Source organism: Mytilus californianus, unplaced genomic scaffold, assembly GCF_021869535.1.
Source record: "Mytilus californianus isolate M0D057914Y unplaced genomic scaffold, xbMytCali1.0.p SCAF_10, whole genome shotgun sequence".
In the NCBI taxonomy this organism is placed as follows: Eukaryota; Metazoa; Mollusca; class Bivalvia; order Mytilida; family Mytilidae; genus Mytilus; species Mytilus californianus.
The window spans coordinates 56543272-56615360 of record NW_026262582.1 but is presented as its reverse complement, the minus strand read 5'-3'; the positions used below and the strand labels follow the sequence as shown (position 1 = coordinate 56615360).

The window sequence follows — 72089 nt, the reverse complement described above, 5'->3', positions numbered from 1 at the left end:
GTGGAAATCACGACCTTAACTATGCACATTCGTATAAATATTTTGGACTCTGGTTTGATGAACACTTAACTTTGAACAAAGCTGTAAAGGAACTTGCGAAATCGGCTAGTAGAGCTCTTGGTGTCCTATTTGGCAAATTCGTTTCGGTGGGAAGTATGACTTGGAAAGTTAACCATAAACTATACACATCGATGGTGGAACCGATTTTATAATATGGCAGTGGTATTTGGGGAACAAAATCTTACAATGTGATAAACAATGTTCAGACTAAAGCAGCCAAATATTTTCTTCAGTACGTGTGCGTGGCGACCTAGGACTTACTTCTTGTCATACTAAGCAAAAACTGTCATGCATACGATTAAAATGTAAATTAGTCCGAGCAGATGATGATAGGCTGATTTCAAAAGTGGCAAATTGGGCATCGCGTCGTGGAAAAGGCTGGCACCTAGTAAATAAATGTATAAACGAACTAGACGTTTCTGATACGGTCAATAATGTTGGCTTGAGTGTGAAAACAGCAACATGCATTATCAACGACAAGTTACTTATTTTAGATCAAAACCAATTTCTGCAAGATTTGAACAATGATAAAAACAAAGTGAATAGCAATAAATTAAGAACGTATCGCTTATATAAGAAGACGATAGAAACTGAAAACTACATTACATGCCAACTTCCAAGAACTGTCAGACGTACAATGGCATTATTTAGGAGCGGGGCACTACCGCTAGCTGTTGAGACGGGACGATATTCCAGACCGCAGATACCATTAAATGAAAGACTTTGTAAATTTTGTAATACGAACTCTGTAGAAAACGAAATACATTTTTTAATGGTGTGTCCTTTATATACAGACATCTGATACGAACTTTTTCAAAAATCACTAGAACTCATTGATGACTTTGACAGAATGAACACAGAGAATAGATTCATTGCGCTTATGAACTGTAAATACATACAAACTCTTTTAGCTTATACATTGAATAGATTTTTTCTTAGGAGAAAAACGTTTTTATGAAATTATGATTTGCAAACTATTTATTGATCATCAGTATTTTTTTTTTTCATTATTTGTATATTTTTGTATTTTACGTAAAGGTTACTGTGTTAGTCTCCATTTAATACCCCAAGCTTAAACAATTTTATTTTCATTTTAAAAGAAAAATTCAATTGACAATTTATATTCTATATTATCACAACATTAGCATTTTTATAAAGATTTTTACTTGTGTCAAATGTGGATTTTTTTTGTGTCGTTACTAAAGATGTGCTTGTAAATAATTTATAAATTATATCTTTTAATATGTTTTATTGTAAATTTAGGTCTCGTAAGTCTATATAGGCCGAGTATTGGTCTTTGTTTTAACTGGTTTGTGTATTGAACTTATTTACTTGTAATATCAATATGTGACACTTTAATAAAATAATCATTATCTTATCTTATCTTATCGTTATAAGGCGACTAGTCGGTGTGGTATTATCAAATAATCGGATCCACTGGCATAGAACCATCAAAGCCCTATTCAAGCACAAAACTGAAGCGGAATAAGTCATGAAAATCCAATCTTTTGATATACCAATAACAAATATAAATGATCATGTGTTAAAAATGAGATGATCGTTTTCGTTAATTTTTGAAATTGCAAATAAGCGGCAACAGGTCTTTCACGATCCTTTTCACGATCATCAAATAGCGGTACCCGATCTTTCACGATCCGAAATATTCCCCTTTTGCAAAGTTTCTGATAAAACAGAAACAAAATAACTTTAAGAACCAATTTAAACCGTAATATGGAACGATATTTTTATGAGAAAGTAATTTGTGCATTCAAGATATGAAAAAAAAATCATGTTTGTTTACATTTTTATTTCTTTGAAATTTCGATGAGCAATCTGCATTTTGTAGTTTTTTTTCTCGGATACTGATCATAATGTTGAACCATTTTGACAGACAGTCTTATTTTTCCAATAGTTGTCAATACAATTATTTACTTACCGAATGACAGCCGTAATCTTATTATACCATCGAGACGACCTGATATAAACAAAGATATAAATATAAATAGACAGACAAGCACGTGCTATTGTGTAATGACGATTTTTCTTGGTCTGTTTGATTTTATGTTATAGACTTTAAAAATGTAAATCATCGTTTTACCTGTATACGAATGTTTTTACATCGGATGTGACCTTGAGAGGTCATACCGGTGGTGCAAAATAACATTCCTTATCTCTTGTTATATATTAATTTCATCAATAAATATTCATGAAAATATTTTTTAAGAACATAGATAAATGATATGAAAATGTTTTGTCATGAGAAATATATATATATATCAATAACAAATTATGAATACCGAAAATTTGTGTTAACGCATGCGGAAGAATATCTCGAGAACGTTTTGCAACAAAAGCGGGAAAATATGCATGCCTACTCAAATCAAATCTATTAGAAAAACGAATTAGTTTATTACAGAAGAGTGTCCACCATGCACTTGCACTGCACTATCATTAGAATAGTAGAATAGAATGATATATAAATGGATGAAAATTTGCCTGTAGAGTTATTAAGATGATCTGCTATATATATAACTGTTATACAAAATATTAATATAATATATAACAACAAACCAGAGTTTACTGATAACAAATGATTATATCACTACATTATAATAATTTTTACGGTGAGGTTGAATTCCCTGTCATTTATTCATCACCCACACAGGAACTTGTCTCAGAAAAAATATATCTATGTACTTTAACCTAATTTTCAGGTATAGAGATATGATTTTTTTTCCGAGACACCAGAACTTGCGGTCATCCGATGTTCAGTACTTCAGTACTTTGATTTTTCTAGTGGCTCCCTTCTTTCACTTTTAAATATTGACATTATTTTCTTTTTAATAACTGAACACGGTAAGCAATGCATAACCCGGGGTCAAATTAAAGGCGGCATGAATACGTATTCATGCGAGTTGAATTATTGATTTGTAAGCCAATAATACATTTGCAATGTTTTTAGCTTTCACGGCCAAACGGCCAAGTGAACTTTTCTCATCACTTGGCGTCCTTCGTCCGTCGTTAACTTTTACAAAAAATCTTTTCCTCTGAAACTGCTGGGCCAAATTTAACCAAACTTGTTTTAAAAATGTTTCCGATGACCCTGCCTGCCAACCAACATTGGCAGACATGGCTTAAAATAACACATAAGGGTGAAATTCAAGTTATGTCTATTATCTTCAAAACCCGCTATGATTAAAGAAATCAGTCGACTCCTTATTGACGTCATTACCCTATAATGATGATTATTCACATTTTTTAGTATTTTTGCCTATTATCTTGAAAACTGTAATAGATAGATAGATAGAAACTTTGAATAGCAAAAATTATCAGTTAGACAAGATCTATAAATAAGCCATCATAGCTGAAATCTTCAGTCGAGTCGTTATTGGAGTTATTGCCCTTTAAAGATGATTCATATCCTAGACTAAAACAACATTAAGGAGAAGGGGGTCCTCTTAAGGACTGGCATCTTGATATTTACCTGTAATATACCTGTTTCAGTTCTTAACTAAATTATTGTTAAAAGGGGTATTTTTTTAAAGATTTATTGTAAAATATTAACAAAACATATTTTTTTACAATAATTGGGTTTTCATATTTAAAAAAAATAGTTGCCCCAAGATTTTAAAGGTCGATTTCATCTAGCACAGTGATGTAAATTTTAGTTTTACTTTGTTTTCATATTTTTTTCTCTATTTTCAATAATAATGTATTATTGATTACAATGTTGCGATCATGAATAATGATAGTTTTAAAGAATTTATAATAGCTTTGGTCATTAAGCGTATATGAAAGTATCAAACGCTCTTATTATCAAAGATGTAGTATATTTAAATTTCTTAGTCAGCTTGCCTTAATTGTCCAAAGCTTATACGTGACAAATCGAGAATATACTTGTAGTTCACACTTCGACAAGCCAGTTCCCACGGTTAAACACCCTACAGTTCACGTCGTGATGTACCAAATTTGTATTCTTCCTTTTTTCGTGGAAAAAGTGAAACGATATAAGACTGACTCTTCCATCTGCTTAAGACAGCATGCCAAGAACATTGACATCGGCTCTTATGATATACAGACAGAACGACCAGGAAGACGATATATGGTCCTCACACTGGAAGACCACAGTTTTCGATGACTATATACGTACATAAAACTTTGTTGTTACGCATTGTTTTAGATTTGGATGTCTACATGTAACACAAATACAAAAACATATCAAGTAATAGAATAAATAACTAAAATGAGGTACACTCAGTGAACATTTCGATTTTTCATGTTATTTTCAATAAAAATTCATTTTTTTTTAAATCGTTTTGAAATTATTTCTTGATAAATATTTATGAAATTCTTACAGTCAGGTGAAAGAGAAATGTACATAAACATGTTAACTAGTTTGACAAAGTTGAAACGAAGTGACAGCTTATAGCAAAAAAGTATTTCAATATTCCTTTTTTATAAATGTTTGAAAGAAAAAATATCATAAAGTAATCTTGTATTTCTAAATCGTAGTTAATGTCCCTTTAGTGATTGAAAAACAAGTACTACTTACCAAAATTTAATCATTATTTGAAAATACTGTATGGTGAATGACCAAAACTCTGCTTTTATTTCTACTTTTGAAGAAAGAAAAGTGTTCTAGTATATAATATTATAATGTATTATCTTACATTATACTTAAAAACCAGGTTTTTGTTGTAAACTAATTGACATACAGGAATAAATTCGGTTTATGTATCTTTTGATGATTTACTTAAGTACACCTATCGTAACCTTCACGGTATGGTGGCAGTATTCTGATTTGTAATGTTACAGGTATATCTTCTCTACCTTCACGGTATGGTGGCGGTATTCTGATTTGTAATGTTACAGGTATATCATCTCTACCTTCACGGTATGGTGGCAGTGTTCTGATTTGTAATGTTACAGGTATATCTTCTCTACCTTCACGGTATGGTGGCGGGGTGGCGGTATTCTGATTTGTAATGTTACAGGTATATCTTCTCTACCTTCACGGTATGGTGGCGGTATTCTGATTTGTAATGTTACAGGTATATCTTCTCTACCTTCACGGTATGGTGGCGGTATTCTGATTTGTAATGTTACAGGTATATCTTCTCTACCTTCACGGTATGGTGGCAGTATTCTGATTTGTAATGTTACAGGTATATCTTCTCTACCTTCACGGTATGGTGGCAGTATTCTGATTTGTAATGTTACAGGTATATCTTCTCTACCTTCACGGTATGGTGGCAGTATTCTGATTTGTAATGTTACAGGTATATCTTCTTTACCTTCACGATATGGTGGCGGTATTCTGATTTGTAATGTTACATGTTACAGGTACATCTTCTCTACCGATAGGTCGTTTACCTTGTACAATTGTTTATAAAACCAAACGAATCGAAAGAAATGTATATCTATTCTGAAAAGATAGATTTGTCTGATCAGTTGTCTAAAATCTAATTGATCTATTCATTTCTTTGAATTCCTTGTCTTGGAATTTGCAGACATGTCAGAAAATCCCGCTTCCAATGTTTATGGACTCCATTTTCTCATAACTTTACACGAACTAACAACATTGTCATACGATATAACATTCTAATACGATAACTCATCGTGTGAAATGCAGAAAATAAAGATTAAAACTTACTTTTTCACGGTCATGAATTCATTAATTTTATGTCTTGCATTATTCCACTGCTGCAGGAAAAAATACAATTTCTGTTCTACTTCACATAAACATAAACAAGGAAATAAAACTTAAGATAAAATCAACCAAAACAGATATAAATTCAAAACATAAAACACATTCTCAAAGCTAAATTGTAAAAGCCAATGTATAAAATACTAGATTAGTTATATGACCGAAAGGAACTTTAAAAATTGAGAATATTAAGGTCTTCGTGTGCACGGTAATGGTACATTTAATACTACATCATATTTCAAATCAACTAATAGTTAAAGTCAGATGTGAAAGTGATAAGACTTTTGATTGTAGTCTATATTACAATCTACGTCTCAATTTAAGGGCAATGACTCCTGTACGAAGTCGATTGACTATTTCGGTCAAGTTAATTTGTGGGTTTATCGTGTCTTGTTGGTAATTTTTGCAGTGAAAGTTTGTTTTTTCTTTTTTATTATTGGTGCATATAAAATTGTTATCATTATGTGTATGTATCTTATAAGTTGTATTTGCTTTTGGAATGAAGTATTATTATTTTCAACATTTTTAATTTAATTGCCAAAAACAGCATTTTTTTCAAAATGGAATTTCCGGGCCAATCTCTCTAAAATGGTGTGTTCGATTTTACTGAATAATTTAAGGTAGACAGATCCTGACATATCTGTCATTTTTGTTCATTCTACTTTAGGCCTTGCGATACAAAGTTTTGTCCCTGTGTTCTATATTTAAATGTTATGGCAAGGTTCTTTATTCAACAGAAACCATATGTGATTCGTTTGTAGAAAACATACTATATATTATAACCTTTTATGAGTTTAATATCAAACATGTGGCTTTGTGGTTTCGATGGAGCAACTTTTTTGGTACAACATTGCGACAGACGAAGGACGACGACGTCGGACGTCAATTGATGGCTTAAGCTCACATTGAACTTAAGGATGTACTTAGGTGAAATTAAAAAAATCTAGAATTTAAAATTGATACTATGAATCAGAAGAGCATTAGTTAGGGAACAAAATAAGTCTTATATGAAAAGTAAAATGTGTGTTATTGGGCAAAATATTTTACCATGTATCGTAGGAAAAAAACCAAGGATTTGCGAACATCTGACAAAAACTCTCAAACCTCACCTAAGTAGGTCCTTAAGTCCAGTTGAGCTAAAAAAAAAAAGGGAGGAGGGTCAAGATTTGTAATTTGTAGAACAAATCCTGTTTTCGTGTAAGAATATGTCTAATTACATCAATCAATGTGTGTATAAAACTTGTTAAATCTAAATCAACGTATCTTTTAACTTTCAATTGTTACTTTTTTTTGACAATTTTTTTTTTAAATGGCTTATATACTAACACATGTGTACTCATTAGTATTCGTTGGATACTAATTTTCTTGAGAAATGAGAAACCAAGAATCTTCATTCATACTCGACAAATAACAAAGTTTAAGTTAGCACTTTGAGTAGCCTAAATAATGAAAACATGAAATAAGGGCTCAGGTCGAGTGACGTTTTTACAGACTACTACATGTATAATTGATATAAACGACAATAAATTAATCGACAGTATAATGCAAGTGATGTTAAATGCGGAGGCATATATAAGTAATACCAAGGATTTGTATAGTAAGACAATATTTACTATACAAACACTTGGTTATATTAACACAGAATTGCTAATAATTTAGAATATTTTAATGTTAGCTTAAGGTGTATAAATGACTAAATGACGGTTGAAAACGATTTTTTGGGGAGAGAGAGGGTTAGCTTTATATGGTTTTGATACATTTTATAATGAATGTGTTTATGACTATATCAATTATGAATTTATACTTATTTTATTTTACTGTCTATAAGATTGCCTCTAGCAGGTACTTTGCCATTGATGATGAAGCACTGGTCATTTTTCCTCTATTACCTTCAGCAAGTTGATTCATAATTGACCACTCGTTGTTTTTTTACTGCGCACTTTACTTTTTGTGACGAGAATGGATATATGTAAACAGTTGATCATTCAATCCTTTCTGTTCGAGTATCACCAGCAAATAAATTCAGTCTTTATTGTTTTTAAACTAAATAAGCTTAAAATAACTGTACAAATAAATGACAGTTCAAGTAAATATATCAATGGTCCCCTGTCCTTGGTTCTAATGACTTTTTAGTTCACCTTGCCAAAATAAGCTATTCACATCACTTGGCGTCTGTCCTCCGCTGAAACTTCAAGGGCCAATTGCAACCAAATTTGCCACAATCATCATTATGATATCTAGTTAAACAATATATCTGATGATCCCGCTCCTGGCCAACATTGCCAACTCGGCAAATAGGGGTAATTGCATATTTTTTTTATCTAATATCATGAAAACTGCATTAGATATAGAAAATCTGAAAGAAGCAGAAATTTTAAGAATGTTGAGATCTACCTACTGTCCATTTACACCAAAAACTGTCAAATGATAGGAGTTATTGCCTTTAAATGACGATTTTTGCCAATTTTTACTGATTTTTCCTATGATCTTGAAAACTATAAAACAAAACAAAGAACAAAACAAAAAAAAAAAACAAAACAAAAAAAAAACGGAAAAAACTTTATACATATAATTTGATCAGCTAGAAAAGAACTGCAAATACGTCAAAATAGCCGAAATCGTTCGTCAACTCTTAGTCGAAATTATTGCCCCTAAATGACATTTTTTATTATTTTTTGCTTATTATTTTGATAACTTTTAAAGAAAAAAAGTAACTTTAAATAGCAAAATGATAAGCAGGACAATATCTACAAATTTTTCAACTTGGCCGAAATCGTCCTTCGACTCCTTATAGGAGTTATTGACCCTAAATGACGATTTTTGTTAAGGTACTAATTTTGCATTTTGAACCAAAATATAGCATTAAGAGAAAAACTGTAACGAACACAAACGATCACCATGACTATATCTGCAAATATATCAACAAATCCGACAACGTCAGTCGATTTCTTATTTGAGTTATTAGCCTTGAATGACGATTTATCCCATTTTTTTTTTATTTTGGTCAACAACTAAAGTAGATAGAGTAAAACTGAAAACAGAAAACAGAATTGATAATCAGAAATACAAGATCAACAAAAAGATATCTTACTTATAAATTGTATTCTAGTCTTTAATGTCGAAGAGTGGTTCTTTTGAAAATGCACATAGATCCAGGTGAGTGACACAGGCAGGCTCTTTAGAGCCTCTAGTTTTTATATAGGAACAAAGTTAATTTACTTGTGATGGTTTTAAAGATAGTTTATGTTTTAATTTTCTGATATATCAAGAACATTCAGGTTTCAGTTTTGTATTTCGTTAAAAATAAATATCTCTTAATTCATCATTGATTTTACAATTTAATGAAACAAGTTTTTAATTAAAAAACATGTTTGAATGCCCTTATTTTAGGTAATATTCTTCACAATGAATCTATCAAATCTACGACGCCTCCATGTTTTATAGTTTATTAAGGTCAGCCATTTTAATTTTCAATCTCTTTCTTGCAAAATTCCAGTAGCACCTGTACATAGAGTATATATCTTATACAGTATTCCAGGGCTTGCGTTTCCTATAGTAATTTGGTCTCGATAAAGAGCTTTGGATGTGATATTGATATATGATTTTTTGCCAATAAATTCATTATATAAAATTAGTTGTTGCTTACAAGGAAGTTATTGTTGTTCTTAATGTTAATTTGAAAGTTGAAATTATCTCTTTGAAAGTTTTACGGACGCCATTATGATTTATTTGACCATTATTGAATTGCTGTGTAACAGATGTTCAACTTGACCCGTTTTCTTTTCATTTTGATCAATTAACCAAAACGCGACTTAGAAAGGGACATCGTTGCCATAAACAATACGAGGGATGCCACTACGACCTATTTCTCCTTCCGAAGCATTTGTGTTCATCTCCAGTTTTTAATCGGGTTAGTGTTTCTTCAACTTTAGTTTACTGTGTAGTGTTCTGTTGACTGTTACTTGTCAGCTTTTTTTTTGTCAAGCTCGTACCTGTTTTTCTTCGACCTGTTTTTTGCTCATCTCGGCATTTTCTCTCCTTCTCAATTGATGAAATATTAATAATATATCAAAATCTTTTCCATTGGAAAATTTATGTAACTTATACATATATATATAAGATCCATTTCGTAACTTCTTGTGATCCGTTTATCTGGCAATCGCCAATGTCAGTCAGCAGGGTTTAAGAACATCCGTTGTTCGACCTGTTAGTCAAATGCGTTTTGTTTAAATATACCTTTTCACCTTTTTGGTCTTTTGGAAAATGTTGTTAGTGCTGTATTTAGACCCCGGGATTCGAACTCATGCTACTGAGATATCGTGGCACCAAATCGCCTTGCACTATGCCTGACGCGCTAGACCACTCGACCACCTAGGCTATATAATATAAAAGCTTTCGGTGGCCGGGTTTTACCTTTCCTCGTCATTTTTCATTTAGCGTACATGATATATAAGGCATGAAGATGAAATTGTTACAGATCAGCTGAATTATCTATTGTAAAGGATCCTACAAATTAATGTAAGATGCAGTCACAGAAATAATTATATTATAAGTACGTCTGAACCAGTGACGACTCTACAACTTTATATCTATATATATATATATATATCTTTTATTTTGTAGTTTGAAGATCTATATTCGTATACTAGTATTGTATAATCGGCCTGTTTCATTATTTTAGTCAGTGCATTGCATCATACAGAAATATTAAACAAGCATTAGTTAAAATATCGTAATGTGGTTTCTGATAGACATCAATAGCTTGAGAGTTCGTCTTTGATTTACAGTATATATTTTGTCGTGTGATACAAAAGGACACTGATCGTACGATTTTACTGGTTTTCCCAGGTAGAAATTAACAAATGATTCAATATGCCCTTAGATACATAATATACTGGCCTATTGCCGGTTATGAAAATGATACATAGATGAAAATGTGTGTCACTGTGTTAATCAGACAAAATATGTTTTGTAATAAAGTACTTTTTCTTTCGGTTGTGAATATGTATATTTCACCTTGAAAAAAGATGACCTAACCAAAAGGGAAGATTTTTTTCGAAAAAAAACAGTGCATGTAATAGATCAATAATAAAAGCAGTAATAATTGAAGCCTAAAATAATGGTCTCTTGGTCTTTCTTGTGTTTTGTAACTCCGTTTATACGTTTTGCAAAGAGACAAGTAGGTACTTTTGTCGACGAGATGTGACAAGAAACGCTTGTTTTCCTGATTGATTGATATGTGTTTGAATAACGTCCGTTGACACGGATTCTCGTAAATGTGCATAGATACAAGTGAAGGCTTTGGTTTTTGAATACTAAGTTTGTACTTCGGGTTTGATTAGTTTATTAATATGACGATATTTTTAAGTTTACATGTAATGATTGATCGCTGTTGAACTTTTTGAAGTTTTCACAACTTTCCACTTTTAAATACGAGTAAAAATTGATTTACATCAAAAGTGAGTGAACTACAATTTTGATTGTTCCAAAAAAAGGTATGTAGTGCTTCGCAGTACCATTAATTAACGTCCGATTTTGTTTTTGTGTTGTTTTTATTTATTCAGAGAACAGGACACAGTTTCATTTTTTGTAGATGTAATTATTGGTTGGTTGAAAATATTTATTTTCGGATGCTTTTATTTGGGTTTTTGTTTCATTATTATAGTTGATATCATACAAAGTTTGACCTAACAGGGAACATGCCCCGTTCTGGAGGTTACGAGTAAGGGATTGTGAAAAATTAAACATAAAATAGTTAAAATTACAAATATCATTAGACCAATAAAGTTATAATCGGATATTGATGGATAGATGGCTATTTAACCATTTTCAGGACTAGCGCTAATCAATGTGATATAGATACATATAAATATAAGAATTCTGATTTGTACAAGACGATCAGTAACGTGCTATATATCACTGCACTAGAATCCTGATTTGCACAAGACGATCAGTAACGTTCTATATATCACTGCACTAGAATTCTGATTTGTACAAGACGATCAGTAACGTGGTATATATCACTCCGACAGAATCCTGATTTGTACAAGACGATCAGTAACGTGCTATATATCTCTCCACTAGATAGATATAAGAAGATGTGGTATGAGTGCCAATGAGACAACTCTCCGACAATCCAAGTCACAATTTGTAAAAGTAAACCTTTATAGGTCAAAGTACGGCCTTCAACACGGAGCCTTGGCTCACACCGAACAGCAAGCTACATGTATAAAGGGCCCCAAAAATGACTACTGTAAAACCATTCAAACAGGAAAACCAACGGTCTAATCTATATAAAAAACGAGAAACGAGAAACAGTTATGAACCACATCAACAAACGACAACCACCGAACAACAGGTTCCTGACTTAGGACAGGTGCAAACAAATGCAGCGGGTTTAAACGTTTTAACAGGCGCCAGCTTTCATCCTAACCTGAAACAATAGTGTAACATCACAACATAGAAAGACACACTATAAAATATCAATTGAAATGGCTTAACTCAATCAAAAGACATATCAACAGTAACAAGAAAACATACACTGAACGAATAAATTTGATCTATGACACAATGTAAATACAAAATTAATAAAAAAAAAGGGGGGGTGAGATGTAAAACAATATCAGAATGACAACCATAACCTTGGACAAAATGCCGCCAAATAAAATAACGTTCACAGGTAAATAAAAATATTTATCATGTATCAACAGGTCAACTTAACACGAAAGTACGATTTGAGAGTACTCGCAGTTGCTGAAAGCTAGTTAAAAGCCAAAAACAATTAATAATAAAAAAATCATGTATCAGAGACTAACTAAAACACATCCCAGGGATTTAGTGTTTTAACACACTACCTTGACCCAGAGCCAAGAAATCTTTACTTTTAGTCTTAAATGTCGCATGGTTATCAGACAAGCCGCTAATACCAATTTTTAATTTCATAAAATGAAAATAACTCTTTATAAAAAGTTTACGTCCGAAGCTCTCTTCCGGATTTACCTTCATCAGGAACGCTCAAACACTAACATTCCGTTGCTATGTGACAAAAGAGACCTACTTTGTAAGAAAATTGCCTAATTTAACTATGGCTAACTTTGCTGGAGGGAGTTGGACCCTTATTTTCTGAATAATTTATAATTTTATCAAAGAAGAATTTAAGAACGGTATGTCAAGTTATAAATCGTGTGAGTGCCGAAGCACTGACTACTGAACTGAAGATTACTTCTGGGACTAGGAGTCCACCAACAGCGGTATCAACCAAGCGCTAGAAAAGGAAAATAATTTTACCAATTAGCGGAACTATAAAGTAAACACGGCCTCCCGCACCCAACGCGGCCGGCCTACCACGAGAGCACAGGAGCGGTTTGTGGGTAATAAGGAACATGCAGATATAAGATTTTATTCCTTTTTTGTTGCTTTTCAATCATAATAGAGTAACACATATTCAAAAATTCTCCGAATTAATTGATGTTTAAATTTCACATTCATAAGAAAATTCTTTTTAGAAATTAAAACTTTGCAGATGAAAACTAAAACGATGTTCTTGACTGTTCTTTCCATTAATTCTTAAGTATTTGTTCCTTTTACAGGAATATGTGACTTTGAAAGTTAAGAAGTTTTGAATGATATGACATTTTGATACTTATAGATATTACATATTTATTTTTCGTACTTGTACTTTTTGAATGACGATGCATTTCTAAAGGAAGACAATGCACTGGTAACATTGAACGTTAAATAACTGATGATTAATTGCAATACAGATAACGGAAAAGATCAAGTTAATAATTCCGTGTTTTTACCTAAGGACACCTGTTAAAGCGAGATAATATATTTAAGTGAGAAAACAGTAATATCTACATTTCTCCAGGTGTTTTTTACTTTTCTGAGGTAAAAAGGGGGAAACTACTATATTTCAAGTACTTGAGAATGCGAATATTTACATCGAATAAGATAGTTCAACTTGATTTGACTTTTAAAATAAAGTGTTTGAATATTTTTTATATACCGAACGTAGTAAAAAGAAATATGAAATTTAAAACGAATAGTACAAATTTTGTTTTTATTTGCAAAACTGTTTTAAAAATGTCTAAGTAACAAACAAACACTAGAAGTAAAAGAGAGGATATACAATTCACACAATGAGATAACATCATTCATATTCTAAAAACTTGTTCTTCATTTAGGTCTCTAATGATAACCTTAAAGAACCCAGACCTCACGACTTCCAAAAAATGAAACCAAACCCTAAACTATAGTGTCGAATACAAAAAAAAAACTGTTGAATTTTAAAACTGTTTAAACCATATTTTTGAATTTGTTGACAAAAAAAAAGAGAGAAACTTGTTACAATGTACATCTAAAATGTATAACGTGGTAAATTTTTCCCATCCCCACCCTCCATTCCACCGCTTAAGACTTGTAAGGTGTGTGTCGAAATGAATACGAACTACTTTACAATTTCAAAAAAAAAAGTTGAAAGTTAAATGAAAACGTTTATGATATTCTTTCAAGGTAACATTCGATACAAATGTAAGCACAAGATACAAAGAAATAAGGCCAATTTCCCCCTATATTTGTTCCTCTCACAGGGTCAAAATCTGAAAGTTGTCAAATCCTACTGGAAATTAAATGTAAGAGAGTCTATATAATAAACCTAGAAAAGTGTATCAAAATGTTACTTATTTCCATTAAATCAAAAAGTTATCCACTGATGCTGTACAATGCATGTTTATAGAATTGCAAATCTTTGCATGTTTTTGTCAAATTTTGCATTGAAGGATTTCGCTAATCAAAATGAAATAATTTGTATCCGAAAAAAAACATAGCTTTACTTTCAACAGAATTTTGCTTTTGGTTAACGATGTCCTTCTTATGAAATAAGGAGATGTGATATGATTACAAATGAGACAACTCTCCAACAGAGACCAAATAACGTAGATGCTAGCAAATATAGGTCGCCGTACGTCGTTAAACAATGAGAAAAATCCATACCGTATAGCAAGCTATAAAAGGTCCCGACATAAGAAAACGTAAAAATAATTCAAATGAGGAAACCAACGGCGGGCCTGATTTATCTATAGATACGAAACAACAAATGGAAAAACCAATATGATATACAGTATCAAACGACAACCACTGAATAACAGGCTCCTGACTTGGGACAAGCGAATACAGAATGTGGCGGAGTTAAACTAGTTTGCTGGCGCCAAACCCTTCCCCTAACCTGGGACAGTGGTGTAACTGTACAACATATAAGAACAAACTATACATGTCTGTTGAAAAGGGCTTCACTCAGATCGATACAAAGCAGAAATAACATCTGACAAAAACACAGACTTGACGTGGGTGGCAGGGTATTTATACATCCCCACAACAACAAAAAAAACATTAAGTATAGATCTGAGAGTGATAGCATTTACTGACAGCTAGTTCAAAGCCAATAACAACTAATAAAAAAATCATGTATCTAAGACTTAAATATCAATTAGTACACATCCCGGCAACATCAAATACATTTAGTGTAAAGACATCATTAACAGTTAGAGACATGACCTTGTGCAATGCCAAGATACAGGTATCGACAGATTGTACAGACATCAATATGCATATGTATATAACAATAATATTTAGTTTGATTTTATTTTTTGATAAAAAATCAATATCTAGATAAAAACAATATTCAAAGATCTAATTACAGTGTTGAATTGGTAACATTTTAGAGTAAGTTTATTTAAAGAATCGATAAGGTTACCCAGATCGTATCTAAATTTCCGGGCTCGGTAAACAACATCTACATAAAAATTAAGTTGTGCTATCCCGTTTGAAATATGTTTTCTACAGGTACACCAAACTGAAAGCCAAATCTGTGTATCTATGGAAGAATTTAGTAAAGATTTTAAGAAATTTGTGGTAACGAAATCCCTTACTTTTAATTTACCAGAAATACATAGATTACGTTCATTGAAACTCAAAACGTCACTTCAAACACGAACTAGCGAACGAGTTGAGATATATAGACACGTAAGGTGGTGCCAAAGAGACATCACCGTCCCAAAAAGGGAAAATCGTCCCTTTTGTTGTAATTTTTTGTGTAGATTTTTCCCGTGAAAAATGAAATATCTTAATCTAGGAAAGGATAGCTATTACCGTTTATACTTGATTGATTTAAAGTAAGTTCCTTTGGGTAAATTTCGGAAGTATATTTAGAATTTTTTGATTATTTAAAAACAAAATATCATCAAGATAACGGTAAGTGTTGTTGAATTTATCAATTAAATCAATTTAGACGGGTCTTTACTAGGTTTGGCCATAAACATTCATAACATGACAAGAACAGATCTGCAATTAAAGGGGCACAATTGGTTCCCATAGGAATACCTACAACCTGTTGATAAATTTAATTGCCGAAACGTATATAAATGTCATCAAGGAGAAAATTAACATCTTCGATTATCTAATCAAACCTCCACTAAGTATATCTAGCATGTCTTTTATAGAGAAGAAGGCTTTAAATGAGTTGAAGCAAGTATATGTGCAATCAGATTTATAAAACCACCATTTAATTAAACAGGAAAACTTTTGTTTGATAAGATTGTTTGGAAGTGTAGTGTAAAGAGTTGAATGTTCTTTCCCATCAGTTACTCGATTTGCTAACTGACTTTTTTTTTCATTTCAAAATAGGAAGCCTGCCTGTTTATACATTCTCATACTGGACAATGTATTTCAATGTAGTGTAATTCCTTTATCAAAATTAAACAAACCATCACATTTTGGTTTCAAACGTTAAAGATTTATAAATTGTGCATACCAGGTAAATTTGTTTTAATGGCATTTGTATTATATCAATGTAATTAGTCAAAATGACAAATAAAACAGAAAATCTCTTGACACACTTTAAATATGTATAAATTTTAATTGATGGGTTTTATGAGAAGTATTTTGCACGTATTACAAATAAATATATTTATGCAGATGTATTTGATGACACCTACATGTGCCCCCAATATACACTAAACAGACAATTTATTGCCTTGTTCTCCGGGCAATAATCGTCCTATTGCTTTGTACTACCTTTACATCTTGATTAGTTAGAATATAATCCTGATCCAAGACGGTACGGACTCTTTATTGCTTCCGAACCGAACAGCTGCATATTGCAGAAGTATATATGCAGGGACGGATTTCGGACAATATCGGGAATTATGGATTGGATGCATCCGCTACCAGTCGGAGTTTATTTTTTATATGTTATTCAGTTATTTTCACGTCAAAGTAATGCAGAAATACCTTCAAAAAATGGTAAGTACTTGACTTGTTTATAAAATCCAAATCTAAACAGCATGTTATAGATTTATTTATTTTCTTCTTTAAAAACGGAATAATGAACCATATATTAAAGAAGGAAATGTAAATGTAATATTGACTTCTGATTTGCATGTATAAAAAAACCTGGGAAACACTTTTTTCTTTTCGATTTATTACTATCTTTTATTATTGTTTTTATTTGCCTCTGTGTCATTTTTATTTTAAAACAACAGTTTAATGGTTGAAGTACATTGTCAATGGTCATTTTAATAGCCTTACTATATTTCAGTTTATTTTTAGGTACTGAACAGACACAAAATTCCAACGAAGAAACATTTCCAAGGGAAATAAGTTTCGATATACGTCAAAGTGAGGTTATAGAAACTTTAGATCTCAAAAGAAATCCAAATATTGATATTAATGTGCCAATGTGCTCTCTTGAAACCGGTTATGTGATATGTGAACTTGGTACCAGTAAAGTAAGTGTTACTTATTAATCTTCTTGGTTCGAAAGCATAATACCACTCTATTGGGTACGTTCGAAAACTATTCTCATTGCTTTTCTTTTTTTTTGGAGTTGTTATCTGGAACAGTTTCTAAATCCATCACTTACATTTTGTTGATCTATAGTTATTATGAAATAACAATTCAGAACATTTAAATTGTGAAAAGTCAATTCTAAATTAGTCTTAGCTTTTTTTAAATTATTTGAAATCGTGCACATATTCAGGACTGTAGGATTGTCTGGTTTGATTCCATGAATCTTAACAGAAAACTCCAATAAAAGAATTCTTAACAACGGTTTTTTTTCTCATTACGAACGCGCAAACAAACATATATTTAGTCTTGATAATGTTAACGATACAGTATCCAAATTGCACTGAGTACCAAATTTGCGCCCATTTTGCAAATAAAGCAGCTTAAATCTTACAGGTTTTCTTAGAATGTGAACACTTTGTAATTTCATAATTTGCCATTATGCACGTCTTTCAACATGGATAAATATATTTGAATATGCACAAAACGGTCACATTGTTTATCATATGACTATGAATTTTCTGTTTTCTCATTGCCTAAAAGCATTGGAAATCCTCTTTGATAAAACATTTTATTCCACTGCATGTTAATATTGATAGCGAACTCAACATTTGATTGGTTGAGACTATCCCACGTGACGTCGAACAAAACTTCATATTACCCTCTCAGTATCACATTCCCTCCCCTCTGAACGTCGGGAATTCTTTTTGCGACTTTACGCTCGGTTAATGTTTACAACGTTTTGAACGTTTTTTTATAGAGATAGTATAGTTATTTCGTTTTCAAAATTATTTCAGATCTAAAAACAAAACAAAATGAATAAATGATTAAATTTTGATCGGTACTGATTATCATTGTTAATGTAGTGTTTAGCTATAAAAACAAGCGGATAAGAAAAAGAAATATGTAATTTAATATTTTATGTCCAGGAAGTAAAACTATATAGGTATAGGTAATGGAATAAAACATTCATTCCCCTTGGCTTAGGCAGATAGGAAGATTTGTTTGAATGCGACATCCACTTAAAGTCATTTTTTTTTTAAATGAGCAATTAAATTAAGACACATGCAACCATTTCTTTCAAAAATTTCTTTCAAAATGAATATACATGTAGTAAGCATGCACTATTGTCAAATTGTTCTAAAAATGTGGAAAATAAAACAAAACATCTGTCATTCGATTTGTATGGATGTAAAGTTAAGCATGTATGCAATTTAGGTATTCGTCATTACAGAATCTTGTGTCATTTGGCGGTCGGTTCAAACACATTTTTCTATGATTCAGTATGGATTCAAAATTAAATATGAGGAACTGTACTGTTAATTAGGATACAACTACATAATAAACACAAAATGGAATCTGTTGTCTGTCTATTGAATAAACGTCAATATAGGTGCAATTTGGGTACCCCCACATTTACCTTTAAAAATTGAAAGATTCATACTTGCTTTTCTTTAACATCCATCTGAAGTGACAAACATTTACTCAACGATTCTGAAATTCAGTAACAGCCAACAGTATGGTAATATTTTATACTTATTTAGTTGAGGAAATTGATCAAAAAAGTAATAAAGATCTTTTAAGACGGATAATATAATCACAAAACTGAAAGGAAGTGAAATCAAATTAAAATATAAGAATACGCACTTTAGCCTATATACTAGTATCTTAGAGGTTTTTTTTATTCACAACTTAAAACAGATAAAGTATAATAAATGTCTCAAGCTTACAACAACGTACTTGTAGCATTACTGATTACTTAGTGGACTTAAAAAAAAATAACAAAGTCATAAACTATACGTTTGAAGACTATTATACTTTGTCATGATTTTACTGTTTTAGATTATATGTTTGTTTATAGTCTTTCGTGTAGTGTGTACGCTTAAAGAGCCTTGGGTGTAAAAATCATTCAATTTATTACTTATATACTGCATAAAGCAAACGACCGAGCATTTTGGATTTATCATTTTAATTTGTAGCGTGTATTATATAATTTTATATTAATAGGAATTGTTGTATTATAATTAATTCAGTATCAAATCTACCTGACATGACAAGGATAATGTTTTTAAAACATTTAAAGTCAGCAACATATTGTGAAAAAAACAGGTTTTCATAAAATCTTTAAGACAATTATAGATTTGTTTATTATTATCACGTTTCAAATTAGAATTGTATTGATATTTATTTTGAAAGCTGACTTGCATCCCATACCTTTTCTTATTGATAAACTTAAGAAAATATTTGCATTGGCTGTCTCTCTGCTAAGCACGCAAATTAAGGAGCAAGAGAACAAAATGTGATGTGCTTCTAGCGACGGACTTATACTTTTGATATAACATGATGATATCCGAGTTAGGGAGCTACCATTTGATTTTTATAGGGGGGGGGGGGGGGCTAGGATGAAAAATATTGTCCTGCATTTTTTTTTAGTTGTAATCTCTGTCCTGCCTTTTTATTTTTCACTCTATTCGGTCCTGCTTTTTTTTATTAGTTTATCCTGACTTTTATTACATAAATTGTCATCCTGCCTTTTTTTCCAAGTTGCTCATCCTGCCCCCCCCCCCCATAAAAAGCAAATGGTAGCTCCCTTATTGTATCGGTTTAAATTAAGCCCTAGATTTCATGTATCATTTGCATGTTATCATCCTATATAACAATGTTATTTTTGCGCTGTCATGCAAATTTTCCTGAACAACTTTTTTAACTGTTCGAAATAAGTTAGTTCATGGGGGCAGAATTGAATTGTATGCTGCTGATTAAGTGTTCAATTATAATTAACTATAGCATCCATAATAAGTTTTCTAAGTTAAAATCTTTATACGTTCACTTTAAATATGCTTTTTGCAGTCTTTGCTAAACATAACAAATACATTCTAAAATCAGAAAAGTGCTTCTTACGCATAATTTAAATTCCATTGAATGTTGTTCAGTGCATTTATCATATACATGTACGCAATAGTCCTCAATTCGTAATCGATTATGCTTTACTTTCATTTAGGATGTTGCGTTTTACCAATCAAAAGATCAAACTGGAGCTTTTTCTTTAAAAATAAGTAAAGATAATCATACAGAATTGGTAAGTAAATCGAAAGTACTTTATATTAATTTCTTCTTCGTTGGAGTAGTTTGTTCGGCATTGTTTAATGGTTGTTTTACGATTCTTAAAATACCTTATTCATTAACTTAAGTGGTTTATGTTTTTGCAGTTATGGTTAGCTTTATTGGAATAAGACTACTACAAGACATATTTATAACATACTTGTAAAAGTATCGCATACGAATTTGGTATATCTCTAGATTTATTGAATTAAGAAGGTTCATTTTTCCTAGTCTAAATATTTGTTAAATTAAAATAAATAATTCACTATACAAAACATACAAAAATCCGCACCACATTTTATCTAAACCCTCAATTTACTTCCTTGGCTCTTTGGCTTCGGTACTCAGATAACATTGTTGTGCTTTCAGGATGGTTACCTGGTATCAAACAATACGGCATATGTATTGGAGCCATCAGGAAAACTAGCCAATACGTTCAAAAATAATTCTCATTATCTACGAAAAAGAAGTGCTGGCATTGTTTCAAGTAAGTCAGCATTATTGTTTTGTTTTATATTTCATATGTATATATTTTAATTGTCTTAAAAGACTTCTCCTTTATTATAGAGTTTATAGTTTCCTAAAAACGAAAGAAATGATTACACAAATATTTTTACATATAAATTAGTTAATTTACGTTATATTGTGAATTTTGTACGCGTCTTGAATGTAAAACACATCATAGTTACATTATCAACTGATACGAAATGTCAAATAGCTTGTAATTAATTCTGTACATACTGCTTAAGGAAAATGATAGTTGTGGGAGTTATACAAACAGTAGATATCATCCTGTGTAATGAATGTCCTATATTAGTATCATAAGTATTCTTGTTGACATTTTAACGATTGTTTGATCATATTTCGTGTTGTATTGAAAGTTAACATTATTGAGTTAATTTACCTAAATGTCAAACAAGGAAATATGTAAAGAAAACGTAACTTATACAAAAAAATGTAAATATTACCTTAATTTAGGAAAATACGTTTGTCGATAAAATTTTAAATACACAAAGATGTGAGTTTTAACTTTGTAATATTTTCATGAAAGATTACAAGACACATTTATAACATATCAAAGTTTGTTAAAAAAAACTTAAAGTAAAAACGCCTCTCACATCTTTTTTCTTCATTCACTGTATTATGATATAACCATAAAAAAATAAACGGTTAGCATTTAAATATTAACGTGTATGTTATTATATTACAGAGAAGTTAAATTTGATGATCATTACATTCTTTTCTATTTGTCCAGAAATAAGTAAACCACGAAAGAGACTTGCCACTCTCCGATATCATGTTATACTAGCGGCCTATAAATGTCAGTTACTACAAAAAAATGTCGCAATGAAATTCAGATAACTTTGAAACAAAAGTATTAGCATTTCTGGTGGGTGCCTTTTATCTGTAAATTAACGGAAGTTAGTAATTATAATGATATGTGTGCTTTCAAATTTCATTGCCCAGTATCCCTTGTAGTTTTTTTTTTTCATTCGTATGGTCAAAATAACAAAGTTGTTTATATCAAATGAAATTTAAAAATTAGGTCTTAAAACTATGCTTTCAAGATATTCCAACAATATTCATGATATTAGGTAGTCTTAAAACTATGCTTTAAACATATTCCAACAATATTAGGTAGTCTTAAAACTATACTTTAAAGATATTCCAACAATATGAGGTAGTCTTAAAACTATGCATTAAAGATATTCCAACAATATGAGGTAGTCTTATAATTATGCCTTAAAGATATTCCAACAATATGAGGTATCCTTAAAACTATGCTTTAGAGATATTCCAACAATAAAAGGTAGTCTTAAAACTATGCTTTAAAGACATTCCAACAATATGAGGTAGTCTTAAAACTATGCATTAAAGATATTCCAACAATATGAGGTAGTCTTATAATTATGCCTTAAAGATATTCCAACAATATGAGGTATCCTTAAAACTATGCTTTAGAGATATTTCAACAATATAAGGTAGTCTTAAAACTATGCTTTAAAGACATTCCAACAATATTAGGTAGTCTTAAAACTATGCCTTAACGATATTCCAACAATATTAGGCAGTCTTAAAACTATGCGTTAAAGATATTGTAACAATTTTAGGTAGTGTTAAAACTATGCCTTAAAGATATTCCAACAATATGAGATAGTCTTAAAACTATGTATTAAAGATATTCCAACAATATGAGGTATCCTTAAAACTATGCTTTAGAGATATTCCAACAATATAAGGTAGTCTTAAAACTATGCTTTAAAGACATTCCAACAATATTAGGTAGTCTTAAAACTATGCCTTAAACTATTCCAACAATATTAAGTAGTCTTAAAACTATGCTTTAAAGATATTCCAACAATATTAGGTAGTCTTAAAACTATGCTTTAAAGATATTGTAACAATTTTAGGTAGTGTTAAAACTATGCCTTAAAGATATTCCAACAATATGAGATAGTCCTAAAACTATGTATTAAAGATATTCCAACAATATGAGGTATCCTTAAAACTATGCTTTAGAGATATTCCAACAATATAAGGTAGTCTTAAAACTATGCTTTAAAGACATTCCAACAATATTAGGTAGTCTTAAAACTATGCCTTAAACTATTCCAACAATATTAGGTAGTCTTAAAACTATGCTTTAAAGATATTGTAACAATATTAGGTAGTGTTAAAACTATGCATTAAAGATATTCCAACAATATAAGATAGTCTTAAAACTATGTATTAAAGTTATTCCAACAATATGAGGTATGCTTTAAAGATATTCCAATAATATTACATGATTTGAATAAACTACTATATATAATACAACACTGAAATCGAGTTTTGCATTAAAGGATTTTCATTTCCAAAAATAAAGGAATTTGTTTTTATATGCACAAATATATAGCTTTACTATCGATGTTTTTTGGTTAAGAATGGCCTTCTCCATCATGTTTTTGAATAATTCCCCACAATCCAAATTAAAGTTTTGAGAATTATTATATCACTTGTCAGTAGAAATAAAATCACACACACGAAGCTATGATACTGTGATTTTTAGTAAAACTTGACCTTGGTTTGGAACAAATTCATGGGACATTGACCTACCTCTTTAAGTTTATGCATAAAAAGTGTATACAGTTGTTCCGATAATTGTGAGAAATAATTATGAAAAATCAGTTCAATACCCGTAAGCTTTAAATTAGTTTATTTTGCTTTTTTGTTTTACCAGTATACAAATACAATAAATTTCACTGTTTATTTTTAGATTAGAAAGTAAAAAGTAGTCAGGATCTGAATAATATTTTTAGGGCCATTTAGGTAAATTTTAGTCTAGTTTAGTGCATGTTTTTAAAAACATTTCCGTTCTGTTATTTACAACTCTGCTTTAAGTATTTAATATGACAATACTGCACGTACTAGACATTTATAATTACAATGTTATAAATGACTATTTCAGATCGCCACCGGTCGTTCTTCACACAGTATTTAGGACATAACATGGTCCATTTATCCAGACGCCAGGTTGATCCGCGCGATAACTATATCACAGACAGTGACTTTGACATGCCATCAACCTTTACTGTAGAAGTCCTTATTCTCATTGATCATAGTTTATATAAAAAGTACGTCATATATCCCCTTTAGAGGTCAGATGAGTATTTTTACTTTGTTTTTATTATTACTTATCAATTTATTCAGTGGCAAATTTTAATGAAGGAAAATAAAATAGTATTCCGATATTTATCATCACAGTAGTTCACTATAGGTTACTGCAGTGTTGGTGTTACAACCAGTTTTAAAATACCATTGAAATCCTACATAAACTGCTGCCTGTCGTCATCGTCCGTAGTCCGGTGACTTTTACAAAAAATTTCTTCTCTGAAACTACATGGCTAAATTTAACCAAACTTTGCCACAAACATCATTGAAGTATCTAGTTTGAAAATGTGTCCGACCAACATGGCCGACATGACCAGAATTAGAACGTAGGGGTAAAATGCCAGTTTTGTGTATTATATTGAAAACCACTTTAGATTGAACAAATCTGTCAATGGCGCACAAGTTCAAAATGTTGAGATCTACCTAACATTTTATTTACATCATAACTGTCAGTAGTTCAATTTCAAATTGTTTCTTCACATTTGCCTATTAACTTGAAACCTATACTAGATAGATAGTAACTTTAAATAGCAAATGTGATCAGCCAGAAAAGACCTGCAAATCATTACATTTTTTTTGCGTGTTTGCTCATTGTCTTGAAATCAATGAAAGATAGACTCTCAAAAGGTTCAGCAGGACAAGATCTAAATATTTGACAATATGTCTGAAATCGTTGGTTGTCTTCTTGTCAGGGTTATTTTTCCCTTTTTTTCATTTTGACCCGAAGAAGCAGATAAAGAAAAACTATAAACAACAAAAATTATCAGCAAGTTTAAATAAAAAAGATCTTAGATTCTTAGTCATGATTTATATTCTAAGTTCAACGTTGAAAAGTTCAAAGATCGAGGCGAGCGACACAAGGTCTTTAGAGCTTAGTTTTTAAATGCAGTGTATTCAAAATAAGAATTATAAATATGTGACCTAATCTCTTGACCTTAACTAAAAATGTACATTAATTATCGCATGCATGCTTTAACATAGTACAAGATGAATTTATCAATATGTATGTAGAGAGATCCCATTACATTGAACAGTAATTGTAAAACTGATTAATATTTATAGAGAGATCATGTTGCATTGGAGAAACATTGCAATATGAATATAGGATATGTATATAAGAGATTCCAGTATATTGTTGTTTGTACACATGTAACTTTCGATATATTCACTTAGATTCTCCATATTTGTACATATGTCTTTCCATGCTATTCACGTACGTTCCCCATGTTTGTATACACCTGTCATTCCTGTCTATTCACGTAGGTTCCCCATGGTTGTATACACCTGTCATTCCCGTAAATCACATAAGTTCCCCATGTTTGTACACATATCACTCCCTCTCGGTTTAACGTAGGTTCCCCATGTTTGTACACATGTTACTCCTGGCTATACACGTAGGTTCCTCATGTTTGTACACATGTCAATCTCGACTTTTCAAGTAGGTTAGCCATTTTTGTACACAGGTCACTCCTGGCTATTCACGTAGATTACCCATGTTTGTACACATGTCACTCTTGGCTATTCACGTAGGTTCCTCATGTTTGTACACACATCACTTCTGGCTATTCACATAGGTTCCTTATATTTGTACACATGTCACTCCTGGCTATTCACGTAGGTTACCCATGTTTGTACACATGTCACTCTTGGCTATTCACGTAGGTTCCTCATGTTTGTACATACGTCACTCCTGGCTATTCAAGTAGGTTCCTTATATTTGTACAAATGTCACTCCTTGCTATTCACGTAGGTTCCCTATGTTTGTACATATGTTACTCCCGCTATTCACTTATTTTCCCCGTGTTTGTATAATTGTCACTTCAGTTATTAACTTAGGTTCTCCCTTAGTTTCCCAATGTTTGTACATATCAGTCTCGTTATTCACTTAGTTTCCCCATGATTGTACGTGTGTCAGTCACGATATTCCCTTAAGATTCCCCATCTTTGTGAACGGGACAATAACGACATTGACTTAGGTTTCCTATGTTTGAACACGTGTCACTCCTGGCTATTCACTTAAGTTCTTCATCTTTGTTAACGGAACAGTCAAGGTATTGACCTAGGTTCCCCATGTTTGTACACGTGTCACTCCTAGTATTTTTCTTAGGTTTCCTATGTTTGTACACATGTCAGTCACGGTTTTCAATTACGCTCCCTGTGTTTGTACACTTGTAACTCCCAGTATTGAGTTAGGTTCCCAATGTTTGTACATGTGTCACTTCTGAATATTCACTTAGGTTCCTCATCTTTGTAAACATAACAGTCACAGTAATGACTTAGGTTCCCCCATGTTTGTACAAGCGTCACTCCCTGTATTCATCTAGGTTCCCTATGTTTGTACACGTGTCAGTCACGGTTTTCACTTAATTTCTCCATGTTTGTACATGTGCCACTCCCAATATTCACTTTGGTTCCGCATGTTTTTGCGCGTCAGTAACAGTAATCAACTAGGACACTTCCTGTTCCCAACTTGCATTGTACAAAGAAAATTGCCTTTTAATGACAAAAAGCTTTTCGGGAAATATAAATAATATACGTTATACCTTAAACCAGTCTTACCAAAATGTCTACTAGCAGTGTGTTCGCCTATGTGGAATCAAAAGGGCATATAAAGTAAACAAATACGGTATAAAAATAGATTGATGGATTGAATGGTGTTTTAGTGCTAGTGGCAAACATTACATACATTTCAGGACGAGAACATATTACTAGTAATGTGATATGAACCCTGCTTTGTACTAGACTGACACACACAAATGGAATTTTAACGTTCTAGTTCATAAGGTAACATTCAACAGGAAGAGATTTCACTCTACTATCATGACACTTTACTGTGACTCCGAGCCCAACAGTTTTTGGTGTTTTCCTAAATGCTACGAGCTTAGCGGAGAAGTAACAATAACGAATTTCATGTTTTTCTTTTAAACCCACGACCTCCCGCAATCGATTAAAGCACACTACCAAAATACCACCGAGGCGATTGAATACAAGTATAATGTTTCTTTTTGTTATTCAGGAATTTCTCTCAATCAATTTGTCTTTTTTCAATTTACGTTAATATTCAAATTTTTCATAAAAAGTGGCTTATACTAGTGTATTAATTTATATTTCGTATTTTATCGGGTCAAACTCGAACAAATAATCATCATCATATACGTATTAGTTTACGATCTTGATATCATCTAGGATTTAGTGGAAAATGTTAAAAAGGCTATATTTTGTTTTTTATTCATTCCTAACGAAAAACTTTATAACATATACGTGTTCTTATGCTGCCATTGTCAGTTTTCGATATTTCAAGGTAGATCGGGGTCTAAATTATTTTTCTATTGGAGATATCTGCAAAAAGAATGTTTTCAATGATTTAAATTTTCAAATCTTGATTTTTATCAGGCAAATAATTCAGAAAATTTATTTTATAAAGGAATTTACAATAAATTTACCTATTTTGTGATTGTGTAAGAAAACGAAAACGGAATCCGTTTCTTTTTTTATTCACATAAATATGCATTTTTCCGTGTATAATCCTTACAAAAGCTGATATTTTTTCAGAAACTTAAGCTTTAAAAAAGGTCGGTGACCATACTTTTTATTATGTTTTTGAAATTATAGCATTTTGGCAAAGTATGGAAAATTCTACCCCTTTTTATATAAACCCGAATCTACCTTAACCACTATTTGATCAATAGAAGACCGAAATCCGATTTTTTTAAATATTTTCATTTTGTTGTGACAAGATTTATAAATATAATTAACTGCTTTCGTCAATGTACATATATAGAATAGATTATGGAAACGGGGAATGTGTCAAAGAGACAACAACCCTGCCAAAGAGCAGAAAAAACCCCCAAATCAATGTTTTCTGAAAGGAAGTTCTATTGACCAGGAATGCATTTAATGTACTTTTTATACAATCAATTGTTTATCTTTCAGCGCTTCCAATTTCAACATATAACTGGGTATCGGTTTGCACTAAAGTTTCTCTGACATTTTTAGACCGTTTTTAAACGGTTTATTTTCGGGTCTTTGATTTCAGTGATTTTAATTTTGTTTTAACAAGTATAAAAGAACAATATTCCAGTCATGTTTTGTGACGTTAGCGAAGATAAAAAAAATAAAAATAATATACAAAAAAAATGCATCAGATTGGTTGATTGATTTTTTGGTGTTTAACGCCACATTCAACACAATTAGCTATTTCGTGGCAATCCGTTTTCTGTTTTGGTGGAGGAAGCCGGGGTACTGAGAGAAAAAAACCAATCCACACAGCAGACATTTTGTGGTTGATTTAGTGGTAAAAAAGAGGAAAATATGATGTCAATGTATTATACATATATACAGTGTGTTCAATGTAGTATATTTATTAGTATTTGATATTCTTCCTAACTTTTTCTATAAATTGTTTATACATGCAAAGAATTTTGAACTTCTCGCATTATATCCGCTTAAAAAAATATGGAAAGAGAGAAATTTTGGAAAATGTGGGATAGAGTGCATGGTTACTTTTTTCGATAGGTTAAAATGTACTTAAATATAATTTGGAGTTTAGTATGACGTCCATTATCACTGAACTAGTATACATATTTGTTTAGGGGTCAGCTGAAGGACGCCTCCGGGTGCGGGAGTTTCTCGCTGCATTGAAGACCCATTGGTGGCCTTCGGCTGTTGTCTGCTCTATGGTCGGGTTGTTGTCTCTTTGACACATTCCCCATTTCCATTCTCAATTTTATTGGTAGTGTCCGTAAATTAATACACTGGAGCCAGTTAAATGTTGGTGTGTAATACGTCATACTTGTCGGACAACTTTTGCCCTAACACAGAGCGCATATTTGATTTCTTCTCTGACCCCCCCTCTCTCTCTCTTTCTCTCTCTCAAATGAATGTAAATAAAAGACAAGTTTCAATTAAAATATCAATACTCGTCGCATCGCCTATGTAGCAGGCAATTTTGTTGGAGATTCGAGACAACAAACTCTTTTCTGCCGCACAATAATTCTAGAAGCAATTACCTTCTTTTTCATACCCTTGATGCTAGGTAGATGACTAGAGATTGTTCTACTCACAATAAACACCAGCGACTGATTTCACAAAAATATTTACGAGAAAAAATACTCGTTAGTCAAGATCATTTCAGTATAACTTACGATTGATTTTTGTGGTATTTTTATGGAAAGAGCCCATGCATTTATATATTTGTACTATTACATTGAGCTTAGAATACAAGTATGTACAACATGTCGACTCTTTAAATTGGCTGAATAAATTTGATTCGTTTATATAGTTTCGATTCTTTTCATAGCAACGCTAGGAATTAAGGCCAGGGTGTATAGCTTGATTTTGAACCGTTTATAATCTGTCTAAGGGGGAAATAAATAAGATGATAAAATTGAGAATGGAAATGGGGAATGTGTCAAAGAGACAACAACCCGACCATAGAGCAGACAACAGCCGAAGGCCACCAATGGGTCTTCAATGCAGCGAGAAACTCCCGCACGGCCACCCGGAGGCGTCCTTCAGCTGACCCCTAAACAAATATGTATACTAGTTCAGTGATAATGGACGTCATACTAAACTCCAAATTATACACTGGAAACTAAAATTAAAAATGATACAAGACTAACAAAGGCCAGAGGCTCCTGACTTGGGACAGGCGCAAAAATGCGGCGGAGTTAAACATGTTTTTTGAGATCTCAATCCTCCTCTATACCTCTAGCCAATGTAGAAAAAACAAACGCACAACAGTACGCACAGTAAAACTCAGTATAAGAGAAGTCCGAGTCCGATGTCAGAATAGGAAACAAAAGAAAATAAACAAAATGACAATAATACATAAATAACAACAGACTACTAGCAGTTACTGACATGCAAGCTCCAGACCTCAATTAAACTGATTGAAAGATTATGTCTTCATCATATGAATATCAGGCACAATCCCTCCTGTTAGGGGTTTAGTATTATACCGTCATAAAATATACGAGAAGAACATAACCCGTGTCATGCCAACAACTGGTTTTAGAATAAATGTGTTTAATTCCGATGAGTTCACTTTTGGTCGCATTTACATTTTCACTGTATGTTCCTTTTTCTAAATTATTTATACATTGCAGATTTACTTAGATGCACATTAATAAAGAACTTTATTTTATATAGATCAGACCATTTCATGAAATCAATTTTATGTGAAATATGCCAAAAAAGTCGTGTACAATTTAGCGCTGTCATGACGCGAACGTCAAATTACAGTTATGGGGACATGTCATTAGACATCTTAGATCGTTTCTTTTGTTCTACCTGCAGCCCAAACAAAAATATATATCATATCATTTTAGAGGAAATTAAATGTGTTTTCCATTCATATCAGTTAAAAGGTGTTAAAAATTGGCGATCAAGTAAAATTTCGTTTAATATACAGCCTCCGAATTACTCCATGTCTATTTTGTCCATCGGGACATTTTATTGGACACGGGAAAACTGACAATGTTATGAAAGCAAGACCGCAGTTATATAGTTTTGACTTCAGATAGCTTCTTTAGGACATGCATACATTTTCTGATACTATTAAAAATCACAAACATTTGTTATATCTTATAATATTGAAGGCAGACATTTTTTATAAGAGCTGAGCAGTAAAATGGGACATTTTTTCTCTTTCTTATTTCAACGCTTTTGATAATCTTCTTTCTCTACCAGTTAAAAACATTGATGACGCCATTTTTAATCAATGGTATACAAAACTGTTGTAAAATTTTATCACATTTAACCTACCAACTAATCTGCACTGCGATTTCAAAGACATGCACAACACAAGAATGTAACAGTGGGACACCCTTAAAATGACGTTGCAGGCATCGAAACGAGCAAAGTTTTCCTTTACATAATATAAAAAGCACAAAATCATCTATTGTATTGATTTCTTTGGTTTATTTCCTTTAGAATGATATGCAGAACATGGATATTTATTGTGTAGGAAAAAAGCTTGAAAAGGGAATAACATTCTACCGCATTTTTTTTTTAAAGAGACACCAATACCGTGCGCAACGTCCTTAAGGTAGATGGGGTGTCTAAATTATAATCCATAGAATTTTTTAATAATTTGCCAGAATGTAGTTTATTTCATGCTTTTTAAAAAAAAATAATAAAAGAATGGGTCACGTGGCTTATTTTCACGCTACAGGTTGTGCAAAATTGACAGATTTTTGTATAGATTATGCATGCAAAACCCAATTTTCTGCCATAAAACGAAAACTACACCATAGAATTTTGAGATAAAATATGAGAAGATAGCTCTAATATTATGCTTTCAGATAAGAAAAAGAAAAAAATGGGATCACGGGACCCGTTTTCTTGCTACATAATAAAATAGGTAAATTCCTAACACATTCTATTGTAAAAGTAACTTTACCTGAATTATCTGCCTTTACATTTGAGTTGCCTCCCCTTATGTGACAAAGTTGGAAAAAATGAATCAAACAAAAGTATTCTGTTTTTTATAAAATACGACCATAAATATGATAAAACATGTCATTTTCTATATTGAAATGAAAATTCTTACACATGAATTACAGACTACTCTCAAAATTTGCACATTTTATTAAAGATCTAGACCGATTGTTTTCTGGTATTTCAAAATCCAAGATGGAGGAAGACACCCTATCTACCTTAATACCACTATATTTTGTTTAATGCTCTTTAAAGACTAAGAACATTACGGTGTGTTGTAAAGATCTATTCATAATGTGCACATTTAAAATTGATTCTAATTTGACATTTTTACAGATTCTACAAAAAACATGGCAACGATGATGATACTATGACGAAATTAAGATATTATTTTACACATGTTGTTAATGGAGTAAGTAGACTTATACATATATTAAATTAAACGAAGACTTATCATGGAACAATAAACCATAGTAAAATATTTCCGATGGTGTGTTTTAAAAAATGAAAACAACAGGTTATAAAATCAACTAATGTCCATTAAAATGACGATATTTTGGAATCGAGTTACAAGAAAAAAGGTATAAATTGTACACCGTATCTTAGTTTTTAAGAAGGACATTTTGAAGCTGAATGGGAAAAAATACAAATGAACCAGTATTTAAAACAACAGAAAAGGGAATTCTGAATCCGAATAAAATTTAACATTTCTATACTTTTGGAAAATGAGATTATGCCAAAGTTTTTTTTCTTTATTTGTTTTGCGTTTACTTGTTTGAGGTCAAAGACAAATCCAAAATATTTCAGAAAAAAATTAATTCATTTGAAATTCAAAGATGACGTGCTTTATTCTTATTCTTATTTCATACGATGTTTTTTTTATCATTAATTGTGTGAATTAAATTTGCTACATTTGTTGTCAAATAATACTTTATAAAGGAGGAAGTCTGATAAAGGTCATTATTTGGCCCCCCAAATTGCAAAAGTAGTAAAATTATACCAACCTTTTTTAAATCGTCTTTTTTTTTAAATAAATGAACAGGTTAATATAATCTGCACACGTAAGTACTGATATGTCCAAGGAATAACCAAGTATCAATCAATTTATAAGAGAATATACAATATGAAAAAGATCCTTAGATTTCTTTATTTTGTTTTTTTTTTGTAGATAGATTTACGTTTTTCATCAATTAATAATACTGATTTTCATATAAAAATAAAACTGGCTGGATTTTTTGTTGCAAAGGTAAGTATATTGTTATTCATATTCCTCCTTATTGATATGTAAAGACTCGGACTTGTCTTCAAAACCTCATATTACAGTTTATTCCTGAAGACATTATTCGATTCCGATATGTCTTAAGCTTAACGTGTCGAAGGGTTGCTATATATACTATTAGGTGTAGAATCTACATTATAAATCTTTTTTCGATAAATCAAATGTATGTATGTATGTGGTGAATGTATTCATGTGTGTTTTCCATGCTCACTAGAGTTGTAGCCATTATTCAAAATAAAAAATCAGTACTAATAAAGTTAGTAAAACCACAGTCTTCAGCTAAATGTTTAAAAGAAATTTACAAATGAAAAACCTTGGAAATAACAGCTGCATACACATAATAATTTATAATAGCCTGGATTCCTGGTTCATTGCTCCACAATAGACTGACACCAAGAGGAAATTTGGCCAGGATGCCAGGCTAAATTAATAATAAGCAAGAGTTATTACCCTTTTAACATGTAAATGAAAATTACTATACACAAGATAAAAATTGTGGGTAAAAGTATACAATGCTATTGATTCATTTCCATACAAATTGTCCTTGTAACTCGCACTTTTGCGGATTACTGTTTAGTACACTTTTGCGGATTACTGTTTAGTGCACTTTATTATTACCCAAAAACACATATTTAGAAAAGTTCAAAAAGCAATGGAACTTTAATTTGAATGTTTCTTCAAGTCCTATTTACATATTTACACAGTTCAATACAAATATTAAAACCTTGAATTATGTTCAATCGCTTTTTATGTTTTATTTTTAAAATCTGCACAGATAATTCAAAGACAAATAAAATCACACGACAAGAAAGGTTATAAATCCAATCAAGATGTTATTTACTTCCAGAATCCTACAGATATGCCTTTTGTATTAACTTATTCCCAGGGACAGGATAAACGATCAAAGGTGGATGGAAGTACGACATTGTTAGGATTGACGAACTTTCTGAAAAAATCAACAAATTTACCAAAACACGACCACGCCATGTTCTTTACAGAGTAGGTTTAACCAAATATGTTTAAACCATGTACTCACCATTTATATACAGATTTTTAAAAGCCTAAAGATTTATACAACGATACTGATAAAAGTTTTTTGAACAAACCTGCAAATTTTACCTGTTTGTGCAATATCGTCAATTCTAGACTGTTAATTGTGTTGGCTGGTTGTTTTCTTTTGTTATATATAATTGTTGAGCAAAATTTGAGACGAATTGTATATAAATATATATATATATATAATGTACTGGCGATCCTGCAATCAACTAGTACATGGTGATATCAAAGTATAATAGCATGTATATACCAAATATGTAAAATAATCGTGTATACTTACCTTACACGTAAGGACATACATTACGTTGGCGAGACAGAACAGCCATTCAACAAACGCATGAATGGCCATCGAAGTGACTACGCCTGCAAGCCCGACCTCCCCGTAAGTCGTCATTTGATATCACCTGGGCACACCCAAGCTGATCTCAAAAACCTTACCATCACAATCATAGACCACAACTAGGGTTCGTCAAGGGCCGAAAGACAGACTTACGGGGAGGTCAGGCTTGCAGGTGTAGTCACTTCGATGACCATTCATGCGTTTGTTGACTGGCTGTTCTGTCTCGCCAATATACTGAATGCCACATCGACACTGAAGAAGGTATACCACATTCTGTGTTTTGCAAGTTACATTACAAAATATAGTGTACACATCCCCGGTGGAGTGGCAAGTAAATGTTTGAGTATTCAGTATTTGTTGGCAAGTCAGACATCGTCTGTTACCACACGACTTGCACCATCCTGCAGTTGAACAGCTTTTATTAGAGGATTCTTTTAAGGATTCTTTTGGAATTTTTTGAATTTTACTAGTTTAAATACCAGCTAGGGTTCTTTTCATTTGGTAGGGATGTACAAGTACGCATCCACGTCCAATTATTTAATCTTAGCCCAAATTTACTATTATTTTTTCTTTTCATTATAATACTGCTATTTATTTGGGATGATAAATACGCAGCCTCTGTTTGACATATTTTACCAGCTTATATCGATCAGTGGTGTTTTTTGGGAATGTATTTACACGCAGTTGTTGTAACATCTTAACTGACGTCATTTTGGAATTTTAGAGTTGTGCCAGTTCGTATCTCTAATTACTATTTTCATTTTAGGCATGTCTTTGAGTCGTTTTTTGAAAATTTATTAGCGTCTCTACATATGATTATCGGGTGAAACTGTTTCACTTTTTTTATTGTATAGAATTCAAGATTGCTATAGTTTTAATAATCAGAATAGATTGATCTGATTCATTTTACATCGTACTCATACTGATGAAGGATATCTGTTATCCGAAATATTTATAGTTACATTTGTTCGTTTATTGTCATTTTTTGGTGATGTTGAACCCTTTTAGACTGGGTATATATTATATTTTGTAGTGTACTGTATCATATTTATATGATCCATCGCCCCGTAAGATTTATCGTTGGCTATTATTCAGTCATTTTATATATATATATATATAGATATATACAAAAAGATAATTTGTATAGTACCCATTTTTTTTTTAAATAGCTAATTGCAGGATAAAAATAATTAGAATTGTCGGAATAAACGAAATATGCTCTAAAAAATAAATGGTGAAAATATAGAAATCCGTTGGTCGTAACATCCTTGGTTTTCAGGTTTAAAATACTTCCAACATATTAACTTAAACTGGAGTATCCATAATAAAAATGTGGAAATTAAACATTTGACCATGGCTTAGATATGGTTACACTTTTCAATATAGTGATAGATCATATTATCATATTATCTTAAGTTCGTTATGTTTTAAACACCTGCAAAAATTAAGCGTTAAAATCGAGGTTTGTACCTAAAGTTTAATATTTTTTCAGACATGATGCTACAAATGGCAGAGGATACATATTAGGTATGTTACCAATACTTTATCTCCCTTAAGTAAAACGTTTCTGTTGACCATTATTGAAGTAATTGTATATATCAATCATAATGACCTGTTTTCAAGTGATCTAATAGTCTATGTATTGTTATTTCTGTTGTAAAACCGTGTGCTGTTGTGTAAGATCAATATCGATAATAAGGTGCTAGCCTGTATCTAATCTTTAAAAAAAAGTTTTACAGTATATTTACTATGTTTAAAGTCGCATTCTTACCATTTGCACATGTCCGAAAGATTGACTGGCTGAAAGAAATATGATCCCCCAACAGGCATGAATCACATGCTCAATAGGGGGTCCGTTTGGCTGCGCGAGATAGACATTGTTGCCACGATGTCACAGAAGTAAGGGTTCGAATCCCGCTGAGGGAAGCACAACAATTTGAAAATTTGAAAATCTAACATTGTTGGGCTAAATTTGAGACGAATTATACATACGAATGAACTCTCGTCCGGTCTGAATAAGTACGTTAAATTCGATGGCGGATGTAGGGTGACAATTACTCTGTACATTAAAGAATCCTTGAAATCACTCTTTGAGGGTTCTATCGGTGGCCAGGTTCAAAAGAACTTGAATGTTTTAGAGTGCCAGAATAGGTCACAACCAAAGCCTTCAATAGTATCACTGGGTGGAATGGTCAGTATACCTATTCCATTTAAGAGCAACGTGTGCTAAGCACAAATTCAGCATTATGGCATACATACTTTTAATAGTTTTATTTTATGGTTTGTTGGAAAGTGTTTAGTAGAGCCTCATTATTCTATTTGTAGGAACGAGTTATTTAAGTGGGATATGTACATCTATGAGTACATCCGTTATTGTTGACCATGGATCATATAATTCAGGGGGAATCGCAGCGCACGAACTTGGACACAAGTAAGTAAAGAATGACTAAATTGTTTTCCGTTTAATTGTCAATCAACAAATAAATAATGAGACAAATTTAGTAAGAAAGTAATTAAAATCTATATGAAATGAGACATCGCTGTTTGTTGTAGAAATTACAAGACAGCCGAGGCCAATTGACATCGCTGTTTGTTGTAGAAATTACAAGACAGCCGAGGTCAATTGACATCGCTGTTTATTGTAGAAATTACAAGACAGCCGAGGTCAATTGACATCGCTTTTTGTTGTAGAAATTATGTGACAGCCGAGGTCAATTGACATCGCTGTTTGTTGTAGAAATTAGGAGACAGCCGAGGTCAATTGACATCGCTGTTTGTTGTAGAAATTACAAGACCGCCGAGGTCAATTGACATTGCTGCTTGTTGTAAAACTTACAAGACCGCCGAGGCCAATTGACATCGCTGTTTGTTGTAGAAATTACAAGACAGCCGAGGCCAATTGACATCGCTGTTTGTTGTAGAAATTACAAGACAGCCGAGGTCAATTGACATCACTTTTTGTTGTAGAAATTACGAGACAGCCGAGGTCAATTGACATCGCTGTTTGTTGTAGAAATTAGGAGACAGTCGAGGTCAGTTGACATCGATGTTTGTTGTAGAAATTACAAGACCGCCGAGGTCAATTGACATTGCTGTTTGTTGTAAAAATTACAAGACAGCCGAGGCCAATTGACATCGTTGTTTGTTGTAGAAATTACAAGACCGCCGAGGCCAATTGACATCGCTGTTTGTTGTAGAAATTACAAGACAGCCGAGGTCAATTGACATTGCTGTTTGTTGAAGAAATTACAAGACAGCCGAGGTCAATTGACATCGTTGTTTGTTGTAGAAATTAGGAGACAGCGTATGTCAATTGACATTTCTCTTTTTACATTATTCGAAGTAAAATTTAACACAACACTACAAAACAACCCAGAGAAGTGCAACTAAGAGAGAGTACACGTTTTTGTTTAATCACTTTTATTCCAGTGTTCACTAATTTGAAGTCAGCCATGGATTGAATTGTTAAGGGATTTCCTTATTTGATGCCATGTAGTTTAAGGATTATAAACCAAATATATAATAATTGTCTTCAGGTATCACAATTTAGTATCAGCAACAACGAATTAACACGAAATATTTGACAGTGCATGTTAGGAAATATAATTGGTTCACAATATTTTTTTTTGTCTTCTATTTCAATGCTGAAGTAAATATCTCTTCAATTTGTTTTTTTTTTATCAATTTATAGATTCGTTACGAAATGGGTGGTATTGAATATGTTTGAACAAGAGTAGAAATGCCTTGCAGAAGGTGTGCATGGTTGGCCTGTAGCAATGCAAAATGGATGCCCCTATATGATGGCCCTATCCATCTTATCATATTTTTATTGGCAGTCTAAAGCAGAAGGAATAATGATTAAGGCTACATTTTCGTTCCCTCAATTCAAATTTAAACAGTTGAATCTATCATTTAACAAAAAATATCTGACGTATAATCATTATGTCTTGTGAACATCTGATGGATATTAAATGATAGATATATAAAACTGTTGGAATTTTTTTTAAAGTAAAAAGATGAACGTATGTGCTCAGATCACGCATTTCTACAACTTAATAGATCTGTTCTTAGTGTCTTTTTTGTTGTTGGGATGTATAAATACCTTGCCACGTCCGGTCTGTGTTTTGTTAGATGTTTTTTCTGCTTTGTATCAGTCTGATGAGTTGAGCCCTTTTCAACTGATTTTTATAGTTTGTTCTTATGTTGTACTGTTACACCACTGTCCCAGGTTAGGGAGAGGGTTTGGCGCCAACAAACAAGTTTAACCCCGCCACATTCTGTATGTGCCTGCCCCAAGTCAGGAGCCTGTAATCCAGAGGTTGTCGTTTGTTGCTGTATATCAAATTGGTTTTTCTTTCATTGTTTTGTACATAAAGCAGGCCGTTATTTTTCTCTTTTGAATTGTTTTACGTTTATCATTTCGGGGCCTTTATAGTTGACTATGCAGTATGGGTTTTGCTCATTGTTGAAGGCCGTACAATGACCTATAGTTGTTAACTTCTACGTCATTTGGTCTCTAGTGGAGAGTTGTCTCATTTGCAATTATACCACATCTACTTATTTTTATAATTAATAGCCTCATTTTGAGAACTTGTCATGCATATTTAGATATGGGTTAATGCCTTTCCAAAAACATATTTTGCCACAAGATGTCTTATGCAATAAGTAAATGCGGATGCACTATCTTTTTGGATTAACCATTGCTAGTAACTATTTGTAATGAAATGGGCAATTTTACAGGTTGAATATGTCAATTTTAACATGATTATTTAGTCATCCTGACATAGCAAATAGCATTTTTGATCTTAAGTGTCCATATTTCATGTCTTACTGATGTAATCTCCAAAGCACACTAAGTTTATGAGATAATTGAAATATTTAAATATATTTGCAATGTCAGGGACCAAATACTTTAATATTTAATATAATGCTATTTTGTGAGCGTCCTGCATATGCATGCAAGAAATATTTGCCAGTGGACGTTAAGCAATCAACAATAAATCAATCTATCAAAAGTAAAACGAAATCACAATTAAACTAAAGTCTTTATTTCCTCCATGGCATCCGTGTTAAAAAATATCTATTATTTACAATTCTTTACTAGTTATTAAAATTAAAGGAAATGTGAGGTTAAAGGTTAATGAGACAGCATCCCAATAATACGTAAGAACTGTAGGATATTATTATCCATGTGTGTAACAAGTGTTTTAGGAATAACATCAATCACGCACGCTCGAGACCAAAACTTTGGAGAGCCAAAAATATAACACTTTTGAGAGCATGCATAAAAAATGAAAAATGCCTTAACCGAAAACTGAAACCGTCTAAGGTCAACTTTGACTGAAGGAGTTGCAACCTTAATTTAAGCACAATTGACTGGGAATAAACAAATAAACCGTTTAGTTTAAATTTTGCCAATACATAAGCACTGACAACCAGGTAGATGGTACACTCGGTGACTTTACTTTAAGCTTCAAAATACATATGCCGCAAAGTACGATATTATACAATTATAGACTTTGTATGAGGTCGATACGAGGTGATATCGACCTAAGAGAAGAATATGGACTGAGGACGGAGTCCGAGGTCGATATGCTTCTCTAGGTCGATATAACATCCTATTGACCGCAACCAAAAGCTACAATTGTTATATTGTTAATCAACAACTATTGCATGAACAATGTAAAATTGAGGATTTCTAGAATGTATTTTTAGTAACATGCTGTATGCCCTGTGTAATATGCTGTTTTTGACCAACGAAAAGCTAAACACAACAGTATTGTCGTGCAATCTGAGTAAATATATATTTACATGTGATCAAGTTTTAACGAATCTCAAATCCTTAAAAATATTCGATTAATAAAATTCAAATGTAATGATGATTTAGTTAAAATTATGATTAAGATATTCTGTTAAAGTAATACCAGGCTACCTAATACGATAAAACAAAATTTGATCATTCAAAATAAACATTTCTAAGGCTAAAAATGGATATTAAATGATATTGTTAGTATATAATCAGTTTAAGAGATATGAATTTGTGTATCTAAAATATGGTTAGGCAATGATAAGAACTTTAAGTTAGGAACATTCGCCATTAAATCTAATACCAAGCGTATTCTAGTTCTAAGGCTTACTGAGTGGGTTATATAATTGTTTCATCTAATTATGATAAAATATTAACTCCAACACGATACAATTAAAAGTACATAACACGCCAACGAATACAATAAAATATGAAATAACAAGGGACACGCCAGACATAATAAAGTTTTGTAAAAAAGGTATTATATATTTTCAACAGTAATTCTTTATTGAAATTGTCTTTTATTTCGCGTTAAATTGATGTCACAGTCTGCCCACTTTTTTACTTAGATTAACGATTTTTATAAACATACAGTGTACTACCTTTGTCAAATGATTCTACATCTTCAAGTTAACTGAACAATTTACTGTTATGAAGGCACAGGAATCATATAACTTTGAATAAAGTATTTAATCTTTACTAACAAAATTCTTTTTATTGAGCAAAAAAGTACGTAGGAAAATAAGTCACTCTTTCAACCATTATTATTCTAAACATCTGCGTTCTGCAGTTGCAAATGCCAGTAAAAAGGAGAGAAGAGAGACAGACAAAGTCGTGGCAAACACTGAAAATTAACGAAAAGACAAACAACAGTCCGGGAAACAATACATAAAAAACTAATGACGGAGCAATACGCACCTCACCAAAAACCTTGGACAATCTCAGATGCTTTGTAATGGTGAGCATTCTGGCTCCATGTGTGACACCCATCGTGACGGTGTTAATCCTACATAATCACACAATCAGGCGTTGCGCACGGTATTAGTACAATATCCCTTTTGAAATAGATTATTATTGAAAGCAGTACGTTGTATGATCGGATTAATAGAAATATGGTCATTTTGGGTTGATTTTAGTATGATATGTTTGCAAAAAAGAAGACCCTTAGATTTACACTGGATTACTCCCTTTTACGCAGAAACGTCATTTCCAACGTGTACAGTATATAAAATAAGAAGATTTGGTATGATTGTCAATGAGACAACCGTCCACCACAGTTTAAATGACATAGAAGTTTTCAACTATAGGTAACCGTACGGCCTTCGTCAAAAGAACAAAACCAATACACCATAGCAAGCTATAATATGCCCGATCATCACAAAATCATGTAAAACAATTTAAACTAACGGTCTAATTTATGTACAAAACAATAAAAACAAATATATAATAAACAACAACAAACGACAACCACTGAAATTACAGGTTCCTTCTTTGAGACAGACACATACAGTACATGGCGGGGTTGAACATTTTTGCGGGCGTCTCGACCTCCCTTAAGCTCGGCCAGTGGTGTATTAGCGGAATATAACATCAAACTGTAAAAATCAGTGGAAAAAAGGCTTGATAAAACGTTTAAACCCGCTGCATTTGTATGCACCTGTCTTAAGTCAGAAGCCTGTTGTTCAGTGGTTGTCGTTTGTTGGTGTGGTTCATAAGTGTTTCTCGTTTCTCGTTTTTTATATAGATTAGACCGTTATTTTTCCTGTTTAAATTGTTTTACACTAGTCATTTTTTGGGCCCTTTATAGCTTGCTGTTCGGTGTGAGCCAAGGCTCTGTGTTGAAGGCCGTAATTTGACCTATAACTGTTTACTTTTAATACATTGTGACTTGGATGCAGAGTTGTCTCATTGGCACTCATACCAAATCTTCTTATTTATATTGACACATTAGATCGATACAAAACACAACTTACAAAAAAACTTAATCTGAAATAAGGTGATATTCTGTTTGTAATAAGTAAGTACAGAATGTTGTGTCTGTATATAAAGCAAAATTAAAGTAACTGACACTGAAAACAGGAAAACCCGGCCGCATTCTGTAATGTGCCTGTAATTTAGTGGTTGTCGTTTGTTACTGTTTATCATATTTTTTTCGTTTATTGTTTTGTACAGTTTGTTCTTGTATTGTTCTGTTACTCTGCTGTGCCAGGTTTAGTTGAGTGGGGATGAGCGCCCGCTAACATGTTTAACCCCGCCACATTCTGTATGTGCCTGTCCCCAGTCAGGAGCCTGCAATTCGGTGGTAGTCGTTTGTTGCTGTATATCAATATTTAATTTCGTTGTATTGCCCATAAATCAGGCCGTTAGTTTTCTCGGTTGATTTATTTTACATTTGTCATTACTTGACCTTTTATAGCTTGCTGTGGGTTATGGTTTTTGCTCATTATTTATGGCGTGTGTTGCTTACTTCTACGTCATTTGGTCTCTAGTGTAGTGGAAAGTGTCCTCGTCGACAATCTTACCCCAGCTTCTTGTTTTTATATGGTATGACATATTCATTTGTGTTATATAAACATGTTTAATCCCGCCACATTCTGTATGTGCCAGTCCCAAATCAGGAGCCTGTAATTCAGTGGTTGTCGTTTGTTGCCGTATATCAATATTGTTTTTCGAGTTTTCTCTGTTGAATTGTTTTACATTTCTCATTTCGGGACTATTATAGCTTGCTGTGCGGTATGGGTGTTACTCATTGTAACAGTTGGTGGCCTGCAGTTGCTTACTTCTATGTCATTTTGCCTCTAGTGCTGAGTTTTTTCATTGGCAATTATACCACAGCTTCTTATTTTATATGGTATGACATATTCATATGTGTTATAGAATACTATAGTTGTCATGTTATCAATGTTAGCGATTAAAAGTTTAAACTTCTTTCCTTAGTAGGGAACACAGAAGGTCAACCTGTTACCCGGAAAATGAACCGATATTTGAAGGCCGTACGTTGCCTATAGTTGTCTACAATGGTTTTTGGTGGATAGTTGTCTTCTTGGCAATCATACCACATCTGTATTTTTTTAAATAATTTTTGAATTCCTTATACTGGTAGTTTTCGTATATCATGCTTTAAACGAGAGAGAGAGAGAGAGAGAGAGAGAGAGAGAGAGTAAAGAATAAAAACAGACCACACCATGGCCAAACGTTAAGAATAAAAACCGACAACACCATGACCAAACGTTAAGAATAAAAACCGACAACACCATGACCAAAAGTAAAGAATAAAAACCGACAACACCATGACCAAACGTTAAGAATAAAAACCGACAACACCATGACCAAACGTTAAGAATAAAAACCGACAACACCATGACCAAACGTTAAGAATAAAAACCGACAACACCATGACCAAAAGTAAAGAATAAAAACCGACAACACCATGACCAAACGTTAAGAATAAAAACCGACAACACCATGACCAAACGTTAAGAATAAAAACCGACAACACCATGACCAAAAGTAAAGAATAAAAACCGACAACACCATGACCAAACGTTAAGAATAAAAACCGACAACACCATGACCAAAAGTAAAGAATAAAAACAGACAACACCATGACCAAACGAAAAACGACGACGTAAAAAGAAACAATAATAACAAAACACCGAAAAGATTGATTAGAAACACTATCCCCACCGAAAAGGACACAAGTGCTCCAGAAATGTAAGCAGTTCTTGTTCAACTATAGTGACATCCATCGTATTGCTCGTGAAAGTAAAATTCCGGTAGCATTCGGTAATGTTACAATGGAGGGAAAGAGCAAGGGATTGTAGTTACAACAAATGGGCCATATTCGTGGTCATATGTGACACAGATATTACTTAAACTAATGAGTTAATGCTTCTTTTTTGTGTGGTTTGTGGTAAACCAGTTTATTATGTTCAATTTTAGCCTTGGAGTTATACATCACGACGGTGACAGTGTACCAGAAGCATCTAATTGTCCTAGTGCAATGAATTATATAATGGCGCCATCATCAGCCATAATCAACAGAAAAACGGTGGAATACAGTTTCAAATTTTCCGATTGTTCAATTTATCAGATGAAACAGCAGGTCAAAAAAATGAGAGAACTGTAAGTTTGTTTTTGCTAAAACAAATTAGATAAACGGTGCAAGGAGTTCATGTTTACACATATGTTAGAGGTAAATCCAATCGCATTTTAAAAACTCTATTCCGTTTTGTCATTTATTTGCACTGTAATGATATGTGTATTTTCAATCCAAGGTTTAATATTAGTGCTCACAGTATATTTTTTGTACTGACGAGATGTTGAAATCATCACACACATATATCATTGGGAAATCATCACACATATATCATCGAGAAATCATCACACATATAGCATTAAGATTAACAGTTTTTTTTTCATTCATAACAGAGCTCTGTTTTTCGTGTTATTTTTAGACACACCAATTGCTTAGCAGAAGATAGCAGCGGGTCATCAATTACAAATGGAGTTGTCAAACCGTTTTTATCGGTTCCACCTGGACAAATTATGAACGTTCACGGACAATGCCAGGAAATATATGGAAATACTTCTTTTATGTGTGTATGTACTTTACTTTTATTATGCTATATGAACATACCCTCGATATTAGCAAGAGCATAATTTCTTGATGATAACCGTTTCCTCTTAATTTTAGCTATATTTTACGATGTAATGTGTTATTGTGAATATTTAATATAATTTATCAAACTTTTTTTTCAGTTAGATAAATCCTGTCATGTTAAGGTTGTTCAAGATAAATCCTGTCATGTTAAGGTTGTTCAAGAAAAATCCTGTCATGTTGAGGCTGATCAAGATAAATCCTGTCATGTTAAGGCTGTTCAAGATAAATCCTTTCATGTTAAGGTTGTTTAAGATAAATCCTGTCATGTTAAGGTTGTTTAAGATAAATCATGTCATGTTAAGGTTGTTCAACCAAGTTGTAACACCTATCTACCAGAGATAAAATTTAAAAAAAAACTCTTTCAGAATGAATTTTATGTTGCGCTATTTTCAAAAATAAAATAAATACTACAGGCCACAAAACTTGTTCTAAACCATTGTAAAAATATAACATATTTTGTAAGGATTATACAGGGGAAGATTTATGTGATAAGAAAAAAAAAACAGAGGACATAATTTTTATATAAATTATAAGAAAATATAGGTCTCATAAAATGCTTTCTGATACAATAAAAGGAAAGCTTGGTTGACTACTTTTTCTGGCTAAATAACAACATAGCAAAACAAATTTGCAGTACATTTCTTTATAAATTTGATCATTCGAGGTTTTTCCTCTCATAAAACTAAGTATTAAAGATTTGAATCAATTATGATATTAATTGTGCGTTTGTAAGACAGTTGTTATCATTTGATAAAATCATAATTTTCTTCATTTAAAAGAAAAATCTCACACATGAATTGCATTCCTATAGCAAATTTCTTATTTCACTAAAAATCTGGACCAATATATGGCTCTCAAAACTCTTGATTTTTTGAAAGTTCTAATATTTGTTTTAAGAATACCGGGTATATGTGTAAACTACAAAACTTCGTGTCATGCGATTTTCAAATATATGTATCATGATAGCAGTGATTATGAATGAAAATTCATGAAGAATTATGTTAAATTTCCAGCCTCCTTCTACAATAGATGAAATGTGTTACAAAATGTATTGCTTTGATCCAGTAAAAGGAATTTGTATCACAGCTAGCGAGCAGCGAGCAGCAATGGGAACTTCTTGTGGTGATAAAAAGGTATGAACACGTGGGATATCACAGAACATTAGATACAGAATATTCATGTAATCTTACATACAACAAATTAGCATATCTTAAAAGTAAACTCATATTATTGTTGTCGATGATTATTTTTTATATACTTTGCAAGTTTGACACAATTTTGAAACGTATTTGCATAGGATGACATCAGTTGTCTAATTGATTTAATTAGTATCTGTAAAATAATACAAACAGTTTCTTCTATTTTATTTCGGTTTAGGTTTTAATGACCTTTGATTTTCAATATGAACCTTCTATCCGTTTGGTTACGTAATGGTTATTGAACAATCAAATTGGTATATGTTAGATATACTACACAGCTCGGTGGCTCGCTGAACTCTTTACGTCGGTAGGTTCAAATAGAGTAACCTAACACAACAAACATATAGTTCAATAAGTATTACATTACCTTTTATAATTTTTATTCTTGAATAGATTTGTAAATTATCAAAACAATAAATTTCAGTTTGAACCATTTTTAATGATTTATAAATCAGTTACAACATTTAAACTGAACGCTGTAAGAACCATGCACGAAAAGAAAATTATGAAGCTTTAATAGTTTTAATTTTAGTAAGCATGGAAAAGATTAAAACACGTTTCGAAATCCCCATGCTGTGAAATAAATTAAGCAAACTTAACTCTACCAATTTTCTAATTCTGTAAATAAAAGTTATGAGGGTTTGGGTGGGGGTTTGCAGAAAAGATATAATGGACGAACAATATAAAGAATAGAGAAAATGGACGAAGAAAATAAAGAAAAGACATTAATGGTTAAAAATATAAAGTCTAGAGAAAATGGTCACAAAATTGAATGAATACGGAAATGAAGGACCCCATATCCAGACCCTCAGTTATTGCAAAATAAATATCCAGAGGCCTTCTATAAGGTTTGATGTCTCTTCGTTTGTCGCAGAGAAACCGAACACGTGTATGTTTTCAAGTTATGAATGAATAATATTTCTATGTCCGACTAGTATTATACCCGTCTACATAGTTTACACTTCATAATTAATTCGCTATTGTGGAATTTGTGTAACGTAGTCAAACGTCGAATCGCTCCAATCAAATCTACTCGGGTATTTTGATACTGGATTTGTGTTTTTTTTTCATGAGCTGAAGAACCACCACAATGCATATGATTGACTCATTTCCATATTTCTATCTATATTTCTTATTATCACATCGCTATTTACAGTGTTGATTTGATCTTTTGGAAACTTCATTTCTAATTCTCTGCCTAGACGGTTTTTACAAACACGGTATTATAGTAAATGAAATCCAAATTTCCACAATGCATATAACAAAAACATTCTCTTATTTGAAATAAATCACACTTAAAAAAATAACTACATTTGATGTATCAGTATATTATCAGAAATTTAAAAGACAAACTTTATTTCAATCATTTTTGATATAAATGTTTTAGTAGCTAAATGTCAACTTCTTTTTACTTCCAGTGGTGCATGTTGGGAAAATGTGTATTTGATGAGGCTGCACCTTCCGCTCCAGGTAGATACATTAAATAAAATGTATATGAATTATTAAAAATAGGTTTCATGTACTCATCAATATCATAATGACAAGACGTACCCTTTTGAATGTTCTGTCATTTGGTCTTGATCACATGGGTTTGATGCACACACGTTCTTCCCAAACGGTTTGTAGTGAGTTTACCTGATGTAAATCTGGTACAGAAATGCGTAACGGGCCTACTGAAATCGGTATCATACGTTGGTGTATAAATATTCTCTACATTTTATATATTGGTTCTTAAGTTCCAGTGGAACTATCAACGTGAAATGACGCATAACCGCATTCTGAATTTTGTTTTCCCGTTTTCTTTAAGAATTACAAAGAGCTATAAATATTAAGTGTACTTAAGGGTGGGCTATTTTTGAGTTTGTTTTATGTTATACATGTATATGTCTATATGTTGTAACATTAACTTTGTTATGGAGTACACGTACAGACAGTGTGCTTTATTAGGACATACATGTAACTTTAAAACAAGAGATTGTTTTGTGCCAATTAAAAAGATCGAATCTTTATTGTAAATTGTAACTATTTGCTTTCAACACCTGATGATGAGTATGGAGTGATTATTTTGTAATGAAACTTTTACCTACAACAGAAAAAGGAATATTTTTTCTTCACATTATTATCATAAATATATGATTTGTCTCGCATTAAATGTTATATCTTATTCCTTTTAAGACAATTGTCCTTTCCCAGATGTACCTCCACCTAAAGCAAATTGTGAACAAGATGCCTCGCCATTCCAGTGCCAAGATTCTATATTCAAAAAACGGTGTTGTCAATCCTGTAGTAAAAGTAAGTATCTTATTGTGATGTTCATAGCGGCTTTATGTTTTAATCTGTGAACGTTGCTAAGCTTTGAATGGCTAAAATTAAGTGTTTTACAATCAAATTTGTCCTTTTGAGCTAATTTATTTTTGAATAACTTATTTACAGATGTTATCGTTTTAAAGTTTTTGATAATATGTAAAAATATCAATTCACAAAGTCAATCTTCAATTTTCTTTCTTTTTATAAACGAGATTTTGAACACGCCAAAAATTTTTAAATGCGAATGCCGTGTATTGTTCTTCCTCTAATTTCGATGATACGGTAGTTTTTATATACTTAAAAAAACTAGTTTCACCACACTATAGTTATGTTAGGGATGTCTTGAGTGATTTCCGTTGTCTGTGTATGTTTTGAGTGTCCTTGTTTGTAATTTAGTGCTGATATTATTAATTCGGCCATCTCTCGTAACTTGTTGAACCTGATTTTCAATGTGTTTTCGTTCACAGTATTATGGCAGTGAAAGCTTGTCACCCAAAACTGACCCGTCTCTTTGCGCTTACTTCTAGATGTTGCTTGTTTGTGGAAAAGAAGCAAATAACAGTTTGAAAGTCTTTCATTTAGCCCCATCAGAGGTTGAAATCACCTCTTTATATATACTAGATCTAGTAGTTGAGCACAATCTAGGTGAACATGTTTCCACTGAAGATACATTCTGCGATTTTTCGTTGACTGTTTTAGGCAAATTAGTGTTCAGCAACAATGCAAAGATGTGTTTGCGCTTATCTTTCCGAGTGAATGAAAGTCATATTCATCGAACTCAGCGATTTACTATTAAACATTAAAAAAACCCGTTTTACTATATAAAATATCTTTGGTAGTGTGTACAATAACTAAAACATTTATCAACTAAAGTGATTTATACTGCAGCTACATGTACCTTAAACAGTGCTGTCATTGGACTGTATTGGCTTTACTCCAGTTAAACTTCCTTAAAAAACTTTATATTATCACACCTAAGTGTCTGTTAACTTTTTTAAACCGAATAAGATAGTATTATTCTTAAAATTCAGATTTGGATAGCAAATAAAACAGTTGTCTTCTTGAAGAGTTTGCGATTTTCTGCACGGGACGTTTGCGCTTTCTGATAGGACATTTGTGCTTTTTTGGTGGATTGATTAATTGATTGATCGTTGTTTAACAACACTTTTAGCACTATTTATTGGTGGAGGAACCGGAGTGCCTGCAGAATACCACCGACCTTCGGTAGGAAATCTAACAATCCTAGTCAATTAAGATTGGAGTCAAGCGCACCTACCACGTGCGGGATTCGATCTCACAAAATCAGTTTTGACAGGCTAGTTATACAGTAGTTGGACTACACAGACCACTAGGTCACCGAGGCACCTTTTATAATGGACATTTGCGATATAATTTTAGGACATTTGCGATTATTCAAAAAGGAAATTTGCGCTTTTTATTAAGGACATTTCCGCTATTTGAGTTATCATAGTTAAACGTTAAAAAATAATTTAATATCCAAAACACAGCACATTCATAACATTTGTTTGTTGGGTAACTTCCCCACTGATCAATACCCCACAGAAATTTTTTTTTAGGGGGGGGGGACTAATTTTAATAAGTCCATGAGAATTTTTAAAATTATAAAATATTCAGTAAATGAAAAAAGAAAAAAAAATCAACACCAGACATTTATTTATCATAAAAATCAAGTAAATCTAATAAGTTTACTTGTGACATAAAAAAAAATCTACCATTGTACTTTTAAATCTTCGGAATTTCCAGACAATTTTGTGACGATTACAGGTAATCTTTTCTATATGTAAAAGCGCGGTAGAAATCCTTTTGCGCTAAAAATGCGTTCATTTGCGCCACAACTCACATGCATCAATGCTACGTTTGTGTAACTAGTTTTCAAATGCCTAGTTTAATTAGCGCCAACAATAAAGAATACGATTGTGCCAATTTATTTTAATAAAAAAAAAAACCAGTTCCCTCCTCCTTTTTATGAGAATGCCCTCCTCGTTTTTATCCAGTGTTTGACCGGCATTTTACATTGATTGAGTTAAAGTCATTAAAAGTGGTTTGATAGAATTTTTATGAAAGTATGCAAACAAAACATAAAACTATTTACAGTTAGACAACATAATTATACTCCAGGCTGAAATTTATATTTCAAGATCTATACATTTTTATCATTACGACTGAGCTCTCCTCTTGTATAAATCTGGTATTTTTAAACATGAAATGTTTCCTCTTCTGAGTTATACCAGCTTCTAACTGCTGCTGCATTAGCATTGTGCAAGTTAGATTTAATAGAGGCTATCTATTTTACAATGGTGTCTAAAAATACATACATAGATGGATGCGATGAAAAAAAGAACCAGTTCATTGTAGTGCTTATGAAATGCACGTAGTCCATTATTAATGCGTCTCGTTGTTGATGGAGTGTAAGTCCATATGGATTGTGGAAACAGATCATTGTAATAAAAAAAATGTGGATAACAAATAATCAGCAAAAGCTGCTACTTCTTATCATTTTGGCGTTTCTTGCAACAATAGTCCCATTCATTCCATAAATAATCATGTTTATGGTACGATGCTTTATAAAGGAATTTAATGCACGATACAATATAAGTACAGGTTAATTGGCTCAAATGAACTCCGTAAATTGGCGCAAATGGTACACCATGAAAATAGCAATAGGCGCAAAAGGACTGCTGCAAAAAGCGCAAATGGCTGGTCAATTTACATTTTTAGTTCAGATAGCACATAATGTTTGGAGCGCAAAGGTCCTTTCGTGGTACAGGTAAAAAGGTGCAAACATCCTGCGCCCGCGATTTCGCTATTAACCATTTCTGAGTAAACTGATTACATAGAATTTGTTTTATACAGTACTTAATATCGTTACCTTTAAGAGAATATTGACAATCCCCAATATAACTCAAACCTGTACTATCAAAAATTAAAGTGTCCACTCTGGTGATATTAATGAGTAACTTTGGCTACAGATTTTACAGAAGAAGACTACTGCACGGATACAAAGATCCTGATAAATGGATTGTCTTGCCTGGAATTTATAACCAAATATGGGACATATATCTGTCATGTGGATCCAAGCATTAAGGACTTTTGCTGCCGCAGCTGCCATACCCTTGGTGTGTATTGCGGGTATAATGCTAGTCAACTAACAACATGTGAATTCTTACTTTGGTTAAAAATTTCATTTTTTGACATTGAATTAAAAAAAAAATAACACAACCTACACTTTAAAGAGAAAGATCAAGTTGATAAGCCAAAGTATTGATTTCATTTTTAAGCCGTGACTGTGATGTAAACTTATTTGTTTTACATAATACTAACATTTGCTTTCTGCTTACAAATGGCATGTGTAAAAGGTTTTGAAGACAAATCGCTGCTAACGCCTAAATGTGCAGAGCTTGCCCAATGATTGCTAAATAATTTAATTTTTGATGTAACACGTCTTCTGATTGGCTGAAAGTGTATTGTCTAACAGCTCATAGACATAATTTTGTCATGTGACCGTGACGTCATCAACGTTTTTATCATGATTTACGCCTTTTTAGAATTAAGGTTCATCATAACAAATGGACAAACATTGCTGTGTTTAGACTTCAAAAACTACTCTGAGTGCAGACTAACCTGTGCAGTTGGAAAAGTTTTAAGGCCTGGCATCCACTAGATATATAAAAGTTAAATGCATTTATTGTTTCAGATAGATAAAATCTTTTTGGGATTTTGAAGAGCATTTTTTTCGTTCCTGCAGAAGGTGTAAAAATAAACTAAGTTGGGATACAACTTTGAGATGCTCCCTCTCAGGTAAATACTGTATTGTATTGTATTGATTGTCCTTGATTCAATGATTGGCATGGACAATAGACAGACAATAGATATCTACGTATATGTTAGAATATAGCAAAGTACTCTCGACCAATGAAATTGTAGGATTGGATGCCTCTTAATTGTGAAGAATGAATGTAAATCATGTTCTTAGTAAGGGATTATCCTATTATTTGGGTCGATTTACAGTTCAGAACAAAGAGTTTCTATAAATGAGTTACAACTGCCCCGAAGCACATTTATCAGATTGAAAGGATTTATCACACAGTGATTGAAGCTGACTAAAAGTTGAGTTGTGAAACAAACAAAAATCTCAAAATAAGTTGAAGTTTACTGGTGCAGTAAAATTGGTACCGTGAATGGTATTATGAAAATATTAATACTTCAAATTACTATAAAATTAAACAATACCAAAGCAATGCAAAAAAAAAAAAGAAAAAAATCTTTCAGATAAAAAAGAACCTAAATCTTTAGCTTTCTAAAACTTTGATTATTTGATCAGCGGTTGGGGAGAAAAGTTATTTCCAATACATGTATTCCGATAAAAAAAAAACAGGAATTTAATTTTGAACATATTAAAAACTTTTAAGGGCGTTATTTTTGAACATTTCCCTGACATAATGAAACAGTATTTGATGTAAAAAGCCGGACTAAATTATTGGCTGTGAAATAAAATTTAGTTGTAACTCAAATGTATTAATTGATTTAAACTGTAAATAAATAAAGGATAATTCCTCACTAAAATATTACATGATTTACATTCATACTCACAATCAGGAAACATACAATTCCTACCTTTTCTTTCTACTGTTGTGTCACCTAATATCTATAACGCATTTTAAAAAAAAAATATTTCCCAAATGATAAGAAAGTCCTCACATCACTAAAACTAATCCATAAATGACATGCCGAAAAAGGAAGTCATGCATCAATTATAAACATTGCACTGACAATGAAACTAATTCTTGAATAGATCATTTGAGCCTTGAGCACTTTATAATATTCTAAGTTTGTAAGAGGGATTATCATTCTCTTACAAACTTAGAATATTGTAAAGTGCTCAAGGCTCAAATGATCTCTTGATTGGTTGTATTCAAGAATTAGTTTCATTGTCAGTGTAAATTAAATGTTTATAATTGATGCATGACTGCATTTTTCAGCATTTCATTTATGGGTTAGTTTTAGTGATGTAAGGACTTTCTTATAATTGGGAAATATTTTTTTTTAAATGCGTTATAGACATTAGGTGACACAAGTACAAAGAAAAGGTAGGAATTGTATATGTTTCCTGATTGTGAGTATGAATGTAAATCATGTAAATTTTAGTGAGGAATTATCCTTTTTTTTATTTACAGTTTAAATCAATAAATACATTTGAGTTACAACTAATTTTATTTCACAGCCAACATTTTGGTCCGGCTTTTTAAATCAAATACTATTTCATTGTTAGAGAAATGTTCTAATAAAATGCCTTTAAAAGTTATAAATATATTCAAAACTTAAATCAAATTCCTGTTGGTTTTTTTTTTATTTTATTTTATCGGAATATTGGAAATAATTATTCTTTCAAACCGCTGGTTCAGTAATAAAAGTTTTGGAAAGCAAAAGATTTAGGTTATTTTTTTATTTTAAAACTTTTTTTTCTTTATTTTTTTTGCATTGGTTTGATATTGTTTATTTTTTTTTAATTTGAAGTTATTAATATTTTCAAAATAACATTAAAGGTACATATTTTACTGCACCAGTAAGCTTCGACTTATTTTGATTTTTTTGTTTGTTTCACAATTCAACTTTTAATCAGTTTCAATCACTATGATAAATCCTTTCAATCTGATAAATGTGCTTCGGGGCAGTTATAACTCATTTATAGAAGCTGTTTGTTTTGAACTGTAAATAGACCCAAATAATAGGATAATCCCTTACTAAGAACATGATTTACATTCATTCTTCACAATTAAGAGACATCAAATCCTACAATTTCATTGGTCGAGAGCACTTTGCTATATTCTAAACAACTATAGGTGAGTTAAAGGGTTTAACTGAGTGGACAGTATCAAAAGCAATTCAGGTGTTTGTTTATTTTTACACCTTCTGCAGGAACGAAAAAAAATGCCAATCAAAATCCAAAAAAGATTTTATCTTTTTGAAACACAAAATGTATTTAACTTTCATATATCTAGTGGATGCCAGGCCTTAAAAATTTTCCAACTGCACAGGTGAGTCTGTACTCAGAGTAGTTTTTGAGGTGTAAATACAGCCATGTTTGTCCATTTGTTATGATGAACCTTAAATTATAAGGAATGACTGTAATGTTTTTTTCTGTCTATTCGAAATAACCTAAAAAATGTGGTGCACACTTTTAAATAACCCGCTACGAGGGTTATTCAGTGTGCACCACATTTTTTATGTCATTTCTTCATAGACAGAAAAAATATTACAGTCATTCATTAAATCATATTTACTAGATATATATAACGTTTTGGCATCAATTAGCAAGAGAATGGACTGAAGCATCGATTGAAGAAATTTTTTTCAAATGAATGGTTAATTATAAAACGTATTATTATACTTCAAGTCAAAATAACAGAACTTTCCGTATAATAAATTAAATAACACATATCTGAGAGGGTGATAGAGCAGAGTGTTACCCCTCGAAAAGATATTGTCAACCTTGGCTTCGCCTCAGTTGACAATGTTTTCTCGGGGTAACAATCTGCTCTATCACTCTCTCAGTTATGTGTTATTTATATAATGACGAAATTGAAACATCTATTACATTAATACTGTTAATGTATTTCTAATAATTATACTAATAAGCATTGAATGGTTTAACATGTTGTTTATGAGAATGCATGCACCCTATTCTAATTCATTTCAGGTGATGATCATTAATAAGCTTCATTTTCTTCGTGCATGCAGAAAAATGACAAAACATTGTGTACAGAAACAAAATATGTCTAATGTGATTTTTTTTTGTACAATTACAGATTCACGTTGTGCAATTGGCTGATTTCAAAATTGTTAATTCGTTGTTAAAAAAATAGATCATACCATATGATTATTTTGGCGGTAAAAGGAAATGTTTTCCGATGAAAAATATATTATAAATAATCAACAGTAGAGTTCAATGTAGCGATGCTTTTGCGCCAATTGACATTTCATTTGCGTCACAAACCATATTTCATTTGCACCAAAATAATACATATATCATTGGCGCCAATAATACAGGTAAATAGTACATGTATAAATAATAGATCTATATTGTACAGATACTTTTATAATTATGTTGCAACATTGTTTTAGTAGCATAATACATCATATTCATCTTAAATGACATTTATCAATAGACCAAAATAAAAATATTGAACACTGATTAGTAATTTGTTTAAATGCTGAGATTTTACTTTTTGCTGATCTAAGCCGTGGTTGACTACATCATTCAATGTTTTTATAATGGTGTTGCTGTCCACATCTGTTATATGAGGATGGCATTGCAACTTTTTGGGGTACATTAATACTATTTTTTCACGTTTTCAATATATAAGATATCCTAAATGTGGGGTCTTAAAAAATACAGACGTATTACCTCCTCCATTTCTCTCCGAATGAGTTATGTCCATTTTGTCAACTCGACGATGTGAACAGGAACTCTTAGTTATCCAAGGGAAGGAGGGGGAGGGGGGTACTTTTCGAAATTTCTTAAACAAGCCTTGTATTCATGATAAAACTTATATTGAAACGTTTCCTCTATATTTTACCTGTAAATTGGCGCAAAAGCAATATTTATTTTTGGCGCAATTGAAATACTACCATGTGGCTCAAATAAATACAGTAGTTAAAAATGGACTTTTAACTATCTTTCACGGATATCTGTGAGTACTCTTATATCATCATTTTGAGTCTTTTTGTCTTTTTTTTAGTGAATGATATCGATTTGATGAGTCAAGCCTGTTCTAACTGATTTTTACCGTTTGTTTTTGTTGAATTGTCACAAACATGTTAAACCCCGCCATATTCTGTTTATGCATGTCCTAAGCCAGGAACCTGTAATCCAATCGTTTTCGTTGGTCGCTGTTTACCACATTATTTACGTTCAATGTTGTAGTATTATTCAGACCGTTGGTTTTTTATCTTTTGAATTATTTCACATTTCATTCATACTAGGGCCTTTTATAGCTGACTATACGGTAAGGGTTTTGTTCATTTTTGGAGGCCATTGGTGGTTTGTATTGTTCACATCTTTGTCAACTGACATCAAAGGTTCAAACGTTTCATAATTTTGCTTGAAAAAAACTAATTGTCATTGAATTAAACGTTTTCACACAAAAGTAGTTTTTACATTATCTTAACCAGAGCAAGAACTAATATGCATTTTTACCGGGGTTGCGGGTAGGGGCATTTCAATCCCTTTTGGTAGGGATGAGCAGCTGAGATATCTGATATCCCAAACCTTTTCATATATTTAAAAAAAAAAAATACATACCCTATCATACACCTACTGCTATCAGGATTACGCTATTTCACGGAAAGATAAATAGATTTACAAATAAATATCTGATGCATTTTCGACTTTGGTTTTAATCGCATTTAAGAAAACAATCGACATCTGATTAGTTGCAGATACTTTTGATTCAATCAGCAACCATGTCATACACTACGTCTTTATTTCTCGACCTTTTTATTAGTTATACGCTATGAAGCTTGAAATAGTGACATATCCATACCACTCATGCAGTGAATACTAGTGCCCCTACCCCGTCCCCCGAAGTTTTTACTCCACATTTCATTAAAATACACTTGAATTTATTGAAATATTTCCTGTTTTGATTCTGAAATTGTTCTCATTCCTTCTTTTATCGATCAAAATCCTAATTTCCAATTCTTTTTGAAAAAATTATGTCAAAGCCTATGCAAAGAATAACAACATGTCATTCATATAAATTTGTATGCATACCTTAAAAAATAAAACACGATTTGAAGAATATTAAACATTTAAGTGCATTACAAATTCAACAGCATACTAGTACTCTTTTTTAGAAAGTGGAGGAATCAGCCTCAATCAAGATTTTACATGTAGAACAATGCTTGCATGTATACCAATGCTATCAATTGTCTAGAAAAACAGTCCAAGGATATCTAATGACGAAATACCAAGAAGATAATGTAAAAAATAAACTACTGCGCCTAAAATTAACATAAATATCAAATGTATCATGTCTATTACTTGTATTTCAGAACAAAATATTCCAACGACGTACTCTCCATATACAACAAATACGGACTGCACTGATAATACGTATGTCAGAATCAATGGCCATCACTGTGCAGATTTTGTAGCCCAGAATGGAAAAAGCGAATGTGTCCGTCCACTGGTGGCTAAACATTGTTGCCGTAGTTGCTACTACTGACGAAATCCAGTAAATTTCAAGAATAAGGATAATCTGTTAATCGAAATAAGTCTATATATGTAACAGATGTGAGTGAAAGCTTACACGGGGTGTAAACATCGAACACATTTATCCAATATAGAGGTTCAGAGGTCATTGATAACTCGTAACTAAATTTCTTTAAAATGAAACAGCTTTTGATGAAAACATTCTACTATTGTCATGTTTCGATTTTTGTCAGGCTTACATGTGTAACATCATTGGGCTGTTCTGGTAGTTTATCGCGATATAGGTAACCCATAGGATATTCTATTCAGTCAAAATATGCAACTATAATAATTTGTTTTGAAGGTACATTTGTAAATGGAGACGACGTAAAATTACTGAAATTAATTCACAAAACGTGGAGGAAAACATATAATATATGTATCTGTATCCACAAAATGGAATATTCTTGTTTGATGAAAAGAAAGGTACATTCGAAAGGAACAGTAGTGGAAATGTATAACTGTCTCCATCACATACGCCTACCTATCGCTGATATTGCCAGTTCTGGTATAGTACGATTGTGTCTAGTATGTTGCTATCTGTGATCAATAATAATTCAACTTTCTTTGAACTTGGTGAATACTTCACGTAAATTTCAACACAAAATGTAATTAATGTGTTGTAAATAATGTACATGTAGTATGATATAAAAAATTGAAATCCATTTTGGAGTTTAATGATCAGAGAAAGAAGTGTTTTGATATCAAATAATAAATTATTCCATGTTTACTGCCTACAAATCTTATTTTATGACTCGCAGTTAAAATTTACAAGGACGTTACAGCATATTGAAGTACTAAGCAGAGAATAACGCAATATATAAATACAAAACGCCTTTAACTCTGATCTGAATAAGGATATCAAGGAGTCTGGTAATCAATACTAATAATGGGGAGGTTGTTTATAATTCCACCCCTCCTCATGTAAATGTTCCTGTCCCATGTCAGAAGAGGTCGTTGATGGATTTGATTGGTGACCGGTATCTCGTGCATATTCATGACGATATTTTAAGTCTAATTGACCGCGGGTGTTTAAAATACGCAAACCGCATACCTGCCAACCTAGTGCAGCTAAAGTGGAAGACCTCCTTTTGGAGCCACAAAGTGGGAGATCCCCTTTTGAATTTAAATAGCGAGCCTACAAAGTGGGAGGTCTCCTTTTTGAGTTACAAATTCGGAGATCTCCTTTTGGAACTACAAAGTCAGAGATCACATTTTGGAGCTACAAAATGGGAGATCTTCTTTTAGAGCCACAAAGTGAAAGATCTCCTTTTGGAGCTACAAAGTGGGATATCTCCTTTTGGAGCCACACATTGGGATATCTCCTTTTGGAACTACAAAGTCGGAGATCTCCTTTTTGAGCTACAAAGTGGGAGATCTCCTTTTGTATCCACAAAGTGAGAGATCTCCTTTTGGATCTACAAAGTGGGAGATCTCCTTTTGGGGCTACAAATTGGGATATCTCCTTTTGGAGCCACAAAGTGGGAGATCTCCTTTTGGGGTCACAAAATGGAAGAGTCTCCTTTTGGAGCTACAACGTACAAATAGGAAAATATCCCACTTTCCATCTCAACTAAGAGGGAGATTATGCACGACCTTATTAAACTCAAACGTTTGTATTAATAAATCATTATGATTAAGTTTCAAAGTATTTAAATGTTTCAGTACAAAGAGATAAAACTTAGTTATCTATAAAATAGAATTAATTAGTAAAACAAAATCCAAGATGACCTTGGATGGGTGTTATTTAGCATGCCAATAAGCAATATGATAATCAATCACAGAAAATACTATCAAAATAATTCAGATGATGAAGGAGGGTGAAAATAGGTTGATTTATTTGTCAATGAGGGAGATTTTGACCTCCCTCAAAGTTGACAGGTCCGAATGGGGGGGGGGGGGGGGGGGTAATTTTTTTAAAGGAAAGAGATCTCTTGCATTGGCATGTATAAATTCGTCCTGTGGAAACCGACCCCTTTTTTGAAGATATACTTGTATTTTGAAAAGTTGGTCCGTATGTGGCCTGTTACAAGGCAATATTGATAACCCTATCCCACAATTACTACGGATTCCAGTGACAATCGAAGTTTCCAGCCCTTCATCCCTGTCAACCCTCTTAGTAGTAATTACTTATTTGATATGTTGTTATTTTTTTCTCTCGTTCTGAACATGCATGTAATACTTGCAACTGGCCGCTAAACAAACAACAATCAACCTTTGGTGATCTCTGTTGATTATACCTGGACATGACCGAGTTTCAAATTTTATCAGATTTACCATAGTGTATTATATGCCATTATGTTGTTAAAGTATAGTACACACATTTTAGAAATGGTTGAAATAACTTATAGCAATTATAATTACCCTGGTGTGAAATAAATTCAGGAAAACTGGCCCAATCTCTAATACGTGTGATCCAAAACACCTTCCGTCGGTGTAACTATAATTTTTAACGGGGCAAATGGTTCTAGAGCACTAACAGAATGCTTTTATATAGCTATAGAGATTATTCAAACTGACAGAAAAGTCAAGTAACGTATACAGTTCATTGCATTTTGCATTTATTTATACACACTAATTTGGGTATTCATATCATAAACTTTACAATCACGCATCTGAGAAACAGGCCTAAATAACTAAATCTCACGTTGAGCAATGAGCCATTTAAAGAGGAGGTTTATTACAACCTGGATACTTCATACATGTAATTGACATAAGCACGAAAACATAAAAATAACAAGTAATAGCCTTTCTAAAAAGCTCATATCCAACTAAGTCAGACATCACGTGACTTTTGTGACGTATACTAGCCGCCATTTTGTATTATATTGCCCCATATAAAATGCATAGGTGCTTCAATAAAGTTTAGTTTTCTCATTAACCTGACCCGTTTTCTAACTTTTGCAAATCAATCCTTGATATTCAAACATATTTCTATCAAACAATGTTGGTCCTAACAGTTTAATTTTTGATTAAATTCTGTCACTGGAGAATCGTAAAAACATGTACTTTTTCTCGTTATTTCTCCGTTGACTCAATGCTAAATGTACCGATACCCATGTCTACTTGTATAACAAATAAAGAAATTCCGTTAATAAAAATAAAACTTTGCAAATCGATTAAGTATATTCAAACATATATCTGGCGAAAAATACTATTTAAAACAGTTTAATTTCTGGGCAATTTCGGTCAAAAATCGAATTAAAAAAGTGAATATTTCGGGATTTTTCAAAATGGCGGATGATGTATATGGAAATGTTGCATCAAATCGAGGATTTGTGTAGTAAGACTTTCCTTGATTAAATTTAATTTTTCATGTAGAATCTCTGATGTTTCTGTTATTTTCTTTGGTGACATTTCGATATGATTGATTTCAAAATTTCTTGATAAAAAAAATATTATTTTAAGTGTGACACGGGAACATTTTATTTTGACAGATATCCAGGATATACTGTTACCAGAAAATTGTTAACAATAAAATTTATAATAAAATTTTTTCTCTTCTTTTTTAAAATTTTTTTTCCCTGTTTTCTGTATAATTCATCTTTCTTTAGAAATATATTTATACTTTCCTTTTAGAACAAAAAAATATTTACGTCCCAAGAGAGAAAAAAATCCCAACAATTATTATAGATAAATATTCCATACCTTCAAAATCCCATCACTTGACGAACAGGTGAACTCTGACTTTGGATGTAATGTTACATAACAATATATTGTCAGGTAGACGTGCAAACCAAAAGCAACCAGGTGACATTAAACATCCTGTGTATACATGTATTACCAGAGTTTAAATTTTGTGATATACAAAAGTTTTCATAACTGTACAAATAAATATCTTCTCTTCCCCGTGTCAAACCAGAAGAAGTATGTATCATAATAAACTTTAAGAAAATATGAATATTATAAAAAAAAATCTTTAAAAAATTAATTTTTGCTATAAAAGATAATCAAACTAATATTTATGTTTCTATAATTATTTTAAAGAAATATTTTGATTCAAATCTTAATTTAAATGGATTTTGTATTATTTCGTAAAAAATTAAACGAGATTTCATTGAATATGATTTTATTATTTATTTTTTTAATTCAATATTTTAAGCAAAATCCAGGCATTCAATAAATCGATATAAAGTTAAACTTGTGTAAAAAAATTTGTTATTGTATACATTTCAACAGAGACATATAATACAATTGCTCCGATTTCAACAACATTGTATACCCGACAATATTTATCGACAGAGTTATCGGTCCTGAATAGGACTGATATAGTTGGGTATGAGCCGTCTTTAGCTGATGAAAGTGGAAAATCACGGTTTTCGCTTTGTAGTTTAATTCATTCAGAATAGCCTTGTATATAAATTGTAGTGGCTTACAAAACTTAAAAGGCTTATACATTTTTTTTAGATTTACCAATATCTTTTTTGGGGGAATGTATTAACACTGGAAACGGAGGGGCAATGTCTTAATCATCTGCGTTTGTAGCAAACTTTTGAAAATATTTTTTTTTTATTTTCAGTTTTTTCTGATAGATGGACTTAGTTTTTTACAGTTAACATTTACAGACAGTCTGGTATTTAACTTTTTTTGACGTTTTTAAACCTTCATGGATTTGTTATGAAACTTTGATATAAGCTAATCAAGACCAGGAAAAAGCATCTAAAGAAAAATTATGCTACATATTATAGCTAGACTTGGGAGGATAGAGAACTTAAAATATTGTAATGACATGTCAATTTAAAAGACCGTATGTTGAACTTTAGAAGTAAATTGTTTTGTTTGTTGTTTAATTGGGTTGCTTTCTAAATACATTATGTATACTTCACATCTTTTAAATCTTGCATAAATATCAAAACATACATGTATAATTGCTTTTATCGTCTGAGAGTAGTTTTGTTTTATTCTTCTTATATTCCCCTTTGGAGTTTTTTTTAGTCATCTGTTCTTCAACGTCTGCTATCTTGATAGGAAGAGCTAGGGAGAGCTAGACAACGTCCAACCCAGCCCACACCCGGATCCCCTAAAGATATTGGGGTATGTGGAAGGCCGGGGGGCACTTATTATAATGAGTGGAGGGGATGAGCCGCTGGTCGAGAAATTTAGGTGAAATATATAACAAGGTGGATGATTGTGAATCTGAAACTAATCAGATGTCGATATTTTTTTTACAGATGCAATCAAAATTACTGTCGTAAATGCTTAAGACATTTGCCAAAACTATTCATCTCCCGTTGACTGAATAGCGTAACAATGATAGCTATATGTAGGTATAATTATTGTAAAAAAAATATGATAGCTATGGTATGTTCTTTTGTTATTCACGATATATGAAAAGGTCGGGTATTGGATGTCTAAGCTAGTCACCCATACCATAAAAAGGTCGAAGTGCCGCCGCCCCTTGAGATGACATAAAGATTCCATTGTAAACTAATATTAATTGAAAATAAATGATTTGGATATCTCCGTTTTCAATGTTTTTTCTGCCTTTTGATTATCTTACTAAGAATTAATATATATAAACTAAGAAAAAAGCATGCGCGATGTTTTCATGTATTAAATGTAAAAGTTAAATAATCACGTGTGTGTTTACAAAATTTTAGGAGTTTCGGCTATTTATAGATAAGTGTTACCTGTGCACCGATATGCATGATTGGTAACTAGGCAAAATCTAATTGCTAAAATAAAGAGTTCAAATCCGACACTCTACGGGATTAACAGACATTAACTAGGTTGTGATTGTCCCAACCAATCATCGAACTTCACTATTATAGAGTCAGTTATTATCTTCCATCCAGATAGTAAGAAGTATTCAGCCCGCAGACTTTGCATCGTTCAACTCTTTAAGACCGTCTCCCAGTTGACGGTAACCAATGATTGAATGAACCATGAAAATGAGGTCAAGGTCAGATGAACCCTGCTAAACGAACATAATTACCTACAATCATTACATTCACCTAAACAAATTGTCCTTTTTCTTATGTACATTGTATGTCATAGTATCGGAGAAACAGAACAAGGGGGTCATTAATCCATGAACTAAGGCCAATGTTTAAAGAACCCTGTCTGACGGGCAGATATATACCCTTCATTGATTCTATATAATATCTGAGATTACTATAACAATAATTATATACTGTGTTATAGTAATCTCATGTTGACTGCTGTACCAGAGCTTTTGACGTTTTTACCTATTATGTCTGTTTGTTTTGCTCACACATTGTTGTCAATGGAATTCTATGCGACTGTCATACAAGTGAGAGGTTTAGCTAGCTATAAAACCAGGTTTAATCCACCATTTTCTAATAAGGAAATGCCTGTACCAAGTCAGGAATATGACAGTTGTTTTCCATTCGTAAGATGTGTTTGAGCTTTTGATGGTGCCATTTTATAAAAGGACTTTCCGTTTTGAATTTCCCTTGGAGTTTGGTATTTTTGTTATTTTACTTTTTTCAGATAATGTATATACCAAATAAACTTGTCCTTTTTCTTTATAATAACTAATAACTTAAAAATAAAGAAAATAAAATGCTCTGCTGGACGCAGCTTGATACGACCGCAGAGGTCGAACCCTGAACAGTTGGGGCAAGTATGGACACAACATTCAAGCTTGATACAGCTCTGAATTTGGATTGTGATTAAATATTTGACACAGCATAGGTTTCTGACACAGAATGAATGTGGTCTAAGAACTTAAAAATTTTTAATTTACCTATTCAAACCATATCATTATTATTTGCTTTTATATATAAATCAGAAATAACCAATTTAAAATGGAAAATTTTAAAGAAAAAAAAAGGAAAAAAAATTTTTTGAACCCCCTTATGATTCATCAACCCCAAGCTCAATCCCAGCCTTCCCTTTGTGGTATGGTACCTTGCAGTACAATTTCAGAGAAATCCAAATACTTGAACACAAGTTATTGTCTGGAAACTAGAAAAATGCTTGTTTTTTTGCCCCAAATTCCTAAACGTTTAGGGCAATTACCCCCAAACTCAAACCCCGCTTTCCCTTTGTGATATGGAACCTTGTAGTACAATTTCATAAAGATCCATACACTTACACACAAGTTATTGTCCTGGAACTAGAAAAATGCTTGTTTTTTGCCCCTAATTCCTAAAATTTTGAGGCAATTACCCCCAAAATCAATCCCAGACTTCCCTCTGTGGTATGGTACCTTGCAGTACAATTTCAGAGAGATCCATACACTTGAACACAAGTTATTGTCTGGAAACTAGAAAAATGCTTATTTTTGGCCCCTTATTCCTAAACGTTTTGGGCAATTACCCCCAAACTCAATTCCAGCTTTCCCTTTGTGATATGGAACCTTGTAGTACAATTTCAGAAAGATGCATACACTTACACACAAGTTATTGTCATGAAATTAGAAAAATGCTTGTTTTTTGCCCCTTTTTAGGCCCCTAATTCCTAAAATTTTGAGGCAATTACCCCCAAAATCAATCCCAGCATTCCCTTTGTGATATGGAACCTTGTGGTACAATGTCAGAGAGATCCATACACTAACACACAAGTTATGTCTGGAAGTTACAAAAATGCTTATTTTTGGCCCCTAATTCCTTAACTGTTGGTACCATAACCCCCAAAATCAATCCTAACCTTCCTTTTGTGGTATTGAACCTTATCGTAAAATTTCATAGAGATCCATTCACTTAAACTAAAGTTAGAGTGCGAAAACCAATGTGTCTTCGGACGACGACGACGACGCCAACGTCATACTAATATACGACCGCAAAATTATTTTGCGGCCGTATAAAAAGAAAAAAAAACAGATCATTAGCCATAAATGTATACAAGATATGAAGTATCCAGGTCTTCTACGTTCTGAAATATTAACATGTTTAAGCTTCATTCAAATAGTACACGTCGTGTCGACACCAACACACCCGCCAAATGAGCATCACATTGGTTTCTCAATTTACGACATTCCTCGAATGTGAAGACGTATATCAAGTAAAACACAATTATCTGGGTTTTCATATCGTGCATTTACTTTTTGTGATTTGATTTGTGTACCGGTAAAAAATGGACAAGAACAAAAAGTTGATATTTCGAACATACATGTATTTTTTAACACTCAATATCGAACAACATCTTTCATTAATTTATACATGGTACATTGTAAAATTACAATATGTCGCTTAACGCTTTGTTAGATCACGAAGAAAATACCAATTATGGCGAAGAGTATTAAAACTCTCCAAAGATATTCGGCATATATGCGTGTGTTAATTACTATTATATTAATATATGTGTTATTGTTGGTGAAAGCCACGAATGTCACCAGTCAAAGTCCTTTATGGTTGTATCTATACGGCCACAGGCGGTTTGTTATCAGCGTCAAATGGCCAGTAATTGATCTATTGCTGATATCTATTGTGGGCCTTTGTTTGAATTTCTACTCTTACATGCAAATTCATCACAAATATCAATAAGTTATCTTATGTCCGTCTCTCACACTTGATCACATTCAATGTTTAAACGCCAAGTTTATTGCATTCATCACTCATGTACGCTTTATCATCTTTATCCGTGTGCTGTCTCTGGTGTTTGTAGAGATTACTACTTGTGTTAAACAGTTTATCACATATAGAGCATGAATATGGTTTTTCACCAGTATGCGTTCTCATATGTACATGTAAGTTACTAGATTTAGTAAATCTCTTCCCACAAACATCACAGTTGTATGGTTTTTCGCCTGTGTGTGTTCTTATATGCTCCTGTAAGCTACTAGAAGAAGTAACTCCTTTATCGCAAATGTTACATTTATATGGTTTTTCACCCGTATGAGTACGTATGTGAGCCTTTCTCACACTTGTCGAAGAAAAATGCTTTCCACAAACATAACATTCAAAAGGTTTTTCACCACTATGCGTTCTAACGTGTTTTTGAAGGTTACTGCTGCTGCTGAAATCTTTTTCACACAGATAACATTTGTAAGGTTTGTCCCCAGTGTGTATTCGCAAATGTTCCTTTACGCTTCGTTTCTCACTAAATGATTTACCACATATTTCACATTTAAATGGTTTTTCTCCAGTATGTGTCCTCACATGTGCTTCAAGAATACTAATCGCTGCAAATCCCTTTCCACATGCAAAACATTTATAACGTTTCCGATCTCTTTTGATGTGTTCATTTAATTTATCACTGAGGCAAAGATCTTTAGAAGTTTTTCCAGCAATGTTTCCCTTAATGTGTTTAATGAAATCAAGATCATTTCCTTCATCACCTCTTTTAGTGTGATAAGATTTGTCAGCGATATCACCTCCTTTGCTGTGATCAGGTTTATCGGCGATATCACCTCCATTGCTTTTAACAGGTTTATCGGCGATATCACCTCCATTACTGTTAACAGGTTTATCGGCGATATCACCTCCATTACCGTTATCAGGTTTATCTGCGATATAAGAGGGTATTCCATTACTGTTCTCAGGTTTTTCGGCGATATATACCCTTATGTTGTAATTAGGTATATCACCTGTATGTTTTCTCTTGTGACTCCTCAGATTAGGCTTGGTGTAAAATCCTTTTCCACATACATCACATTTGTAATTTTTTTCACCAGTATGCATTCTCATTACATGTTCCAGTAAGCAGGATTTCAGACGGAAACACTTACCACACATATTACATTCGTGATTTTTTTCACCTGTATGTATTCCCATGTGTGTACGTAGATTACTGCTCTGACTAAAGCCTTTACCACATTCATCACATATATAGGGCTTATCACCTGTGTGTGTTCTTATGTGCTTCTGTAGGTCTCCATTACTTTCAAACATCTTATTACAGTAATTACATTTAAGACATTTTTCACTACTTTGTTCACCCCTTTGTTGGCGAGTGTCAACCATCTGATAAATTCCGTTACCAGAAATATGTGTTGCTATTTCCATATGTAATAAATTGTCTTGAATGGGATCCTTACCATAAAGAGGAATTCCCGTCATAATTAATGACTACGTGCAAGTGAAACACCACAAGTTCGATCTGAAAAGTAAATATATACATTGTACATATGTACATAATGAATATGTATTATTACTGTCTCCCCCCTTGACCGCCAAATAATTGATGCAAAAACTGTTTCTAAAAGAATTTCTGAGACAAAAAATAATATCTTTCATTTCAGATCACCTGGAATAAAGGCGCGGGTCCAGCCATTTTGTAAAGTGGGCCAACCCCCGGAACACAATGAACATTCACATAACATGATCTTTTTTTTTTTGTGGTAATAAGCATTGAGTATAAGTTTTATAACATTTGGTTGAGGCAAACTAAAGTTAGAGAACGGAAACCAATTTCGTGACGTACCGTAAGGCGATACGGCGGGGCATAATAATTGAAAAAATGGTACATCAACCCACCCTTAACTATCCAACTCTGTCAATGCGGGATAAATTATGAAATAGCTAAAACAATATGGATTCTCTATCTGTTTTGTTTATTTTTTTGTAAATAATAGATAACAAAACATGATATTTTACGCTGCCCTCGTCATGATCGTAGACAAAATAGATATAAATCTATTAAGAAAAGATATTAGGCAAAAAGAATTTGTAGATATTGTTTTGCTTATCATATTTGCCATTTAAAGTGTCTACCTAACGATTATAGTTTTCGAGATATTATGGGCAAAAATGCGAAAAAAAATGGTAAAAATCGTCATTACAGTGCAATGACTCCAAAAAGGAGTCATTTGACGATTTCAGCTAAGTTGAATTGTTTGTAGATCTTGTCTTGCTGATCAGTTTTGCTATTTACAGTTCATCTCCATTATAATTTTTCAAATAATAGGCAATAGAATGCTTCGCTGAGCGCAGCTGGATACGACCGCAGAGGTCCAACCCTGAACAGTTGGGGCGAAAATGGACACAATATTCGCGCTTGATACAGGTCTGAATTTGGATTGTAATAGACCAGTTTCACATAAGCGACTTATCTACCATGATCAGGCGATCACCGTAGCGCTTAATTTAAAATCTCGCGTTAATTAAGGACGATTAACGAGACTGGGGCTAACGACCTTAACGACCGGAGCAATCAATCGACTGTATAGCCAGTCAAGGTCGTTAAAAACTTTCATTTGTTGTCAATCGATACGTGATGTATTGTAATTAATTACACCTTATGTAAGAATTCTGGGTTTTGATTGGTTGATAGCCAGTGTATTTTTCACCAATTTACTTTTATCAAATGAATATCGTTCATTTTTAACAGCGCCAGGGGTATATGCAAAAAGGATATGCCTTTCTTACCCGTGGTATTTGCCAAAAAATACTCTATCCGACTGGACGCTTGTAATGTCACGATCATCAATGCGTATTGTACGTTAACATTCGGTGTAATTAAACAGATATAGCATGTTCTTGAGGGGTATTTGCGAAAAATACCAGTCTTGAGAATGAATTTCCCTCGCCTTACGGCTCGCGAAATTTAACATTCTCTCGACTGGTATTTTTCGCAAATACCCCTCCTTAACATGATATATCTGTTCAGTACACACGACCTGTGTCACTGTGTATTACACTTACAGGTAAAGAGACAGTGACAACTAACGAGTGTGTCGGCATCATGAAGGTATTCGGACTACTGTCAGTTCTATTAAATGACATTAAACAGATATTACAGGACGGAGATTTACAGACTTTTAACAATGTCAGACTCAGAACTTATTTTTTGACTTCCCCATCAAGGATGTCAAATCGGTTCTTACGTACATGGTTCGAAAGTTTGCAGTGTACATGGGACAAAAATCTAAACGATATACCTGATTTTGACCATGCAAAATTAAAGGTTTATTTGTGTGAAAGCACAAGTAAAACGTTTGACAAGGAAAGTTTGCGTGCTTACAAATCCCTGAAGGCATACACGTTTTTTGAAGAGGGCTATGTGCAGAAATTACTAAAAACTCGACTTCAAAGTGATGAATCAGAGACTTGAGTATTATATTGTAAAGGCAGATGTAATGGCATCAATGGCACAAAGAATTTACAAGACCTATGTATGCTTCCGTATGAATGATGGTGGAATTTCTGGTGGTGCATGTTCTTGTGTTGCAGGGTATGTATTTAAAAAAACAAACTTTTTATTAAATTTCTTGAAATAAAGTTAAGTCTGCACTGGGACTATTATAGTAACAGTATAATAGTCCCAGGTTAAGTACAAAACACTGTCAGGTCTTTTTCAATTATCATGGTTATATCAAGGATTTGTAGTGTCCTTTATTATATGATAAAATTGAGAATGGAAATGGGGAATGTGTCAAAGAGACAACAACCCGACCATAGAACAGACAACAGCAGAAGGTCACCAACAGGTCTTCAATGCAGCGAGAAATTCCCGCATATTTATTATGACATTGGAAACAAAAATTATACATACATGTATATGTACAAACAAAAATTTCCTTTTTTAATCACAATAATTGTTGCTATTTACAGTTTTACTTTTTTATCAACACTGAAACAATTTGAATTATATTTGAAACCTATTTTATATCATTCAACCATGTCAACATGGTTAGTATTTACCATGTTTACAGTTATATTTATAACTCAGAACTGTCATGACAGTTAACGTGTAAATCTATGTGTTCCTGCGTTTCAATTTTCAATTGATTAACAGAATGAATTATTTTTGTTCTTGCTATTTTACCCATTTCGTCTCGAAAATCTATTTAATATTTGCCCCTGGACATTTATCAAACTACACTCAGTCGTTTACCCATCTGCAGATTATTGATGTTAATACATAGATTAATGTGAAAGTACTACTTTTTCAGAAAAGGAGAGGCATGCAGTCATATAGATGCAGATGCATTGCTGTTTGCCCTGGAAGATTTTATCTCAAATGGTTTCAAAGACTTGCCAGTGGCCAAGACAGTTACAGATAAGTTGTGTAGTTGGAACAAACCTGCTAAAAGAAAAGTGGAGCCGCAATCCATACACAACATCAGGATTGTAAAGTAAGTATACATGTATTTTTAAATTATACTGGTGCATTGTACCAAGGATTAATTTTGTATAGTGTCCTTGATTGTACATAAGTGTATTCTAAATTGCATATACAATGTAGGTAGTCAATGATTTCAGAGTGACTGTCATAAAAATTAGCAGAAATCCTAAATTACACATTTTTCAGCAATTTGTAGCAAGAAAAAAACTTGTCCAAATGCAAGCATGAAAGTGTTTAAATTGCACACTGAGTTTATGCAGATACCATTTATCATCATGTGTAGGCTACATTTTGTACCCAGTATAATTTTTTTTTCTATTTGTGACATGTATTATATTGCTTCCCATTGTTTTCATGTGTTCTTATATCTTTCAAATAAATGAGTTGTCCTGGACATGCTTGAAATATTTGCCACTGGATGTTATTTAATCAGCAATCAATTTAATAACATTCATTGACATTGTGTTACATTTGTTAACCGCAAAAATCACATAAATATTTCATTGACTGTGTCAAAGAGTATGGGAAATGGGGTTTGTGATCTAGTAAAAAATTATTTTAAATTTATGCTAGTTTTAATAAGAAAAAAATTAGATATCATCAAATTACATGTGCTTGTGGGACCGTGGGTGTGCAGATACCACTCTTACTGTTCGACTTCTACAGAACTTTGCATATACATGTAAACCTTAAACCATTTTACTAATTGAATATAAATGTACATGTATGTATGATTTGTGTATATAATGAGTGTTAAACACCAATCAATCAGTCAATCATGTATATACATGTAATGATGTAAATTTTCTTTGAAGACAGGAATATGGTAAAACACCTGAGCAGAAAGTGACTTTTGAGAAATTGAATTTTGACCCCAGACATGCGACAGAACTCGGAATGAAACATCTGTTAAGAAACTGTTTAAGACATTGATGGAAGTCAATCCAAACTGTGGTTTTGTTAAATACAACAGTCCAATTGAATGCCATAAAGCAGATTGTGATAAGCAATTGATGCTAAAATCTGTTTACCCTTTAAGTATTCAAGAAATAAAAGAAAGAGGTGAGGCATTTACAAGAACATTAACTTTAACTAAAGAAGAAGCAGAAATCATTGAACAAAAATCAAAGGAGCAATCGAAATCAGCTGATTGGCATGCTGTGAGAGTTTATCGACTAACAGCATCAAATTTTCATAGAATTGCATTCCGCAGAGATTCAACAGAGGCTACAAAGTTGTTGAGTAGTTAATTGTACAACAAGTGTAAACCAACTTATGCAATGCAATTTGGATTAGAGCAAGAAGACACTTCTGCTCAACGATTTGTTCAAGAGATGAACAATAGGAACACTAGTACTTCTTTCAGTATACAACTAGAAAAGAAAGGAT

The 72089-nt window shown here is 32.4% G+C and overlaps 2 protein-coding genes across 3 annotated transcripts in view; one reads left to right on the top strand and one right to left on the bottom strand.

Moving 5' to 3' along the window:
• The first annotated feature begins 16862 nt into the window (after positions 1 to 16862).
• Positions 16863 to 58565, top strand: LOC127718882 (A disintegrin and metalloproteinase with thrombospondin motifs 18-like). 2 transcript variants are annotated; one of them, XM_052224944.1, is made up of 17 exons: positions 16863 to 17068; positions 17375 to 17553; positions 20613 to 20690; positions 21083 to 21200; positions 24162 to 24327; positions 32141 to 32216; positions 32973 to 33050; positions 33931 to 34082; positions 35972 to 36006; positions 36805 to 36910; positions 44228 to 44410; positions 44743 to 44887; positions 45962 to 46081; positions 47566 to 47617; positions 48323 to 48439; positions 51445 to 51591; positions 57530 to 58564. In XM_052224944.1, the coding sequence occupies exons 1-17, from the start codon at positions 16972 to 16974 to the stop codon at positions 57700 to 57702; spliced, it is 2022 nt and encodes a 673-aa protein (XP_052080904.1). In that variant the 5' UTR covers positions 16863 to 16971; the 3' UTR covers positions 57703 to 58564. The 2 variants fall into 2 exon arrangements, with proteins under 2 accessions (XP_052080904.1, XP_052080906.1); XM_052224946.1 differs by lacking the exon at positions 51445 to 51591 and having other exon boundaries at positions 57530 to 58565.
• A 7221-nt stretch (positions 58566 to 65786) lies between these two features.
• Positions 65787 to 72089, bottom strand: part of LOC127718896 (zinc finger protein 235-like) — a 13922-nt gene continuing 7619 nt past the window's right edge. The window contains exon 2 of the mRNA XM_052224982.1: positions 65787 to 67733. Within this exon, the coding sequence (XP_052080942.1) occupies positions 66221 to 67693 (1473 nt within the window). The 5' untranslated portion in view covers positions 67694 to 67733 and the 3' untranslated portion in view covers positions 65787 to 66220. The remainder of the gene's footprint in view (positions 67734 to 72089) is intronic.

Excerpts from the sequence above, each read along its gene's own strand:
- LOC127718882 (XM_052224944.1), top strand. The coding sequence starts at position 16,972 with ATGGATTGGATGCATCCGCTACCAGTCGGAGTTTATTTTTTATATGTT. Across the intron at positions 17,554-20,612 it reads GTGAACTTGGTACCAGTAAA|GATGTTGCGTTTTACCAATC; the intron begins GTAAGTGTTACT and ends ACTTTCATTTAG. Across the intron at positions 32,217-32,972 it reads TTACACATGTTGTTAATGGA|ATAGATTTACGTTTTTCATC; the intron begins GTAAGTAGACTT and ends TTTTTTTTGTAG.